Below are 72,089 nucleotides of genomic sequence, written 5' to 3'. Positions count from 1 at the left end.
GTTATTTGGGTGTCCATGACATAACATGCATTGGCAGAACGTGTAAGACACAGGCCTTTGGCAGAAGCCTGTGGGGCATTAGGTGTTGCTGTAGGCCATTACATTCTGTCAGTCCTACAATCCCAGACCACCATACAGTATATTCCCCTGGGGTGACAGGGTATGCGTTATAGGTGTTCATGACAATACCTTCTATCAGTCTTGATCAGGTGGTGTGGATGCTAGCAGGGTGCTACCTACAGCTAGGGACACACCTGCATGGGACACCTGCACTGCATGCTGCAGTCTTTTGCTATTGCCATATACAGGTGGGGTCTTACTGTACCCATTTCCCACAGCAGGGATATGACCAGAGAGATGCCTGTGGGTGGTGTTTGCGTGAGTTGGGTGCATGTGTGCTATGGACACTACTTGCATCTGACACACAGATATGCATGGGGCACTCCAGTTATGCTGGCATGTGCAGGTGCATCAGCTGATTCCCAATACATCAGTCCTACCTCCTTTGTTATCTGCAAGTGTTTGTGCAGACATCACCCGTATCACCTACTACAGGTCCAGTTACTGTGATGCATACCTGTATGTACAAATCCAAGGGTGTCTCCATTTCACAGTGACACAATATATACTGTATGTCTGGGGTACTTTCACCTGTGTACTGCTTGTTTATCTAGCCCAATAGCCATGCCATGTCAGTCTTTCAGATGGTGACACATATTACCACCATACATTTACAATGGCTTACTGCTAGCATGTGTTATACTGGTGGGGATTGTCTTTGGCACTGCAGTTGTGAGGGCTTGTCCCTATCATCCGCAGTAGTGGCAATGGCCACCAGGTCTTACCTCAACATGCATATATACTGACCACTCCTACACATTATGAAACACACACCATCCTAACACACACAGACCTGCATATTGTGCAAATGCTACAACCTATCCTGCTACCTTGGCCACCTCTGGGCATCTGTGATCCACTCATATTATACCTACTCATACATGTTACTACATTTCTACACAGGATTGGGGGGCACACATGAGTGTCACTATATTTCTACACTGGATTGGGGGAAGGGGGAGACCTGTCTGTTCCCACATGTCTACATAGGAGTGGGGGGGAACAACTGACTGTTACTACATTTCTACATAGGATTGTGGGGAGACACACCTGACTGTTTCTACTTTTCTACACTGGATTGGGGAGGGCACTCCTGACTGTTACTACATTTTTACGCTGGATTGGGGTAGGGCCACACCTAACTGATTCTACATGTCTACATGGAAGTGGGGGGCACACCTGACTGTTACTACATTTCTACATAGGGTTATGGGGGGACACACCTGACTGTTGTTACATTTTTACACAGGATTGGGGGCACACCTGACTGTTACTACATTTCTACACATGATTGGGGGGCACACCTTACTGTTTCTACATGTCTACAGAGGATGGGGGAGGGCACACCTGGCACTTGCACACATTTGCTATGACTGTACTGGTATGTCAGGTTGTCAGGTACTCCATTTCATTCTGTATTCTAACCTATCATACTGACTAGATGCATATCAGTGTACTACAGGTCTTACCTTTGGTTGCCCTACATATTAGTGTCTAACTTCCTGCCCTTCAGAACTAACATCCCACTGCATGACCTGCTGTAGTCTGTCTGTGTAGACCTGGAGGGGAGGTTACCCATAGGCATCATTCAGAAGCCATAGCACAGGCTCTGTTTGTGTTTGTCTACACCTGTCTTGCTGGCTGAGACTGTTGTTGGGTATGTGAACCTCCCTGACTGGCATGTGTGTGTCATATGGTCACACGTGTCACCCAGCACATTTCCTGCAGTGGGTTTTGTCACCCTTTGTAGTACTGGCTACTATGGTGACTCCAGTATGTGTTACAGATGTCATGGTGCCGCTATGGGTGTCTACTAGCTACTGCCATGCCATTCAGCCACCCAATTCCCTTGCATGCTCACATCCATACCATAAAAACAGGTAACGACACATTCTACTCCTTTTGGCAATTGGTAGGTTGATTGACTTACCTTGTGCGTGTGCCAGGATTGAGGATGGTGCTGGAGGGCTGCCTATGTCAGATGCACATAGTACACTCCCTATACATAGTTGAGCACAGGTAGAGTCATATTTGGCATCCCTTTTACTGTATGTACGAGTCAGAGAGAGGTGTCATTCTCTGTGTCCCTACTGTGTCAGTGTGTGTGCTATGCGTTGCCTCTTTGCCAAGGCCAGGGCATACAGGGCATGCCTCCATCTGCCTACTGGGGCAGGCTCAGCTTGTTCCTCCTCTGAGTCACTATGTGCCTGTGCAGGTCTTGGCATGGGTGGGGGGGCTCTGTGACCCTGCCCCGTGCTGTTACTGCTGCAGCTGTTTCCACAGGATCATATTGTGTAGCATGGCACGTACCATAACAATTTGAGTACATGTAGCTGGTGAGTACTGCAAGACTCCACCGGATCTATCCAGGCACCGGAATCATGACTTGAGCATCCCAAACACATGCTCCATTATAAGTGTGGTCTGTGCATGTGCCTCATTATGGCTTCTTGTTCAGGTGTGTGTGCATTTCTGATGGGTGTCATCAGCCACGGCTCCAGTGTATAACTAGCATCCCCCACTAGGTGATCATAGGGGATGTCCCCATTGGCAAATCTCTGGTACAGCTGTGTCAGATGCCAGATGTGGGAATCGTGATAGCTAGCTTCCAGGGTAGCCAGCACACACATTCATTATAATGCCCTGGGCATCATACACAACCTGGCAGCTGATGGAGGGGAGGCCCTTATGGTTGATGCAGGCCCTACCCTGATCATCGGGTGGTGCTTTGATGCATATGTGCGTGCAGACTATAGCACCCACTACCTCAGGGTATTCTGCTATTTGGTGGAAGAGACTCATATTCCTGGACAACACCTCATGGGTGTTGAGGAAATATACGTGTTTACTCACATGTGCTGACATGACATCCAAAAACTGGTGGAATACTCTGGATGCTGATGCCTGTGAGATCCCCATGATATCCCCAGTTGAGCTTTGGGAGGTACCTGTGGCTAGTATTCCTAGGCCTACACATACCTTGGTATCCAATGGGATGGGTTCCCCTCGGTCAGTTCGGTGTGTCAGCTCAACAATTTGCTGTAGGAGGTCCCTGTCCACCCTATAGCGCTCCACTATCTCCAGCTCATGTAGCCCCTGGTAGGTTACCCTGGGTCTGTACACTCTTCTCCATCTCTTCAGTGTGGGTTGATTGGCAACATTCACATCCTCACCACCCTCAGCCTCTTGCACATGTTGTTGTATGATGCCAACTGCAGCCCCTATCATTTTGTAGTTTTGTTTGTTAAAAGTTCTCCATGTGTATATACTAGTAGTGTAGAGTATGGGAAAAACCAGAGGGGAAGATGTTTGCAAAGTTTATAGCATTGTTCTGGGCTGGGCTGGGCTTCTGCCTGTGTAATTGGCCAAATCTGATACATTTCACCTGCCAGCTATGCTAGTTCTCCTTGATTAACTTCCTACTACTTTTTTCCCTTCCCATTGCCTTCCTGTTTAAGCCCAGGGGTGCGCCGTGCAAACACAGTGCTCAAATGTGCACAGAGCTGCTATTTTTTGATTTACCTCTTTTTTTTTTTTAAAGCCTGGTGAGGGACACTCACACCCACTTAGGCAATGTAAATAGTGCTAGGCAGACTCAGACTCACCACCTTGCCTAGCTGTGCTAAGCTAGGAGCAAACCTGAGCCACAGGGCTCCAATCCACTTACAGTATGCCTGATGCACACCTCTATGATGTCAGCTAACTCCTAGGCTTGCACCAAGCAATTCCTGCTCTTACAGTGTTGGGAGCTGACTAGCATGCAGGAGAAATCTGGGATTCACTATCATTCCCCTCATTTGCATAGGATTGCCTGCTAATGCATAGTTACATGTCTCATACTGAGCCTTCCCCCTTAGCAACCACGACTCACTGGCCATGTTGTCTTCTGCCTGCCATTGGCTTTAATGGCAGAATAGTGATTTTAGTTAGAATGCTTATTTTAGGTTTATTTTCTTATCCACCCCCCCCCCCCCCGAGCCCGTCTGCACGCTGCTGCCCTATGCTTAAACAGCCGAGATCGGCTAAAAAAAAAAAAAAAGTTAATTTTTGTATTTTTTAAACCGTTTTAAATGCCAGTGGCCTTATACTTGGCCATTGGCATGCTTCCTGAATGATATGCACCCTTTATATGGAGCTGTCACGGCTCCATTTTGGAATTTGCAGAAATGTACTTTGTTACTAACCGAGTACATTACCGCAGATTACACTAGTCTTGCACATCTGGTTTCCAGCTTCCAGGGTCGCAAATTCACCTAATTTGCATGGATTTCTCCAGCAAATGGGGTAATTTGTATACAGGGACTGAATCCGTGCAGGACTAGTGCAGGAGCGCTCGTGCACGCCCCTACAGGCTATTCCTGGATCGCACGACAGACATATTGCCTGCTAGAGCTCCTGCACACTGTGCAAGGCTTGCAGAATCCGGAGGATGGTTTTAGCTAATTATGTCCCTGTAAATCAACATACTTCAACATGTTTTACTTTGTCAGTGTTTATCAAACATGAAGCAATAATCTATGTAAGCACTATCATTATCCTTTTGGCTGATCCTGTGTCTAGCTCCTGCAGCAATAACACATCTGTATGTGTACAAGCAAACAAACAACACAAATTAATATTGAAAGATCTGTAGCACAGTTCATGATGGAGGGAAAGACAGACTTTGTGTTGCAAATATGAGCCTTAGATTTAAAACATTTGGCAGTTTGTTAAAATTTGTATTGCAAAATACTGAACAAGGAATTCCTATAACAAGGCAGTTTATGCTCATATGCTTATCTCAGGCTGTGGTCAGCTTCGTGCTTTCCTCAGGCCATGGTGAATTCTTGAAGAGTATTCTCTTCCTCAATAAAATTCTAGTCATTAAGTTTGCAATGTGAATTGGTTGGTGGATCCTCAGTATAAACACTGCGTGAAAGTCAGATAAATTATATACTCATTTTTCTTACAGGGAAAAGGGCAAGCATGTCTTTTTTTTTTTTAATTAAGGAACAAGAGTTGACAGGGAACCCACAAGTTTACCAAGCAGAAAAGGATGTCTTTGAGACTAAGGCACTCGACAAGTGTTATAAAAGTAAAAAAAATATCAAAATAAATACAGTTAGTAGTTTTTTCATTTTAGGAACTACACACTAGCATAATTTGATAGTGTGTCATATCTGTAGCCTTGAAACAAGGGATTGCTTACCCCCAATATTCTTATTTTCAAGTTGTAGTGAAGGATGAAAAAGCATCCTGTGCTTTTCATTACAAGAATATGAAATTGCAGGTGTTGTTTAATTATAGGAAGATTTATACATTTAGGGAATGCTGAAAATAGACAACCAAACATTTATTCAGGTTGTTCCTATATCACTTAAGTATGACATATATGTTCAAATGTACATAGACTTATTCTGCTTCTATACTGACCTTCTAGTTGTATATTAATCACTCCAGAATGAATTAGCAGTTATAAGTGCTTGTGTACACTTATATAATAATGCATTTTTCTGCAGTCAGGATAACAAGCCATTTTGCTTACATTAATTCTCACTCTGTTATAATGTCCAGAGCAGAGTTGTAGCAACCTAAGAATTAATACTTAACATTTAAGTTGTCTTCAAATGCAGAGTAATCTGCCACTCCATATCCTACTTCATGGCTGACAGTGCATAAAATGAATATAAATAAAAAGAAGCAAAACAACAAGGAGAAATAATTAAAATGAAGATAATGGAGGGAAAGAGAATAGGCCAAAAACACAATGATCAGAATTATGTAATATACAGATTCTGGAAAGACCAACAATAAATCAGTCAGCAGTTCAATGGAGGTATAAATGCCTGCAGAATCCCTATATTGATCTAGGGAGATTACGCTGAGGGATGTGACTATTTGTTCCTCTGTCATTTTTGTGTAGGACACTGGCAAAGGCTATTATGGAGGGTAAGCCTGAAGTGTGCAATGGGCAAAGAATCAAGGAAGAAAGCTGCACATATCATTATTATAACACTGACATTATCCAATCATCATCATCTTCACCATCATTGGTCCCCTTTTTCATATTGTTACATGGGTTTGGGGTGTCATATCAAAGTTATTCAGTGTGATCAAATTGTCTAGAGACAATGTTTATGCCACCATATGACTAGGATACTGAAGAATAATGAAATATAAGGTAATCAGCAGCAGGCAGGAGTACTGGTAATGGAAAGCACACTGCAGAGACAAGTCCAGAGTGTACGACTGCCACACAATACTCACACATCATTCCAATCACTTTGTGTTACCACTAAAGTGGTTCTGATAGATGTATGACAGACTGTGCTGGGATGAGGATTTCCACCACATTTGAGGCACAGGGAATAGGCAGGAAATGTTACAATGCTGAGGGCATGTCCAAGTAGTAAGGTCTTGGGGGACAGGTAGAACAGTCATTGTTTCTTATTGGAGAAGACCCACCTATGGCTCACTGTCCAAGTATGACTTATTGTAGTCCTTTGAAGAGATGACTGCACAGACCATGAGAGCCAGGCATGACAACCACTACAGATGTTGGGTCTGGAGATCTAATGACAGCTCACTGAAGCTATATCATTTACCTATATGGCAGTATATGCTAGGCCTACAGTTCTATTGACAGACACTGTGGTGAAGGTCAGTGCATGTGGATCACATGCTCACATGTAACACAGACTGGTGCAATGTTGCAGTTTAATTCATTGCACAGCACAGTACCAACCATAGTTGTAGTAAGAGCAGTGGGGTAATGGGTGATACTCAGCATGGAGAGGCTTATGTCCACACACTGATTCACAAGAGTACATCAGCTGGCATGACACTAAAGGAATGGCAGCACACTAAGAAATGTATGCATCTGATGTCAGTTTTCATTCTATCCTCAACCTGTGGGTTTGGTTCCAATCCTTTGGAACTGACATGGCTGCTACAATAGCTCGTGGGAACCAGAAACTCTTGAGCTCATCCCTTACCCACAATGCACTTATCTCAATTACCTCAGTTCTCATTTGCTGCTTTAGTATCTACCATTCTTAACCTCTTCATAGTTCAGTCTTTCTGTTTCCACTACACTTTTGTCTAGCTCTAAAGTATCATTGTTGATATTTCTCTTTTCCTTTTAAAAACTACAAAGTTTTTCTGATTATCTATCACCATTTTTTCTGCCTCTCCTTACCTTTTTTTGAGAGAGAGAGAGTGTGTGTGTGTGTGTGTGTGTGTGTGTGTGTGTCTGTTGCTCTTCCTTCAGAATAGCAAATGAGGAAAAAGGCCTGGTGGGCTTTAAATGCTGTGAGAAATGTGGGTACAAAATCATTTACTCTGATAAACATTCTCTATGGGTATATTGTTTGAGGCCCCTTCATCTCCAGGAGGTCTGCTCCATTTACTGCTCTTTTAGTCACTGAGCTCTTGTAGAAAGAAAAAACAACTTGTTGATTAAAGGGCTTCTTTCCTCCTCTGTTGGGGTGGCCATGTCTGGAATAACTTCAGTACCAAAAGGAAAATCTAAAGAGAAATAATCTTAATCTTAATGTACTGAACATAAATACATGAGCCAGCAGCAGGGATTTCATCCCCCCCATGTAGAAAACTTCTGATTTCTACCCTTCAAGTCTGTAAAAACACTCCACTCTAAACTGTAATTCTAGCCCTTCCAGTCTCTAAAGAAATATTTATCCATCTTTTTTGGCATGTGATATATCCCCACTACCCTCCCAGTCTGTCTCTGATTCAACATTAGCTGACTCAACCACTTTCAGCTCTCAGACATTTGAGTCACCCCCCCCCCCCTCCAGGTACACACATCCTGGTTTCTATACTTCACGTCTGTGAAACACTCCACACTAAAGTGTAATTCTAGCCCTTCCAGTCTCTAAAGAAACATTTACCTGTTTATTTTTTTCTTCTTCTATGTCATATATCCCCATTACCCTCCCAGTCTGTCTCAGACTCAACAATAGTTGACTCACTCTCTTTCAGCCCTCAGACAAGGTAATTTCTTAGGGTGTCCAACTGCTAAAATGAAAAAGGGCTTTCACTGCTTTAAAAAAAAAAAAACATTGGTAACAAAAGGACTAACATTGTAGATGTGACTTGTGAGCAACTGATAGTTTATTTTTTTGAATTGCACATACCTTGATTGGCTCATCCCTAAATTTATAGGTGTAGAATATGAACAGCCAAAGCATGTGTTGGGGGAATTGAGTATGTGACAGTTTGCATGTATTAAAATGTACTGTGTACTGTGTACTGTGAACTTTGAATGAACTCTGAGTAACGAGAAAATACTGAAAAACAAGAGTCTGCCTGAAAGCAGGAAATGTGCCTTTTATGGAAGTGCATCCGATTTTCTTTCTTTGCCCAGAGATATGATTATGTGAATTGTCTTATGTTTACGGGTAAATCTTTGATTGGTTAATTGCCCTGTATAATGATCTAATTGGTTCATTGTTATATTTTTGTACTGTCAGCAATATCACCAGTATATAAGCTTGTTTATTCCTTTGTTCTGGGAGTCTCCCTGGTACTTTCCATGAGGCTCCCACACGTGTGTACTGTAGATAATAAAAACCACTGAAAGAGAGAAAGACCTATTTGTCCTAATTTTCAAAGTATTGTGTAACATAACAATTGGTGCCGTTTACTCGGATCTGAATTGAGAACAAGCTGCAGCAGTCAGGAAGTGGACGAAATACTGCTAATGAAAGGGCCCATAACAGACTTTTCTGTTTCTGCAGTTTCTTTCATCTCTCTGTATTTGCCTGCCTTAAAGATTTGAACATTTTTTTTATGCAGAAAAATATATGATTTCTCTCATTCAGTTGTTTTGAGGTAAGTGGCATGCATTTCTCTTCTGCTATTAAATGTGCAGTATGAGTGTGGGTTAATACAGAAATACTGGTGACATACATATGAAAGGAGGAATGATAGTGGGGTAACAAGACATTTATATAACGCCTTAGCTAAACCTGTGTTAAACAAGTATAGCTTATTGAGTGAAAATGGGAGCGAGTGCGGGAAAAATAACTGAACCAGAAAGAGGTACACCAGCTGGTTATATGATTTACCGTGTGTCCCGGGACAGTTGTATGTTTTTAAATCAGTGGATTGCCCCTACTAAAAATGATGGTGACCTTGCTTTTCCCGAAAATGGTAGTTTTAATAAAGATATATTGACTAATTTGCAAAAGAAATTTTAAAAAAAAGGAAGAATACCAGGGTTGTGCTGGGCAGCGTTTAACGATTGGATGTGTGAGGCTAAAGAAAGGGAAAAGGGCTCGGTCGTCAGTAGTCTTAAGGACAATCAAAAGAAACTAAAAGAGCAGATAAAGGAACTGTGACATACTGCGAGTAATCTAGATGTAGCAAACGGTAAAAGCTTAAAGGAGCCGCCCTTTAAGGGATTATATCCTGTACAAGAATTAAGTAAATTACAAATAACTGAATCATCTGAGGATGATAATCCCTGGTTCCCTTCCACCGCAATATCAGCCTTCACAGGTTCAAGACAGAGCAGTGAGCTTCAAAACAGAGGGCGAAGGCCGGCGGGGAGAAGAGCAGACTGCACTCGACTCTGGAAGTGGAACTCAGGCAATGGGTGGTCAGCCTAGCAGACCGCTTATAGAGCAACATGACCAGACAGATACACCCGTTCAAAGACAAAAAAACAGAAGAAAAGAAAAGCACAAATACTTTTTGACCCTAGGTCTAGCCAGCTGAAAAAATATTACAATAAAAAAGCTGTATATTTACACAAGGGTAAATATTACAAACAATGTCCAAATGTTATTGAAGACAATGACAGCTACAGTGGTCCGGATAAACCAAATCCAGATTCTGACTCTGAATTGGGCATTAGCCCATCAGATGAAGAAGGAGTATTCCCATTGAGAGAAGTCCCAAACCCAGCACATGCTAGAGATGCGGGACAACCGGCTACTGTAGTGGTCCCTAGGACGTGGTCAGCAGTTGATTTTCAAGTGATCACTAAATCACTTCTGCCTATTCGTAATAACTCAGCAAAGTTTCAGTGCTTATTGGCAGGCCATATCTGTTTGCAAAATCCTACCATAGAAGAGGTTAGAGCTGTCCTCCAATACACTGTCCCAGCTGATCTGATGAAACATATTTGGGATCATGCTAATGTTCCTACCCCAATACCAAAGAACAACACACAAGGGGAGAATGGACTTGAAGCAGTTAGGGAACGTATAGTTGAAGCTATCACTGTAATAGTTCCACCTACCCCCAATTGGTTGAAAATTAAATCAGTCATACAGAAAGAGGATGAACCTATAGACAAATACTTAAATTGACTCACTGACACCTTTGAGGCATATTCCGGGTACCCACAGCCCACCGAGGGACCAGCACAGAGCGGGCTGTCAGCTGCCTTTGTAGATGGGTTACGCCCTCAGGTGAGGGACAAGTTAAAGGAAGTATGTTTAAACTGGCCAAGTTTGGGCCTACATGAGTTAGTCCAGCAGGTACAATACCTATCTGACCATCTAGCTAAAGAAAAGAAGGATTTACAGGAGAAATTAGTAAAAGCACAAATCCAAATGCGTAGCGCTTTTGGTCAGTGGGGTAGAGGGTGAGGGAGAGGGAGGGGTGGACACCAAGGAGCAGTAAATCAAAATAGACAAAACTGGCAGGGAACACAGTCTGCTCCACCCCAGAATTCTACTAGTCAGACAGAGTGTTTCAATTGTGGCCAACCAGGCCATTGGAAAAACGAATGTCCATATTTGGCTGAGCAACCTGCACCATACACCAATACGTTGCAACAGTGGAATTCTAGCTGGATGCCATCAAATCGACAGCAACCACAATGAAGGTTCCCTTAACAAAAACAACAGCAATTGTGTACTTTTATTCCTGTGGATCAGGATGGACCACATGTTATGTTACTGGTTAAAAGTAAACCCTATCCATTTTTAATTGATACCAGAGTGACTAAATCCATGCTAGCTGGCAAAGCAGCCATGAATGTTCCCCTCTCCAACAAAATAACTAGAGGGGTGGGTGTCTCTGGTATACCTATTGAGTATTCCAAAACTATTCCAGTCCCAGTAACTTTGGGACCTCTGCAGGATAACCATGCATTCTTAGTAGGACTGTCAGCACCTTTAAATCTATTAGGAAGAGACTTGCTATGCAAAATGGGGGCCACCATTTTTTGCACAGCTGATGGAGTTTATCTCCAAGTACCTTCGGACCAACAGGATATACCCTGGCAACTTTAGATGACTCCGTCATTTTACAGATGATGTGTATCCAGCCAAATTCTGACAGGAATGAGTATTTACATTCCTTACCCTCTCACCTGTGGACTATTCATGACAATGATGTAGGGTTTTTGACCTCAGCTACTCCTGTAAAAATAACCCTAAAACCAGGTGCAAAGTTACCACGAGTACCACAGTACTCTTTGTCAGCTGAGGCTATATCTGGTATTGCCCCTGTTATTTCTGCATTAGAACAGCAAGGGATCATAGTACCCACCACAAGCCCATGTAGCATCCCAATATTACCGGTGAAAAAACCTGGCAAACAAGCTTACAGATTTGTGCAAGACTTCCGGGAATTTAATAAAGCTGTTTTGCCTGTTTTCCCAATTGTACCAAAACCAGCTACTATTTTGAGCTGTATTCCACCTACTGCAAAATGTTTTATGGTAATAGATATTTCATCAGCCTTTTTCTCTATTCCAGTACATCCCGATAGTTAGTATTTGTTTGCATTTACCTACAAAGGACAGCAGTATACTTGGACTCGATTGCCCCAAGGATATGTAGAATCCCCAACCTTATTTTCTAGAGAGATGCATAAACAGTTACAGGATCTGCAACTACCATCACGTTCAGTTCTAGTCCAGTATGTGGACGATATTCTTATAGCTTCACCAGACAGTAACTCATGTAGAGAAGATTCCCTTCTACTGTTAAAGGTTTTGGCTACACGAGGGTTTAAAGTAAATAGATCAAAATTACAATTCTGTCAGGAAAAGGTGCAGTATTTGGGACATATTATTACAATGGGTTCTCGTCAAATACTTCCAAATCGTATAACTTCTATTCAAAATGCCCCACGCCCTGTAACTCAGAGGCAGCTTCGATGATTCCTTGGCCTAGCAGGATACTGTAGACAGTGGGTGCCTAATTTTTCAGAAATTTCAATCCCCCCCCCCCATTACAACTCATGAAAAAGGATATTATGGAATCTTTACCCTGGACATCACAACACAATGAGGCTTTTCAGGTTATCAAGACAGTCTTGGTAAATCCTCCTGCCTTAGGGTTGCCAGATTATTCCAAACCTTTTGTTTTCTTTTGCTGTGAGCGAAACAAGACTGCCTTGGGTCTCCTAGCCCAGCAATGTACTGGAGGCTACCTTGCTTACTACAGCACTCAACTAGATCTGGTTGCCTCTGGTTACCCAGCTTGCTTATGGGCCATGGCAGCCACTGCTGTCTTGGTTGACATGACAGCTCCACTAACCCTGGGACATGATACTATAATAGCAGTCCCACATGCAGTTCAAGCATTACTTTTGAAAACAAAAACACAGTATCTTTCAAATGCATGTCTTACTAAATATGAATTAAGTTTAATAAATAACCTCACCCTGCAAGTCATACGCTGCCCACCACTGAACCCTGCATCTTTAATACCAACATCGGATGAGGGCAGACCACATGATTGTGTGCTTGTAGTTAACTCTATTCTTTCTCCTAGGTTACATTGTATGACACTCCTTTGCAAAATCCTGATTTGGTTCTTTTTGTTGATGGATCCTGCTTACGAACAAACTCCGGAGAATTCCAAGCAGCTTGGTCAGTCTGTACTCCGACTGAAGTCTTAAGGTCAGCATGATTACCCCCAGGCACTTCCGTGCAGGCTGCGGAACTAGTGGCATTATCGAATGCATGCAAAATAGCTAAGGACAAGTCTGTTACCATATATACTGACTCCCGTTATGCCCATGGTGTTGTTCATGATTTTGGTATACTATGGAAGGAACGAGGGTTTCTAACTTCTTCCGGGGCACCCATTTAAAAACATTTTTATATCAATAACTTGTTAAAGGACTTATTGTTACCATCTGAACTTGCTGTTGTTAAATGTGCAGCCCATCAATCGAATGACTCTTTTGAAACTAAAGGCAATAATTTAGTTGACTGGGCTGTTAAACAGGCTGCTCTTTCACAAACTGTTCAGGGACATTTTTTGCAGCCTTTGCAACCAATAGTTACTTTTGATACCACAGTGTTAAAAGCTTTACAGGATGAAGCTCCAGAATCAGAAAGGAGAACATGGCTGGCTCAAGGTTGTTTTAAATGATCTGATCTCATTTGGCAACATCCAGATGGCAGACTGCTCTGCCCAATGTCCATGTTAAATTCTCTTATTAAAGCATATCACTTGCCAGCTCATGTTGGGGTACAAGCGTTAATAAAAGGATTGGTTTGCCCCAGGACTTTCTGCTTCTGTACAGCATTTTTTGAGCATGTGCTCCATTTGTTTACAGTATAACATTTCAAAAGGCACTATGGCTCCCGCACAACCACTGCCAAAACCATTGGGACTATTTTGCGCTTTGCAATGGGATTTTATTGAACTTCCGCCTTGTGCTCATTTCAGATATGTTGTTGATGTTTTTTCTGGGTGGTTAAAAGCCTACCCATGCACCAAGAATGATGCTATTTCAGTTGCTAAGAAACTTTGTTATGAATTGATACCTCGTTTTGGTGTTCCCTGTCAAATATATTCAGACCGTGGAACACATTTTACTGCTTAGTTAATTGATTCACTGTGTAAAATGTTAGGCATCACTATAAAATTTCATTGTCCATATAGACCACAGGCATCAGGTATTACTGAACGCATGAATCAGACTCTGAAAACTAGACTAGCTTAAATTACTACTGAAATGGGCCTCACTTGGATACAGGCCCTACCTTTAGCCCTACTCTCTATGAGAGCACAAGTACATCCTACTAAAGGTCTTTCTCCTCATGAAATCCTCATGGGTCGCCCAATGCGTATGCCCATGACTCCACCACCACCCTTTTCCGAGTATGATGCATTTGATCATGATATTCTTAGGTATTGCACTTCTCTTCTTTCTTTTTTACAGTTTCATCATCGCCAGGTAGCAGCAGCTCAACATATCCCTGATCCTTTCCTGTCCTCAGCACTACAACCAGGAGATTGGGTGTACGTCAAGTCATTCTCTCAAAAAACAGCGCTTCAACCACGCTGGAAGGGGCCCTTCCTGGTTCTACTGATGACATCATCAGCGGTTCGGCTACAAGGCTCACCCACCTGGATTCACATATCACACATTAAGAAGGTCATCCCATCGGAAGGTCAACAACCTCTACCTTCTGCGACTTCTGATTCTCCACCTGTTGCTACTCGTACTCAAAGTCATACTGTACCAGCACCTGACAATGCCTGACATTTATCCATTTGGACAACCTTACCCTCCTGAAAAAATACAGGTGCAACCACCATTTCCACAACGGTACTGCACGACTATTTTGGTGGTTATTCTTGTCATTTTGGTCATTTTTACTGTGGTCATGTCTATTTTCTACTCCAACTACGCCTCATGCCAAACGAGCTGCATGACATCCATCTTTCAACACCTACCAAGCCATTAAATATGCTTATGTGTCATCCCTCAATATCTCGGACTGCTGGATTTGCACTGCTATTTCTACTGTTCATGAGGGATTTATGCTAAATATAGCCCCTTTAGGAGTTAATGAAACCTGGATGAATTTGATCTATGATACATCAGATGTTATTTCAAAGGCCAAGATAGCATTACAGTTGTCCCTCCACCAAAATGGAACTGTGTTTTTTCAAAAACTTGGTAAAACTAGAGTTGGGTGGAGCCATTGTAATTAAACAGTGGTAAATAACTGCACTGCAGACAATTCGGGTTGTGTAACAGATTTCTCACCTATAAAAAGACTTGTTAAAAACTCTATAGCTAACTTTTCCCAGAAAATAGAAACTGTTTATTGGAAAATATTCCAAGTACTGCAGGACACCGGGGATCGCTTCAAGTCTATCAACATCACCATTGAAGTAGAAAATTGTTATTTTGTGTGCGGAAGCATATAAATGGCTACCAGGCAACTGGTCTGGCAGCTGCTTCCTGGGCTACCTAGTTCCAGCTATTCAACATGCATCTGCCTTACCTAAAGGAAAAATTCAGAATGTTCGAGAGGCCAAGAAGCCTACCAATCCTGTAGGTCAAGTTGATGCTTCATGGATGTATCACCATGATTTAGCTCCCGCTAACACCAAAGGACTGTCACACATGGACTTGGGTGATGACGTCATATCATGGGCTGGTATAATTCCATCATACAGAGCAGTGAAATAAATTTGGGGACTGAGAAAGCTATCTAAATTGCTTGAAATATTAAGAATGCTACAATTTCTGCCTTGGCACTAGTGACTGATGAATTGATTGCTATGAGAGCTGTAGTACTCCAAAACCGTATGGCCCTCAATTTCACCCTAGCGGCGAAAGGAGGAACTTGTGCTTTAATCCAGGAGGAGTGCTGTACATTTATTCCTGATAATCAGCATGAAATTGAAAGTCATCTTGAACTGATTCAAAGAATTTCCGAACTCTTGAAGGCCAAAGAGGCCGATAGTTCAACATGGGCATGGTTAACCAACCTGTTCTCAGGCTGGGGAGGTGGAATGTTGAAGTTGATCTTATTAATTGCAGTATTAGCAATTGTTGCTTTTCTTGTCTTATTCCTAATCAAAACACTGATCTTGAAATTAATGTCTTCAAAAACTGTGAAGAAAGTGCCTAAGTTTTATATACCTGCAGCTATGAATGTAGATGATAAAATGGCAATGTTTTCTAATAATGAAAAGACCAGTAGCATGGTTATGCTAGAATTGGGACAAATGTATGATAGGTTAAATGGTGATGCTTACACAAGCATGAAATGGGGGATTGTAGAATATGAACAGCCAAATCATGTGTTTGGGGGAATTGAGTATGTGACAGTTTGCATGTATTAAAATGTACTGTGTACTGTGAACTTTGAATGAACTCTGAGCAACGAGAAAATACTGAAAAACAAGAGTCTGGCCTGAAAGCAGGAAATGTGCCTTTTATGGAAGTGCATCCGATTTTCTTTCTTTGCCCAGAGATATGATGATGTGAATTGTCTTATGTTTACGGGTAAACCTTTGATTGGTTAATTGCCCTGTATAATGATCTAATTGGTTCATGTTTATATTTTTGTACTGTCAGCAATATCACCAGTATATAAGTTTGTTTATTCCTTTGTTCTGGGAGTCTCCCTGGTACTTTCCATGAGGCTCCCGCACGTGTGTACTGTAGATAATAAAAACCACTGAAAGAGAGAAATAACTATTTGTCTTCATTTTCAAAGTATTGTGTAACGTAACATAGGTAACCTCCTTTACTAAGACCCTCCCTTCATCCTCCCATTATCCAATAATTACATCCATCAGCACCATCTACACACACTCTTCCACTTTCCATCATGCCAGCCTGCCTACCTGTTCAATATCCACACCCATATCTCCTATTCACACAACTCACACCCTCATCAAATATAAATACTTCCTCTAACTCCATGACCTCACTCCCAGTATGTTTCATTACCCCCAGTCTCATCTCGACTATACTCTCCTGGAATTAACCTCCCTATTCACCTGTCTCTCCAAAGCCACCTCTTATCTTGTCACATTCTCTCACTGTATCCACCTCAAATCCTCCACCCTAACCCACAATATTACTATCACCCCCATTCATGCAAGCATATACCCCACCATATGCACTCAACCCCCCCCATATACCATGCCCCTCCCATGCACCACTCTTATCCATCTAAAAAGCAACCAAGTCTACAATTTCACTCCCTAATTGTCCAATATCTAAAAACTATCACCTGTATAGCTACCCAGCTACTACTAGGAGGAGACATTCACTCCAACCCCGGGCCAGCAACCCCTCCTAATAAGCCATGCACCCATCACTATCCAGCTAAGCATAAACTCACTGAATTACTGATAATAAATATGAATATCCACACTATCATGAATAAAATAGAAGACATTCACGTTGCCATCTCCTTATATAGCCCTTATATTATTCTCATCACAGAGACATGGGTTAAACCACATATTAAAGATAATTCCACCACCAGACCTGGGTATAATATCCTCAGGGCAGACCGGCTACTTAAAAAGAGGTGGAGGCTTAGCTTTACTTCAATGAACCAACCTACAACTCCAACTCCTCAAAAACATTCCCCAACTTCAAGAATGTAGAGACTCTGTTTGCAGAACTCTCCCTTAACCAACATAAGCACCTAAACCCACTAAGTATCCATATACCCCCGGGTGACAACCTAACCACCCTAGAATCCATACTTCACTGGACCTCATACTCCCTCCTTCAAGAAACTATTGTGCTAGGTGATGTAAACATTGACTGGAACTCCATCCATTCTCCCACCCCCACCTACCATATTAACCTATATAACTTCACCCAAATTATAGATATTCTCACATGCATTGATAAGGCCAGAAAAAGAGAATCTATACTTGATTGGATTCTCACAAATCAACCAAATACTGCCCATCAGTGTGGCACCTTACCAAACTCTCTGAGCGACCACAGCCTCACTTTTATCCTCAGGCACATACTTAAAATAATTAACTCTCCCTCCCTTCTACAAACCCACTCTAACAAAACTTTTCCTAGAGACGACTTCATAAGAGCCTTGCAACACTGCAACTGGTCCCCCATCAAAACCTTTTCATTAGGCAAAGCAGTTGATTACTTCAATTCCACATTCCTAAATATCTTCAACCAACTAGCCCCCTTAAAAACTATCAGGATACGTAGCAACCCCACCCCTTGGTTTCAGAAAACCACAAAAGCCCTACTTAGAGCCAGAGATAAAGCCTGGAAAACCTGGCATCACACCAGATCACCCACAGCTAGGCAAACCTTTCACGAGCTCAGGAACAAAGCAAAAATGCAGGTTAAGATGGATAAACAAAATTACTGTGTCACTCATCAAATCAAATACAGTACCAAACCACAAAAATTCTGGGCAACAATAAATAACATCCTACAGCCTAGAAAAAACACCACTCCTTCCCCCAATATAACAGGTACAGACCTGGACATAGCCTCCAGCTTTAATAACTATTTCACCTCCTCAGTACTCAAACTCTTAAACAACATCACTTCCTCCAACACCCCACAACCACCTCAGGCCCAATCAATACCATGCCTTTCACACTTAAGTCTGTTCCTACCTCTACTATCCAAAAACACCTAGCCAAACTCAAACCAGCCACCCTTGCAGCCGATAACCTTCTGCCAAATACCTCCAAGTTGCATCCACAGCTATAGCCTATTCCATTTCACTTCTAACAAATAGGTCCATCACTGAACACACCTTTCATCCCTGTGGAAAACCTCATATATCATACCACTCCACAAAGGTGGCCCTTCCCTAGATCTTTCCAACTATCGAACAATTGCAATTCTCTCTCCCTTCTCTAAGATCCTAGAAAGATGTATTCATCACCAGTTCCCTTCCTATCTCCTCACCAATAGCCTTCTCTCCTCAACCTAACACAGATTTCGCCCATCCCACAGCACTACTACTGCCCTACTCAAATTCACCAATACTATAAACTCCCACAGGAACCTAGGTAAATTTGTCTCTGCTACCTTCCTAGATTTATCCAAGACATTTGACACAGTCTCACATAATAAACTACTGTCTTGTCTCTCTGACCTCAACCTTAATAACCCCACCCTCCTCTGGTTTAAAAGCTATTTAGTTAACCTCCAACAATCCATCAAATGGCATGATTCTCCATCCCCCCACTCCCAGCCTCCTTAGGCGTGCCACAAGGATGAATCCTAGGACCCCTTCTTTTTCATATCTTCACAAACTAACTCCACTCGGCTACCTCTAAAGCTGACATAGTCCAATACACTGATGACACAACTCTCATATGCTCTGCTCTCAACATCCAACTTCTCCAACAAAAAGTCCATGAAGCCTTCTCTGAAATAGAGAACTGGCTTAACAACTCACAACTCATACTAAATCCCAAGAAAACACAACTAATGTTATTCCACTCTACTAAAACAAATAACCTTACCTTCTCTATATTCTCCCCCAGCAAAACCCATATCACCCCTGTCACTGAGACTAATCTCCTAGGAGTTACCATTGATCAGCAACTCAGATTCACAAAGCAAATATCAACCATCAAGAAAGTCCACAAAAAGCTAGGTTCCCCTCTATTTCTGCAAAAGTTATCTAAACACCGAATCTCAAATTGCAATAGACAGGACCCACCTCCTATCTACTCTACTTTATGGATCCCCAACTCTAACTAATCTTTACAAAACTGACCTTAATAAACTTTCCAACTGTTACAACAAAATTACTAGATTCGCTATCAGTGCCAAATCACAATCCCACCACTGCCTTTCCCTACAAGCCTTGCACTGGCTTGAATTTCCAAACCTATTAAGGTACCATCAACTCAGCCTAACTCATCTAATTCTGTATTATCCCGAGAAACCCCCGACCTGACGGGCATGCTGAACTTCTGCAATTCAAATAGACAACTTTGGTCCTCCAACAAAGCCTTAACTAAAACCATCACATGCAAAAACAATTCCGGGGAATTCCCATTTGCCCATGAAGTAACATAAATATGGAACAACCTTCCCCCTGACCTCAGACAACAAAACTCCACACCCTCCTTCAAAGGTCTACTTAAAATATGCCTCTTCATCAACCAGCTATGCACCTGTAATTGACCCCCTGACCACTCACTGTTTCTACACCCAATCTGTCCTGGACAACACAAATACCACCATATAACTATACCTATCCATGTGTGAGCAATAATCTATATATGAGTGCATGCACATGTGTGTATGTATATGTGCATGTGTATGTATATGTATAAATATATATATATATGTGTGTGTGTGTGTGTGTGTGTACATTCTTACATGTATATTTGCTTGAATGCATATATGGAAACTTAAACATTTATATACTCTTATTCAATTGGGAAATATCTTGCAATGCTTTACCAGGTACTTATCTACTCTCATTGTATATTCTGTACATTTGTATTTTCAACCAAAAGTGGGAATATCCTCTTATTGTATACTAACGGCTGTAAAGTCTACAATCTGTATGCTACTACTCTGTAATGTCTCTTGTAAATTTTTCTTCTCTCTGTAAACTTATGGAATTTTTTTGCCCAGGACTCCACTGAAAATGGGCACTTGTTGTCTGGTCAGACTATCCTAGCAAACAAATGTTAAATAAATAAATAAATAAATTGAACATTTCTAGTCCTGCCTCTTCTTCCTCCTCTAAGGTTTCAGAGAATGCAAAGAAGAGAAGTTCTTCAACTCCTACTTCTCCATCAGTTCTGAGCTCAAAGAAGGCAAGAATTTTAGTTCTATTTTCTCCCTCGGACCTAAGAACCAAATTGTCCAAACCTTTGGCTCTGAGAAAAATTGTCAGAACCAGGCACTGTTACAAGTAAGTCTTTGGACCCAACCTTGTCTTTGGTTCTGGTAGGTTGTGAGAAAAGGTATGTTTTGATGGTGAGTTCTTTGGAACCAATGCCTCAATTAAAGGATTCATCTTCCACTGCCTTTTCCATCCCTAGGACTCGATATTCACCATCAAGAGATCCATTTACAGATAGACTTTCTTCACCTTTCTTGGAAAGATCCAGGTCCCTGTCGGTCATATCTACTGATTCTGCCAGATGTCTTACTGAGGATGATGTGGACAGATTGGTGAGAAGAATTCTGTGGGTGCAAGGTATGACAGGGACCATCTCGGTTCCTACTCCAACGGGTCAGAGATTTCAATCTTCAAAAAACAAGTAATCTCTGTGGCATCCTCAAAGTCTCAAAACAATCCACTAAACAAGAGTAGTGGGTCCAAAAACAAAACAGTGCAAGAAACGTCTCTGTGTGGAAGATTTTCAGTACATATATCTTTAGTTAATCACGGTATATTAATCAGATCAGACAAAAGTAGTAGAAGTAGCAAACCTAAATTCATCTTAAGTAAAAAATAAATAAATAAATAAAAAAATAAAAAATATATAATTATACAGCATTACTAAGTATTTGAAAGTAACCCAAGCAAAGCAGGCAGTCTGTTTCCAGTTGAAAATCCTTTATTAAGTACACAGACAAGTGATCCAAGTAAAACAGAAATAAAGTAATAGTTTCCTCGCAAACTTTCTAAATATATATATATATATATATATATATATATATATACTTTTTATCACGCAAGGCAGTGGTTTATTGTGCTGTAAAACAAAGTGTTATTGGTACACATGTTAAATTCACATTCCTTCCTCCATCAGTGCGACATTCGAGCTGGTCATGCCCTACTTATAATCTAACCCTTATGTACTTTAAATAAAATTTATAATGATGTGGTACCTCTTATTTAACCAGATTATTAAGTAGATTATTAAGTCTGTGATTTTATCCAAGACAATATACTACATGGCTGGAAATATATCAACCTTAGTCCATTTGGCAATCAAAAAATATATATAAATATATACATATACACTTTGCATGGAAAAAATCAATTGTAAAAATCATATTCTATTTTCATAACTTATTGTTAACAAAGATTGCTTTAGTCCTTCTAGACTTCTTCAGGTCTGTGTACAAGAACCCAAAAAACTATCTATAAAAATATATATAATTGTATAATTAGTTAGTACTGTTATTACGCACGATTTTGAATAAAGTGGGGAAAAAAAGAACCAGAAAAAGAAAAAATAATAAGCAAAAATGTATGATGATGGAAACAAAATATACACTTAAATTACAACTGATTTAAAATGGTATTTAAAAGCAACTGGTAGAATAAAACAAAATAAAATAAAATTAGTTATGTAAACAATGTGGCAATTCTTTAAGTTCCACTGCACTTTTAATTGTACAGTAATAGTTTAGTCCAGGCTTCCTAAAAGAGTTCAGATTTAACTGCCACGAGTTCATGTTTCTCCAGAATATTTGGGATGTCTCGTTCAAGATCACCCATGTCTATGCGATCCAGGATCTGGAACTTAAAACCTGTGTGTCTTTTATGAAGAGAAAGGTGTTTGGCTAGTGCATTATTTTTACACACAGAGTGGATTTCTGACAGATGACATGAAATCCTATGTTTGAGTTTATTTACAATCTTGCCCACATAGAATGCATCACATTCATTGCACTGTGCCCTGTAAATTACTTTTGTAGTGTTACAGTTACCCCTGCACTGGTCTTAATGATTTTCTTTAAATAAGAGCAATAAAAACTACCACCTTGCTGTATAAATATACAAAATGTACAATTAGTTTCACATCTTTTAGTATTTCTCTCATATGGTCTAGGTTTAAATTCAACAAAACTTCTAATGTTCCTGGCCTTCCTGTAAATAAAGGATGGGACTTCACTTAAAATGTTAATCAGAAAAGGGTTTCCTGTGACAATGTCCCAGTTTTCTTCAATAACATTTTTGATACTGTGATAATCCAAAGAGTATGTCAGGATGCAGCTATTTCTGCATTTGTTATTCTCTGTGGAATTTCTTAACATTCTCCTACTGGGGAGTGTTTCAGTCCTTTTCAGTTCTATAATGGGTTCCAGGATATTTTTTAACATCTGACTTTCATAACCTCTCACTAGAAAATCATTCCCTAAGTTGTTCAGGTTTGTCAAAATTGGTTCCATCTCGGTGGTAATTCTAGCTGATCTATAGCCTTGGGACTTCACTACATTATACGTGTTTTTTTGTAGGATGTAGACTTTCACTGTGGAGTAATAAGTTAACCCTTGTTGGTTTTCTGAATATATCTGTGGTGATTCTGTTATTGTTGGTGTCCTTGGAAATCTGCATATCTAAGAAAGTGATTGAAGTATAGCTATGGGAAAAGGCAAACTTCAGGAAGGGGGATGTTTGATTGAGGTAAGTGATAAAATCTCCAAGTTGCAAGGCGTCACCTTCCAACACAATAAAGATGTCAATAAAATGTAAATAGCATGTGATATGCTGCATGTAGTCTGTGTTGTCTAAAACAAAGTCCTCCTCCCACTTGCCCAGATGTTAGCTATGCTGGGAGCCATGGCAGCCCCCATTGCTATACCAAGTTTTTGTTTGTAGTGTCTGCCATTGAAAGTAAAGAAATGAAAATCCAGTACATGATTAATGAGCTTGCTTAACTTTTGCAGTTGTGCCTGTGTACCTTTCTTAAAGGACTCCATAGCTGCTGTTATACAGTAATTGTGAGGAAGCACTGTGTACAAGGATTCCACATCAATAGTTAATAAAATACTGTCAGCTTCCACTGTAATGTTTTTTATTTTCCTCAAAAAATCCATTGAATCTCTTATGTATGACTTATTATTTTCTGCTAAAGGTTTCAGCAAGTAATCAAGGTAAATGATTGTGGCTTCAGTAAGGGAACCTCCACTTGCTACCACCGGTCTATAAGGTGGGTCTTTTCTGTTCTTGTGTGGTTTTGGCATTCCAAAAAAGTAAGGTAAACATGGGCATGGGCTCCATAAATATAAAGATTTTCAGTAATAAGTTTTTCTTCCCATAATGTGGTGAGATTAGTATTCCATAAATCATATGCTTTTTTATGTCATCCAAAGCAAATCTCATAAAATAGGTTATCCTCCTGCATGTTCTCTATATTTTGGCTGTAGCTAGTAGTATCAGTCACAAGTATACCTCCTCCCTTGTCTGCCTTCATTACACACCTGGATTTACCATTGCCTAGTCAATCAATGCTTTTCTTTCTCCCTGTGTTAAGTTATAAAGTTTTTTCTTAGGAGATTTTTTTTAAGGAGTTTCCTGATATCCATCTCACATTTCACTTTGAAAGCAGCTAATGTTTGATGTAGTGGTGGACAACAGCTGCTAGGCCATTTTATAGTTTTATCAATAGGCTTATTTTCAATGTCATTACTTTTGCCCTGAAACTGTACCCTTAAGTTGAGCTTCCTCACAAAACATTTTAAGGTCTATCAGTACCTGAGCAACCTCACTCCTGCAGCTTGGTACAAAAGTAAGTCCTTTGGACAACACACTTTTTTCATCTTCAGTCAGTGCTTTAACAGCGTGGTTACAGATATGGGGAGCAGCTGTTATTGTGGCACCTGTTATTGTTGTTATTGTACCTGTTATTGTGGCTGGTTCCTCCGTCTGAGCATGGGACCTGGGTTGTAGTCGGGTTACAGTTGGGATTGCCCAGGTATTGTAGTTCCCTCATCTTTGTCTACTGTTTGGTTCTCCTGTCTCCCTGGGGGTTCGTGGATAGAGTATGAGACCTCTGGAATTCCTCCTCTGCTTTCTGGAATCTTGGTGGGTTTTAGTAATATTCCTCGCTGTGGTAAAGGGGAATCTGGTAAGAGGGACAAGCTCTGGGCACTGGTGGTGGTTGTCATTCTTATTCTGGTACTGGTGCTGGCTTTGGTATTGGTGTGGTGGCTGATATCTGTGCTGTCGATATTGATCTTCCTGAAGAAACTGGACTCTGTGAAGGTGCTGCTGCTCCTGGTAGCTGGATTGTCTGTGGTCCCATTTGTCCTGGTAGTCCTGTACTTTGTCCTGTAGAACTCTCTGTTGGTTGTGGTTGCCTCTGTGGCTTATGTTCCTGTCCTGATCCTTCTGTGATGTCAAAGGCTTTTGGTGAGTGTTGATAGCCAGAGGGGATTGGGATGGTGGGGAATGAGATGTTGGGGGGGCAGCCTCCTGGTGGTCCTGTATTGTGCCCTTGCCTGGTTTTGTGCAAGGATCTCCCCTGGGAAAATCCCATTGAGGTCTGCTGGCACAGTTATAATTTCCCTTATATACCCTGTTATAACTAAAACCTTGTCTGTTGTTGGTTCTCCTGTTGTTGTTATTATTATTGTACCTCCTAGTAAGTCTCCCAGGATCATCTTTGCCAAGTTGATCTTGTTCATTTTATTAATCCTTCTTTCTTTAATGGACTGCTCATATCCTTTCCCTGTTTCTTTAAGCAGCTCAAATTTAGCATCTAGGTCATTATGGTTCTCATTTTACAATGTTGTTTTTAAAGATGTGATGTCAGCCTTTGTAGCTTCCCACACACTAAGGTTGTTCCTTACTAGCAGATGAATATGTTTGTAGCTGGCATCCTCTAAAATATCTTCCCATTCCTTAGAAAGTGAATCATCTATACTTTTCCACATTGGTCTTTTGTTCAATCTAAGTTCCCTGGGTAGTCTCTTCCTATCTATGCTTTGTTGTAAATAAATGTGTTCCCAGTAGAAACCGTGCATGCATTTCAGTTGTTTTTCTAGTTTAGAAAAAGTCTCTGAATTCATATTTACTGGGCCCATTCTTCCCTGTCCATTTTCTGTATCTGTTTGTATCTGATCTGCTTTCTTTATCATTCCAGAGAGGTACAGTTAGTAAATCTTTTAGCCTGTCATTATCCATGTTTTAAAATGCTGGAATTCCACACCAATTCAGGGATCCTTTGATGGAACAAAAACCTTGGTCTCAGAGACCAAGTAATCTCCATGGTATCCCCGAAGTCTCAAAACAATGCACTAAAGTGTAGTGGTGCAAAAACAAAATAGTGTAAGAAACTTCTCTATGTGGAAGATTTTCAGTCCATATATCTCTATTTATTCACTGTATATTAATCAGAGCAGACAAAAGTAGTAGAAGTAGCGAACTTAAACTTGTCTTAAATAAAAAAGTGTGTATTGTGTATATATATATATATATATATATATATATATATATATATATATATATATATATATATATATATATAATTGTACAGAATTATTACGTATTCGAAAGTAATCCAAGCAAGCTAGGCAGTTTCCAGTCGAAAATCCTTTATTAAATACACAGACAAGTGATCCAAGTAAAACAAAAATAGAGTAATAGTTTCCTCACAAGCTTGTAACTAGAAATATATAGACTGAAAATTTCCGCACAGATAAGTTTTTTACACTGTTTAGATTTCAGTCTTCAACTACCCCTCCTTTACTTCCTCCTCTAACTTCTCTTGAACCTTGAGAGACAATGGTTTTGAGCTGTCCAGTACCGACCATGCCAGATCCTAAGATATCCTTATCTTTGGAACTGATGGTTGCTCTGTGTTCTTCAGTTCAGTCGCAACCAGAGACTTCTCAAAGCCATATCAATCCTGTTGGTTCTGAGGGGAATGGAGTTAAGTCCTATTTTTTTCAGACCCTTCTCTGCACCTTGGAGCTTCTACCTGGATCAGCTTGGCTCAGGCATCTGGCTCAGGAGGGATTTCCACGGGGGAGGGACTATGGCTCTGAGGTTTGCCCACTTGGATCCAGGGTCCTTTCCTTCTCTGGGTAGATCTGCTTTCAAGGTTATAGACAGAGCCATGTCTGCAACAGTCAGTCACAGTTGGTCCCTTCCCTTTTGGAACAGCCAACTCTGTCACATTTTCACTCAGAACCTCAACCATTGCTTCCACCAGGACAGCGAGTACAGAAGCCTCAGTTTTCCCAAAAGGGTTCCCCCTCTTCTTCCAATACCTCCCCAGACTACCTCACTGAGGAGGTCTCTAGGAAGAAGAAGAAGAAGTGCAAGAGGAACCACTTAGATTGTCTGAAAGAATCTATCACAGAAGGCACATATTTCAATGAGGGCGAAGGATCACCCAGGTCACCTCCTGATGATGTCTCATTTGGAGATATCCTAGATATCCTTAAGCAGAGAAGTGATTGGAACCCCATCAGTCCTTCAGCTGAGGAATCTGTGTTCCTGCAGGCATTTGGTACCTGCCCATCTGCTTCCTGGGTAACTCTTCCCACTGATGAGTTCACTCATTTGATCTCTCAGACGGCATGGGAAGTCCCTGATTCCACTGAGTCAGTCCTCCAGAGACTGGACAAAACTATCACTGCCCCCAAGAATAAGGCATTCTAGACAAAAGGTATGTCTGTGGATGCCATGGTCATGGTGGCAGCCAAAACAAATGGAACTAGCAGAGAAAAGTTCATCTATCCATCCTCCCAACAAGGAGTCTCAGATGATGGATGAATTTGGGAAGAGAGTTTATGCATCAACGACCTTTGCCTTATAGTCCTTGAACTACCTGGCACATTTCACTAGACTAAAGACGGATTTGATTAAAGAACTCAAATCCCTATCAAGAGCCATTTCTGAAGAGGTTTGGAAGTCTGTTACCTCTCAGTTGCCAACTTAAATTCCATTTCTAACTCTTCCATGAGGCTCACTTTGCATGTAGCCAAAGGAACTACCAGAGCAATGGGTTCAGGAGTTGTCATAAGGAGACATGCTTGGATGCACTTATGTGATTTTTCGGTGCCCTTTAAGTCTTCATTCATCAATGCCCATTTTGATGGCATGTTCTTGTTTGGCCCTCAAGTCAAAGACACATTGACCAGGTGTGAGAAAAATGGGAAAACCCTTTCTGCAATGGGCATACATTTTTCCACTCTGCAAAGATCTTTTTCAAGGAATCAGCACAACAGTAGGAAAATGTAGTTCAGGAAATCCCAAGCATCTTCTCAGTACACATGTGGTGGTAGTTCCCCCAGAGGGAAGAACTCTAATGGAAGTTGCTGCCCTTGTGGCAGAGGTGGCCTACAAAACCAAGGTTACAGAGACTCCTTGTTTGGTAAACCCTTTCAGCACTCCTGAAAGGAGGCCCAATTGTCTTCCTCTGAAGACAGTCAGGGGTTGCTGGTCCCTGCATCAGAGAACCTGGCTACAGATAACTTCCGATACATTTGTGCAGAGGATAATATCCAGAGGCTATATTATACCATTTTCCCTTCCTCTGTCCACTTGCAAAAAAATCCCAGATGTTCCACCCAGTCAGAGGAAGAATCATCACTACAAATACAAAAGCTGCTAGAAAAAAAAGAGTAATCCAAGAGGTTCCACCAGACCAGAGACAATCCAGAATTTGTTCATAATTTTAGTGCCAAAAAGGCAGGTCCTGGAGACTGATTTTGGACCTCAGCAATTTAAACAAATCAGTTCAGTGAACCAAATTCCTGAGGATCACAGTTCAGTCCATTCTTCCTTTTTTGGTACCAGATGACTGGATGTGCTTGATAGACCTTCAGGATGCGTACTACCACACAAAGGTGTATAGGTGATCTGGAAGGTTCTTGTGCTTCTACCTAGAAGCCAGTCACTACCAATTCCCCTTGAACCAACACAGACACTAGATTTCATAGGGGCTATTTTAAACACAAAGACCACAATAGCCTCCCTTTTCCCACAAAGACTGGAGTCAATCACAGTTCAAGTCACGAAAATAATCAACAGTAACAAAGTACTAGCAAGATTAGTTCTTCAAGCACTGGGATTTACGGCAGTGTCTATAACACTTTTCCCCTTGGCCAGATTTCACATGAGAATTTTAAAATGGCTGCTTGCAACACAATGGCCCATGCTTTATCAACCATTGTCAATGCCAATTGCAGTCACCAGTGTATGCAAAGAGATGTCACATGCTGGCTTCAATAAGATCAGATTTTACAGGGTCATCCTTCATTCCTCCTCAACTCAAGGCCGCTGTGACCATGAATGCTTCCCAGTTAAGGTGGGGGGACATTGTCTGTGAAGGATGGTTCAAGATACGTGGTCCCCAGTAGAGGCCAATTTGTACATCAACATCCTAGATATGAAAGCAGTGCTTTTAGGATTGCAGACCTTCCAGGTTGTTCTACCCTCAGGAACTATTGCAGTTCAAATGGACAATGTGTCAGTAGTTTGATACATCAACAAACAAGGAAGAACCAGATCCTACCCACTGGGTTGAGAAGCTCTGAATGTGGCAATGGGTGATCTCATCCAACCATTTTCTCATACCGATGCACATTCCATGGAAGTCCAGTGTGATAGCAGACAAATTGAGCAGGTGCATAATTTTACCTCACAAGTGGTCCCTCAATCCGAAAGTGTCAGAAAGGGTATTCCAAACATGGGGTCAACCATACTGCGACCTGTTTGCCTCACCACTAAACGACAAGTGCCGCAACTATTTTGCCCTGATCCCTCCATGGGGAAGTTACTGGGGGATGCTTTTCTTCACAATTGGCCCCTTGGGCTCCTTTATGCCATTCCTCCAATTCCATTAATTCCCAAGTTCCTAAAGAAAGCAACTGGATTGAAGAGCACAGTTATACTCATTGCAAATTATTGGCCTTGACAGATCTGGTTTCCCTTCCGTTGGCCTCACCTAATTCAGCAGCCTTGGATTCTGGATCCAAGTCCAGATCTCCTGTCTCACCCAACAGGCATGATTCATCTGGACCTTTCAATTCTCAAGCTGACAACTTGCCTTCTACAATTCTATTAGTAGCCAGACAACCTATGCTGTCTTCGCCTGTCCAACACATACTGTTATCTTCTCATAAACCATCTACACAAAAAATTTACACTAGTAAATGGAAGAAATTTGTACACTGGGTGATCCAGACTAACACTGAACCTTGTTAGGCTCCAATTCATGATTTTCAGTTTTTAGCTTCGCCTTTCAATGAAGGGGCTTTGGCTTCAAAGGTCAGAGTCTAATTAGCAGCTATATCCAGCCTTCACATTGTTTTTCAAGGCTCCTCAGTTGCTTCTCACAAACATTTAAAGCCTTTATGAGGGGTGCTCTTCACAAAGATCCTACTCCTCCTTGGGATCTGAATTTGGTGTTGCAAGCAATTACTCAATCTCTGTTTGAACCAGTCAATGATTGTGATATTAAGTTTCTATCTTGGAAAACTATCCTCTTAGTGGCAGTAACTTCTGCTAGAAGAATTTCACAGATTCAAGTCTTGTCTTCTAAACTACCATGCCTAATTTTACACAAAGATAGAGTCTCGCTCAGAACCAACCTCTCATTTCTACCTAAGGTGGTATCAGAGACCAGTATCAACCAATGAATTAAACTGCCAGTGTTCTTCCCCAACTTGTCTAACAAAGGTGAATGAATATTGTTTACATTTGCTAGATGTTCACAGACAATTAAGATTCTATCCTCACAGAACGAAAGATTTCAGGAAGTTAGACCAATTATGTTTATTTCTGTTATACCAGACTGGGAAAACCTGTGTTAGCCAGATGGCTCACTGATTGTATCTCATCCATCTATTCCAAGTTGGGCATTTCCTTGTCAAAACCCTTGTGAACCCATTCAACTAGGGCTGTAGCAATGTCAGCTGTATTCCAGTTTAGAGCTTCCATGGATAATATCTGTGCAGCGACAACTTGGGCTACTCCTCATACCTTTGTTACTCATTACAAACTGGGTCTGGTTTTCAGGAGTAGAGTATCATTCAGCTCAATAGTGCATAGGAACATTCTTTCTTGAGTCCACCCAGAATATAAGATAGCTGAGGACTTTGTCCCACAGGTTGAGGATAGAAGGAAGTGACATCAGATAAAGAAGTTATGTACTCACCATAATGCTACATCTGTGTTGTCCATTTTCATTCTTCCTCAACTCTCCACCCTCTAACCCCCTACTCTTAATTTCTGGAAGGATGGGTGACTGATGGATTATTACCATTTTTGCTATAATGTTGCAGTCCCATATATAGTCTCCATGTAGGCCTTTCTGTGTTTCTATCAGCAAAATCGATCTGAGGTTATTGAGATAAGTGCATTGTGGGTAAGGTATGAGCTCGAGAGTTTTTGGTTCCCACAAGCTATTGTAGTGGTCAAGTCAGTTCTGAAGGACTGGGACCAAACCCACAGACTGAAGAAGAATGAAAATGGACAATACAGATAGAAAGTTATGGTGAGTACATAACTTCTTTTTCAGGGGACAGATGCTCTGCTGCATGCCCTGTGAACATGTAGTAGGCATTTCCTACAGGAAATTAAGGATTTCAGGGAATGATGCAATAGATAAATACTGTTGTTGGACCCAACTGCACAGTGTTATGGGTGCATTGGACAGAGACCAACATGATTTTGTATGCAAGGAACTAAGGCATAACAGCTGCCAGGTCTACATCCATCAGCTCACAAGGATGGTGCACTTCCTAATGACAGATGATACACTGACAGATGCTGATTTTTGATGGTGGATTGAATGTGGGAGTTGGACTGGTCAGCAGAGACTGAATGTCTGTTAGGGTGCCCCAGGTGAGTACTGGTAAAAAGCAGTCATGTATCACATTGTCTGGTTGCTTTTCTGTCTGATGCATGCAGACTTCACCAGGTGCTTTATTGTCACGTAGGAATATCAGGTTATCAACTCAAACTACCTGCACCACAGGAGATGACTGCCCATGTGTTTATAGGGAATGCATCAGGTGCGTTGAGCAACATCCCATTGCAGGTCATCACAGGTACTCAAACATAGTATACTGCCTGTCACTCAAAGATATCAGAACAGCAGAAGACATATCCCTCTCCAAAAGGTATGCATGCATTCATGGTCACTGTATATTAGTGGCATGCAGCCGTCTATCAAATGCATGGTAACTGGTTACACATGTAACATGGTTACACATGCATCAAAATGCAAATAGTTATTAATATTCTTTCATGAGTTCCACTGGAAGAGGATCTAGCAGTATAGGTATGCACATACCTGACTACAGCACATATGTAACAGTTGAGCATAATTGTATTGTGCACATGGCAAAATCAGGGGATGCAGTGTCATTGTCAGCAACACTAACACTTAATAAACATTCCCTAACCCACACGGCTGAGGAGACTGAGAATTGGGAAATAAGGTAAAAGGAATTAAAAGACCACAAAAAAAGAAACAGATACATTTTGTAGAAGTATCTATGAAGATCCTGTGGATCATAACAAAGATGCTAATTGGATATAGAAGAAGTAAAAGAAAGAATAAGAAGTTTAAAGATACAGGATATGAAATGGGATGACATAACAGCCAGAGAGATTGAAACAAAGTTAAGAAAAGCCTCTAATTGGAAAACCCCAGGCCCAGATGCAGTACCTAACTTCTGGTTAGACATATTAACATATTTGCATGAAAATTTAGCCATGGGTAAGAATTATTTATATGCACACCCCGGCTGGACACCAACCTGGCTAACAACAGGAAAAACAATGCTCCTAGTTAAGAGTGAACCTGCAAGTGACTCTAAAAATTACAGACCAATAACTTGCCTTCCAATGATGTATAAACTATACACTGGAATTAATGTTGACAGAGTTTATAGTCATTTAGAAGAAAACTCAGTTATGGCAACAGAACAAAAGGGAAATAAAAGAAAGTCATACAGAACAAGGATCATTTATTGTTAAATAAAGTCATAGTGGAGACCTATAAAAAGGGGAAGAATTTAAGTATAGCCTGGATTGACTACAAAAAAGCATTTGATAGTATCCCACATTCATAGATAAAAGAGTAAATAGATAAAAGAATAGAATAATGGGGGTAACCATGTCCCCTTATCCCCTCCATGTAGGCTGAGAAACATGTTGATGTCCACAGAGGAGGTAGCTGACATCAAGGGAGGGTGTGTTCAATAACTTCTAAGCTGATGGGAGCTTAGCTGTTCCTGTTTGCGTGGCTTGCCACTATGCTGACCGTGGAAGCCTGGGTGTGTGTGTGCACTGACGTCTAAGCTTTGTTTACCTACGGGGTGCGTGTTTCCATGTGTTTGCAAGGTGCACCACTGTGCTAAGCATGGCAGCTTGGGGGGTATGCACTGACTACTAAGCAGTGTTTACCTACAGTATGCATGTCTGTGCTGTGCACCACAGAGCTCAGAGTATCTAAAAGGCCAATGATATATTAACTATTTGCTTAACTTCAACTAGGACCATGACTATTAAACAATGTCAGTGATATATTAGGCAGGTGCATTGCATCATAGGTAGCCAATCATGCAGGCAGCACCTACAGTAGAGCACTATAATGTATGCATACACCCGACAATCTGATTTTTCTGCCAAACTCTGCACCACTGGAGTACAGACTTGGGAATTTTAACTGACAGAATGCTAGGGGCTGCTGCAGGTCTGCTACAGTTGTATGTGTTAAATGCTGAAATCAGTACTGCTGCTGCTGAAAATAGGCCTAGGCACTGAAGGAGTAGAGTGTTCAGGCTCAGAGTAACTTTCCAAGAGCTACATGAGCTGGAAATTGTAGAGTGCTACAGAGTCGACATGGACATGCTACAAGAACTCACTGAGAAGCTCTGCTGCCTTCAACTCAGGCCCAGAGCCAACAGAGAGGAACTCATCCCAGTGGGAACAAAGGTATTTGCAGCCCTTAGGTTAATATTCACAGGTACTTTCTAAAGACCAACTGGAGACATGATAGGGGTTTCACATGCATCAGCTTCCAGGGTACTCCACCAGTTCCTGGATGCCATGCTACCACATGCCAGTGAGCACATTTCTTTTCCTCTCACCCCTGAAGCAAGGGGCAGCAACATGCAACTCTCCTCCAATGTAGCACACTACCCTGAGGTATTGAGTGCCATAGGTTGCACTCATGTACACATCAAGGCACCACCCAGTGAGGAGGGTAGAATCTATGTCAACTGCAAGGGGTACCACTCCATCAACTGCCAGGTCTTGTGCAATGCCCAGGGCATTATCATGGATGTGCGTGCTGGCAGACCTGGCAGCTATCACAACTCCCATATCTGGCATGCATCACAGCATGCCAGGGGGCACATCCCACATGGCCATTTAGTGGCAGATGCTGACGATGCACTGGGACCCTGGATGACACCCATCAGAAATGTGCACACACACACATGGAAGAATTCCATAATGAGGCACACGCACAAACTAGGAACATCATAGAGCATGTGTTTGGGTTGCTGAAGTCACAGTTACAGTGCCTCGATATATCTGGTGAAGCCCTGCAGTACTTCCCAGCCACACATGCACATATGTTCACAGTATGTGCCATTATATACAATATGATCCTGTGGAAACAGCTGCAGCAGGATCAGCAAAGGGAAGGGATACACAGCCCCCCTACTAGTGCCTAGGTCACCACAACCACACTCACAGGAGGACTCAGAGGAGGAGTCCCCTGATGATGTCCCTGTAGGCAGGCATAGGCATGCCCAGTACACTGGCATTGGTTAAGAGACAACACATCGCACATATTCTGACAACCTAGGGCACCAGGGACTGACACCTTACTTCCACTTAAATACATATAATAAAATAGCTGATTCCAGGCAACACACACAACCTGTACCTATCCATGTATTGGCTGTGTATCACTTGCATCACACAGAGTCAGCCCTGAACTACAGGTCTGTCAACTGCTGCATTCACAAGGTAAGTCTCTAACCTATGCAATAATTGTTAAGGCTTACTATAATAAGATATCACATGTATGGATCTGCTGCTGTTATGCAAGAAAATATAGTGGGCTATTTGGTAAGAGTTAACATACACATGGGACAACTTATACCCAGTCCAATAGTATGTGTTCCTTAATATTCACTAGGCCTTATGGTTGGAATATTCATGACATCAGGCAAAGAAAATGTTAAATAGTGGGCACACATGATATTTCGACTGTCTACTCAAGCTGATTATGTGCTGTTGTTCCTCCACCCTCAATACAATGGTGTACCCATATAACCACTTTAATAGAAAATCAGCTATGGTATAGTAGTGGACAAAGCCATTTCAGGCTGTAACATAGATAGCACTCAAATATTGTATGTCTCTCTTCACACAGGATAACAATGTACATATATATGCTGTTGATTGTGTAATGGATGACCCCTCTCTGTCTAGCAACCTGTGTGGCTCAGTGAACAAGTGAAGCTAGCATGGGTGATGGAATTGTTAGTTCTAAACTGTAATTAGTCACTTTTGCATGTGAGGTAGTAGTATGTTGGTGTTTTCATAGAATGTCATACCTCCCAACCTCTCAGTGCAAGAAATCTGGACAAAGCCAGAAAGATTAGGGGACAAAGGCCCAAACATAGGGCATAGTTTAAATATTAGTAACATAAACTGTGCTGGAAGTAAAAGTGTTGCAGTAGTACATATATTCCAATGGATATAAAGTCTGATACACAATCATTTGTCTGTAGTAGTAAGTATAAGATATTGATGTCAACATTCAGTAAAGTGCCAGAAGACAATAAATGTGTGTGGAACAGACCAAACATATGAGGCAAAACTCTGGACAGTCTGTGAAAACCAGGACAGATAAGAAGTATGCAGACTGTCAGTTTGTTGGTGGTGTAACATTATCAACCTCAGTCACATATTAAGTATAGCAGACAGCTGGGGAATACTGTGAACATTTTGAGTGAAGTGCTGTACTGCAGAAACAGGGGTGGATGTTCATGTCTGTAACATACAAAATCCCGGACTGGAATATAGGTAGGTGTGGGCTGGAGTCACATTATAAGTACTGACAGTCCCACTGGGCATGGCCATATACTTAGTAAAAATGAGTGCAATTCTGTTGGTCCTTCATTGGCATGACCTATTATGTACAGATGTCTATACATACAGACGTATATATATATATATATATATATATATATATATATATATATATATATATATATAGGGTTCCTGTCAGAAGAATAAAGATGTATTATGTCGAATGCGTCTTTGTCGAACTGTAAATGTCGATAACGCAAAATGATGAAGCAGCTTTTAAGCAAATTCTTTCTCTGGGAAAGAAGTCGCTTGGCCGCTTCTGTCACTTTGCTGTTTTTGGCACTGTAATGCAATCTCAGAGTTGGTATATTTAAGTAGGGGGGGTGTGGAGGGCACAACCCACCACATGGGGGGTCTGAGGGGTGAAGCCCCCCACTTAAAATAGTGTTTAGTGTGTTTTTTTTTTTTTTGGGAACAGCAAATTTTTTCCCTGGGGAAAAAAAATTGCTGTTCTGGCTGTTCGTTCTTTTTTTTTCATTCTTCTGTGGTTGATATAACAGCGTTCGATCTTTTGATCGTTTACTGTTATAACATAGATCCTATATGTGTGTGTATATATATATATATATATATATATATATATATATATATATATATATATATATATATATAGTTATATACATCTGTGAGGATCTCTGTCTCACATTCATAGTATATCTATTGCTATGTAGTGTCAAATAGATATATATAGCTATATATATTAAAATGATAAATAGACACCACCCGTATATGTACAGAACACATATACATATCATACATACACACATACACACACACACACACACTCACACAGCTACATTTATATATACATCCCTGTTATATACAGAAATATGTGTGGATGTCTGCATTATCCAACATACCCTAATAATGGTGAGTAAGCTGGAGTATCACACAGCCATAATGTTGCTCAAAGGATCCAAACTAAGAGTGCAACAGTACATAATCCACTTACCTACAGACCGCTATGCCTACTGCATGTCACCATGTAGACAGACACAGGTGAGAAGGTGGTGTAATGTACAATGGTGTCAATGCACGTATGAACAGGGCACATTGTCCATGCCCACAGTGTTGCCTATCTAACTGCATGCAGCCATATATGGCTGTACTGGTAACTGTACACACTCACAGCTAGGATAACATCAGTTATCTCACTGCTAGGATACAAGATGCACATAACAGTGCAAACCAGTATCACTCTGCAGGCAACAGATGCTGTTAAAAACTACTCTAGTTTGTGTAATGTTCAAGTACTGTTCCTGCAATCACATATACAACTGACTTAACCTGTGGCGCTTGAGATAAACACTCTGATCTGTAGTGTATAAGCCTAAATAGGTAGGGGGTCTAATCTCATTGCTGCTGACTTGGTGTGTGTGTGTGCATACCTTTGCAATACAATGAACACGGCATATGGGCTATACACCTACAATGGTTATGCACTTTTTGGGCCTGTAACTTGCTGCTGGCTTTCACACTGCCCTATTCTACAAGGCCTGATGATGTCAGCCACCTTAAGACTATCAGCTGACAATGTAATAGCAAGACTTAAGCCATGGCATGTGCAATAAATACTGTGATCTATAGTATGTAATACTAGATAGGTAGGGATTCTAAACCTACTCTGCCCAATATGGTGCATGTGTATATCTGGATCTAGGACATTTGATTAAAAGATCAAATGTCTGAATCCATAACCACCAAACACACTTTAATGAAAGCTCTTTTGTTAAAGCGTGTTAATAAAAAAACCCACTACATTAATGTTTTTGCAGATGGGGCTTCAGCCCCCTGCACCCCCACTTTAATATTCTCCCTCTGAGACTGCACTACAGTGGGGAAAAGGGAATTTTCCCTTATCTGCACTCTAGTATGGCCTCGGCAACAGGCACACATGCGAAAGTGCTTCTTCGGTGAAAACCACTTTCGCGTATGTATGCTCACCCTTAATGGATTTGGACATTTGATCTTTCGATCAAACATCCTAGATCCATATATCCGTATGGCATATGTATGATAATTTATGTAAAGATGACATAGGTAGGGTTGTGCATCACTTTATTTCAGTGGGTGATGGGTGCCCAAATGACTAACCACAACAAGGCTTGCTTATATAAACAAACATAGGTTTTAAACTGACTAGCAGACATTGATTGTGGTGCATGCATTGGGTACTGTGATCTGTAGTGTGTACCAGCATGCAAGTAATTGTTCTAATCTACATACAGCCAACTTGCAGTATGTGTGTGCCTTGGCATGTCCTGTATGCAGTGAGTGGAAGTGGTGCTAGACTGAATGTGGCCATGTTTGTGTGTGAGGCTGTTACAGCAGTATACATCATGTTATGGGGCTATAGCACATGTGAACTTAACTAGCATAATGGCCATACAGCCCGCACAATCAGAGATATCTGTATACCCCTCAGTACAGGACCAGCACATATTGCCCCAATCCAAGAGGGACTCAGGAAGACACTGTGTGTTGAGATAGCCACCCAGCTAATCAAACAGATAGCATGTGCTGAATTGTGGTGCTCTGTGTACTATTAGGCAGGGTCTGTTTCAAGGGCGTGTTTATGTCTTCTAGACAAAAGTCTCACACAAGCATGTAGTACCAATGTCAAACAGTAGATGAATGTCATTACAGTGAGTCACAGAATCATAGGAGGTTGTAGGCTAATGGCCCAGGGGCCCTTACAAGCCTAGCCAAGAGTTTATCCCCAAAAAAGAAGCCTCAGTTAGCACCTGTCACCCCTGTCAATGAACCCCTGGGGCAAATTTATGATTTCCCATCCACTCATCAAGGTTGGCTTTAAAGAGGGTCAGTGAGGTACTCTGTTTGACATGTATGGGAAGTCAATTCCAGGGAGCGGGCAGCCTCTGGGAGACAAACCTGTCTCTCCAGCAGGTTTTGTTGATGTTGTATATTAGATTTAGGCCTTTCGAGCAGGTAATGCGTGAGGAGTTAGACTTACAGATATGGAGCATCTCTAGTATGGCAGGGTCTGATATTGCCTTGTAGGTGAGACACAGATCACCTCTGAGCAATCTGTATGATACTGGGTGGATTGATAGTGATTTAAGCCTGTCTGCATAGGATAGGTGTTCATAGGTTCATAGGTGTGTACTAGGCTAACGGCCCTGGGGCCTTTACAAGCCTAGCCATAGGATTACCCTGGCATAGTGCCACCCGAGACCATGGATTTTCTCTGTGAGGTATTTCTGTGACTTTTCCAGTTGGTGCAGGTGTTTGGAGAGGTACATACCAAATGGGATATTATACTCAAATATAGGTCTAATAAAGGAGTATTACAGAGAGGTAATAACCTTCTTTTTTCTGTATGCAATAACTTTACTTATAAGATGAACCAAGTAAAAGGCTTTTAGACCACCACCGCCACATGATTGTCAAATGTGAGATTGTTGTCAACCTGAGTACCCAGGTTTCTCACCACAGGTTGTGTGCTTAGGCGGTTGCCATTGTTGTTGTTGTAATCTGTATGGGCCGTATTTTTGCAGAATGGTATGATAATACATTTTTTGCATTTAACTTAAGGCTGTGACTTTGGCACCAGTTATTTGTAGTTGTGCGACCCTCTTGCAGTATGTTAACATCAACTGGGGAGTCAATGACAGCACCCAACTTACAGTCATCCACAAACTTGGTCAGCCACAGGCCCTTTGTCTTTGCCTGGACCTCTGAGAAGTATATGTCAAACAGTAGTGGATCCCAGGACAGATCCCTAGGGAGCACCACTAGTGACACGTCTGCTTTCAGAAGTGGCAGTGGCTATTTTGACCTTGTGGGTCCTATCTGTGAGCCAGTTGGCCAGCCATGTCCTTGTAGGTCCTATCTGTGAGCCAGTTGGCCACCCAACATATGCTCCCTACAAATAGGCAGCATATGCACACCAGCAAGGTCACACCTTTCCCTGTAGCAGGCCTTATCACAAATTATGAATGTATGAGTATGCAGACCACTGCCATTGTCCTTAGTAGACTGTCATATAGATGTGAACCTATGGAACCATGAACATATACTGCTGTACCTTGCTGAAGTCACATTTCTGCTGTGCTGCCATGCCAGGCTGTGCCACTTAAATGCTGCCATATGTCCATAGGTTATCCCCTCAGACTCCTGCAACAGAAACATACACAGGGTTGTGACATACCTGTTATTGTGTAACAATACCACCAGTACAACAACATACAACATAAGATCCACAAAAGTATGTTGCCTACGCATGACACATGCTAGCATACAGTATATGTTGGTGACCACTACAAGTGGCAAGCAAAACAATACTGCAATACACAAGTACATGTCAAGTAATATACTCACCCTGTGCATCAGACATATGGCTTCATTCCCCTGCATCGGTGGGAAGGATGACAAGGATGTGGCACAGGTACCATCACTTGCACAAGGTGATGTATGGGGATGCTGGAGGCCTAGTTTAACCCAAATTATTGACAACATGTGTGTAAGTCAGGAAGAGGAGCAGGTTAGATGGAGCATGGAGAAGTGCCATGTGTGTCTGTAGGTGACCTGCATGTGACAGTCATGTATGTGTATACAGAGTCAAACTCAGTGCTAGCCCTACATGTGTGTATGGTGGACAGCTGTGGACCATATGTGGTAGAGTTGACAGTTTACTGTCTCTGGCCCTGAACATGGGTACTGGCTCCACCAGGAGTTACAGTGGTAACACAATACCCAAGGTCACAGTGCTAGTAACTAACAGTGACTGCTGTATGCTGGGACCATGTCCTCCATGGGACCACAAAGGACTACATGCCCATGGCCTGCCAGTTCATGCTGTGGACAGCACACACCCTTCTATAGCACTGGATGTACTGCCACTACAGGAGTGTAACTGTGCATGGCATCATGGACTCTCAGCAGATGGTGTTGCTGGCCTACATCGACGGGTCTGATGCCCGACTCCAACCTCATGTTCCAGCACAATGTGTGGCCCAAGACAGACGGTCTCAGCCCAACATCTGTCCATTGCATCAGTGAACTGCTCCAGGGTGTCCCCACTTCAGTGGAGGCAGTCGCGGATGTCACACTGTGCTGCATCCATAACCCTAAGCATACATCTGGTGTTCAATTCAGAACATGCCTTTGCCTCTATGATGGCCTTAAACATGTGCCGAGTGGCCTGTGATTTGACATCTGCAACAGGTAGTGGACTGACAGCAGTCCTCCTATGAGCACCCCTGTCAATCTGCCTGTATGGGACCTCACCAGCTCTTTGGCTATGGCCAGTGTCTACACTCACTGATGCCATAGTTGCCACAATGGCCTGTTCAATGTCTTCACCCTCTGACTGTCCCATATATGAGGCTGTGGGGACGGGGTATGTGTGGGTGTACTGACTGTGGGTGGTGACAATGAGGGCAGAACAGGAATGTTAACCTCTGGGATAGATTCAGCCCCGAATAACCCCACCTGTGCCTCACTGTGGCCACCATCATCATCATCAAAGTCCGAAGAGACATTGACATCACGTGGTGTGGGGAAGAGATCCCAACCCCACTGGTCACCTGTGGAAACCAAGACAAAAGCAGTACCTACCTTCACTATTATGTATGGAAAATCCACACAGAGTCATAATGAGGATCCACAACTGCATTACCACTCTCACATTCTTTCATCTCCGCATGCCCAACAGACTTTCTTACAACATACACATTCAACTCAAGTCCTTTATAACAAGCATGTCAGGTAAATCATGTGACACTTGGCCAGTACAATGTACCTTGTAGGTATGCAATGTGATACTATAACTGATAACACTTATCTTAACAAATATATACAAATACAAGTTCCAGTGCCTAAGGTATGTACCATTGACTTTTTGCTATGTACAAGGCAGGTCAGATAAGTTGCCTCGTGTACACCAGGAGGCCTACTCACTCTGAACTATAAGAGCAAAAGTGTTTCTGCCCATTCAGCTACACTTCTGTGATACCCACTCTAGTAAACATTCTACTCTGGTTATATACAGCATTGCCTGTATGTAGTGTATTATCCTGGCCCTCACCCTTAATACCATATGTATGATCCATAACGAAATAATATCAAGCTTACCAGAAGCAGGACCATGGCCTTGGACTACTCCTGACAGACCTGTAAAAAGGTGAGTGTGAGGTAATTTCAGTATCACTGCATGCTGTAGCACAACAAGGTAACACCTGCATATAGGTTCATAGATAGGTACTAGGCTATTGGCCCTAGGGCCTATATAAGCCTAGCCAAAGGTAACGTGGGCCTATATAAGCCTAGCCAAAGGTAACCTGGCTTTCGCCACCCAAGAAAATTGTTTTCCTGTGCCACTGTCGAGCAAAGCCACAAAAGTGATCCCCGAGGTGAATTTCCTATCTCCCATCCAATCATCAAGATTTTTCTTGAACAGTGCTAATGAGTAGCTTTGTTTGATATAGATAGGTAGTTTGTTCCAGAGTATGGGAAGTCTCTGGGACAGGAATCTATCCCTCCAGCATGTTCTGTTTATTGTGGTGATGAGGTTTAGTTCTCTAGAGCGTGTAGCTGATAGGGATTGGGATTTCTTTAAATGGAGCATGTCTAAAAGCTCTGGGTTTGACATAGCTTTGTGTGTTAGGCAGAGATCGCCTCTGAGTAGGCGATATGCAATGGAGTAAAGCTGCAGTTTTTTGAGACGGTCTGCATAGGGCATCTCTTTGAGGCCAGTAATCCTCTTTGTGAGGTATTTCTGTGGCCTTTCCAGTTGTTGTAGATGTCTTGTGAGGTACATACCAAAAGGGGCATTGTACTCTATAATGGGTCTAATGAGTGATGAGTAGAGGGGAACAATGACCTCTTTTTTCCTGGATGAGAAACCTTTTGTGATGAGGTGTGCCACATAGAAGGATTGCCTGACTACTGTGGCGATGTGATTATCAAAGGAGAGACTACTGTCCAACTGTGTCCGAAGGTCTCTTATCACACTTTCGGTGTTAAGTAGACTACCACCTATGTGGTAGATCATGGGTACTGTGTTTTTACCAAAAGGAATGACAATGCACTTTTTGGCATTGAGCTTGAGGCCATGGCTTTGACACCAGGCATCTGTCTCAGCAAGGTCCTTTTGTAGGATGTCCACATCTTTTGGAGTTTTGATTATGGCTCCTAGTTTGCAGTCATCTGCAAACTTCATTACTCAAAGACATTCTGTGTTGGCCTGTACTTCAGAGAAGTAGATACCAAACAGGAGAGGTCCCAGGACTGAACCCTGTGGTACTGCACTTGTCACTGGTCTGAAGCTGGATTTGGAGTCTGCTACTTTCACAGTGTGGATTCTGTCAGTGAGCCAGTTGGCAACCCATCTTGTGACATAGGGATTTATACCTAGTTTAGTGAGTATCTATAATTCCAGAGTAGGGGGTGGTGTCAAAAGCCTTGGCGAGATCTAGATAGGCTGTGTGAACCACCTTACCCTCATCTATGGCTTTGGTGACTGCTTCAAAGAAATCTATCAGGTTTAAGAGACATGATCTGCTTTTTACAAACCTGAACTGGGTGGGATCCTGAGTTTGGAGATTACCAATATCATTGTTTATAAGTTCCATGATGATATGCTCCATAGCCTTGCAGACCAGGCTCGTTAGGCTAATGGGGCAGTAGTTTCCTGGGTCTGTGGTGGCTCCCCCTTTGTGGAGTGGGATAACTGTCGCTGTGCGCCATTCATTGGGCACATAGCCTGAGGTGAGGCTATGATTGAACATGGTACTCAGGTGGGGTGCCAGTTTGTTCTGTAGTTCATGTAGAACACAGCCTGGGATGTCGTCAGGTCCCATGGATGCTGTGTTCTTGGCTTTGGAGTGTGTTTTTTACCTGTGCAGCTGTGATTACAGGAACTTTGCATTCTTCTGGTATAGAGATGGGCCCTTTAGGGGATGACAGAGGGGTAAAGTTAGCACTGAACCTATCTGCCAGGATGTTGGCAATATCCATTGGTTCTGTATATTTAGTGCCATTGTGCTGTAACTCAGAGCAGATCTGAGTGTTGCCATTGAGATTCTTGACATAGCTATAGAATGCTTTGTGGTTGTCTTTGGAGTCAGTGGTGATTTTGTTTTCATAACTAGTTTTGGAGGATTTTATCAGGGATCTCAGCTTCTTACTGAAGGTGACCAGGGAGTTTCTCCAATCATGGGATTTTACTCTTTTTTGCAACAGTTTCTTTCTTCTGTTGTAGAGTTTGTTTATGGCAGGGGACCACCAGATTGGCTTCCTTTTTTTGGAGGATAGCATCTTGGTTCTGTTAGCGATTGCACGATCCATGCACTCATGTAAGTGCTTATAAAGTGCATTTGTGTAGGATTCAGCAGTCATACCTCTATTGTCCATCAGCATGGGTGTCGTGAAGTTTTCCAATTCTGTTTTAAGAAGTGTGAAGTTGGCTTGGGAGACATTGTTTACTGTGGTTTACCTAATGGGGGGTGGGGGTGGGATGTGGATGTCTAGGGTGATTAGCTTATGGTCGGATCTGACCAACGAGGAACTGACCTCTGTTGTGGAGCACCGGTTGCCCATGTTGGTAATAACCAGGTCTAGGATATTGCTGCCCCTGGTGGGGGTGTGGATAAGTTGATCCATGGCATTGGAATTTATGAATTCCAGAAAACGTTGAGCACAAAAGTTAGTACATGAGTAGTTTGCCCAGTTAATGGTAGGGCAGTTGAAATTGCCATTCATTAGGGTGTTAGGTTGTACTCTAATATTTTCCATTGTATTAAGAAATGAGGAGTGGGAATCCTGGGGGCATGGTGGGGGATCTGTAGCAAGCTACAGTTTGGATTGTGGTCTTGCCCAGAGTTAGTTGCGCTTGGATAATCTCGGATGCATTATGCTGAGCAACTAGCCTGGAGGTGTGGATATCCTTAATGAATATGGACACACCTCCGCCTTTAGTGTTTTGGTCCAGGTTAAGTGGCCGAAAGGTGTGGTACGAATTATAGCCTGGTAATGCAGGGGTACTCTCTGGAGCCTTGAACCAGGTCTCTGTCACTGCACAGATGTCAATGTTCTCCATTTTAAGGAGTGCCTCGAGAGAGTGCATTTTGAGGTTTAGACTTCTAGCATTGAGTAGCAATACCCTCAGATTCTTCTTGCCTGTACCTGTTAGGGTGGTGAATTTGTCATTTGAACCTTGCCTAAAGAAAGCACTATAGGGGTGTCTAGAGCCTTAGCCAGTATCCGGAATCCCAAGGGCGACTGGTGCACGCCATCTCTGGCAAAGCATCGTGGCTTGTCGATCATGTCTTCCCAGGCAGACAGATACTGGATCCCCTTAGAATGACACCAGAATCTTAGCCAATTGTTGAAGTCAGTCATTTTGTCCTTGTACTGTGGTATCATTCTGGGTGAAGGCAGGATGCTACTCGGAGCTAGTGTCATACCTGCCTGGGCTACAAGATCGGACAGCTCCTCCATGTCCCTTTTCATGTAATCCAAGGAGGTGCGTCTCAGGACATTCACACCAACATGGACAATGACAGAGTCATATTTGTATTTGTTGTGGAGTGACCTGAGTGCATGCATTATGTGGTGGTTCCTGGCACCCGACAGGCAGCTGACAGTAACTTTCTCCTTGTTTAGCCTGGTGAGTGGAACATCAGTGTGCCTGACTATAGTGTCACCTATGACTAGAGTGTTGGGTACGTTGTTATGCCTTATGGGCTGTGGTTGAGTGGCACACTGAGTTTGTGGGCTATGTGTCATTGGGTTGTGTTGGGGGGTGGAGGTTGCTTGTGTTTCTGCTTTGGAGGTCCTTGTTGCTTGGGCAGGTTTTTACTGAGAGCCTCCATGAATGTAGGTGTGTGTTTTGTGTTTCTATGTGTGTGTTTTGGTGGTGTAGGTTTTGAGGGACTATGTGCTGAGTGTGGTGTGGTGCAAGTGTTTACCTTCTCCTCTTGACTGTCTAGTCCAGTCTTGGGTGAAGAGAGCTTTGCTTCCAGTTTGGCTATATAATTGCATCTCTCACAGGTTGTAGTGTTGGGTGGTAGGAGGCGAGGGCTGTCTGTGTACATGAGGCAATTACTGCATTGCCCCAATATGCCCAGATTCATCAGGTAGACAGGAGAAAACACCGGGGGCTGACCCTTAGACATGCCTGGATAGGTGCTTATTTGTTAAGTACTAGAAACTGTTTTCCTCTAGACAGTGAGGAAAGTTGAGTGCTGTAGTAATTTGTAGCTTATTTTGTGCTTACAATAAGTTCTGAACAAGTGCTGAAACAAAAAAACTGGCTAGTTCTAAGAAACAAAATTAAGCTAGAAGGCTTCCCTCCAACACTGAAAGGCTTGGGCCCTAGAAGCCTACAAATAGTCCTGGACACAGCAAATCTACATCCAGGCTAGACAACCCACAGGAAAGGTAGGAAACAAGCTTAGAAATTTTTTTTTTTTTTTTTTTAGTGGAAAAGAAAGGAGTAGCAGAAACTAAGCTGATTGGCCTTCTCAAATGTTCTCCCTGTACTGGGTAGAATGAGGTAATGACACTAGACTGGGAGGAGAGTTCCAGATCAAATTTACACTAGGGACAGGCAACTGCAAAGCCACCAACTGTAGAAATGTTTCTCACAGCTGAAAAGCAGCAGTGAGCCTTTAAATGAAAGTTTTAAACAGCTAAAGGAGCCTCTAGAAAAAAGAGTTTAACTGCAACAAGTTATCAGAAACAAACAACCCAACAGATGCTTAATAAAAGTGGACAATTTCCAGTTAATACCTCACACACAGTGAAACTAGCGAGAAAAATACACAGTACACAAAGTGCTATAAATAACAAAGAAATAAAGAACAAAATAAACAAAAAATAGGATACTTAATGTTATATATTATAGCTCCGAGTTTGCTCAGTGTCCTTCCTTCAATTAGCTCAGTGTGAAATGGCAGAACACTCACAACTGAACTTCTTAGGTAACAGAAAGTTGAAACCTGAGACAGCTTTTAAGAAAGAAATCTCAAAAGAACCAATGAGGTGCTTAGTCTAAGCTGTAGTCCAGGTGACCTCAATCAGCCAATTACCTCAGACAATACATATATATCTCACATGTACAGTAACTACTGTGATACTTAATGTATTGCAAACATTCTGAGTATGAGTGTACAACTGAGCTAAACCCCCCACAGCACATAGACCTAACACCCATGTAAAGTTATGTACATCCTGACAGAAGGACTGCTACAGTATTACAATAGTGATCACAGTAAGCTTACCTGCAAGCTCCACTACTGTGGATGCTGTGGTACCCACCTCCATGATGTATGGTGTAGTTGATGCCCAGGAGCTGTCATGTGTCCCTAGGTTCACCAGAAATTCCTCAGTGGCCGTGAGTTCTTGTTTTTTTTGCAGGCCCCCAACAGCTGATGGCACAATCCCTGGCTATATCAGCTGCCCTTTGTCATACAGTATTCACCATGTTTGTAGTGCAGTGTCAAACCTTCTCATATGTCTTGTCCTGGTGGACAGTCTCATTTACATCCAGGACAAGGTGTGCCCACAATGCAGGTAACTGTTCCCTGGTATGTCTCCCCCTGGATAGGAGGATGTGATGATGCTGCCATAGTCCTTAAAGTATAAGTTCATTCTCTGCATCTTATGCCTTCTGCAATACATTAGTCCTGAAACACACCAAAAGAGAACCACATTACAGGATCAAATACATGGATGTCCACTATGTACAGATACAACAAGAACAAAATGGCTGGCACTATCCACTGCCTGCTCACATGTCATACCCCACAGTGTGACAACATACTACATGTGTGGATACAACCATGATAGTATCTTTACTGAGGTAGCTCCCTGTGTGCCATTAGAGATTCTGCTGTATGATCATAAACACAACACTCCGTTCCACAGTGGTATGTGCCCTAAGGCCAGCCACCCACTAATATGTCATAAGACCAGTGCCAGATAAATATCAGTGTGCTATTATGACCACTCTGTGACTTTGATATACTAATTGCAGCCAAAACAGCTGAGTTGCACTATCAACAGCTGATGACATGCAACCACTGTGCAACATATAAGGCCTTTATGTAGAACAGGGCCCCTTTCTTAACTGTTGAAATGAACACTACTGGGGTGCAGAGAATACATCATTGCAGAGGGTAGGTCTGTAGAAACCTTTACATAGAGCTGTGTGTACCACAGGCTGCAGCTGCTGCATCAGGTAATAGGCATAGACAGAGGGTGTGAACACTTTGGAGGACAACAAGCTGTAGGTGTACCTGTGTCAGCCTTGTTGTAGAGGGAAGGCCAGGGTGAGAGTACCATTTACACACCAATTACGGCATGTGTTTAAGGTACATATGTTAGTCAACTGTGTCAATAACAGAGTACTAGGCAACTTACAGTAATGCTATACAGATATGTGATGTGTCCTTAACTGCAGGCCTGTAACTTACAACAGTGAAAAGCAGTTATTTACTTTGCAATGCTTTGTGCGGACGATGAGTGCAAGAGTCATTAATTAATTGTTGTCTTCACAATAATGTAATTGAAATGCAACACAACACTGGATTTGAACCCAGGACTGTGTGTGGCAAGATGTATTGTATGAAAGGCATTTAACAAACTGAGCTACTGAGCCACTGCTACAGTGGGTGTATTTTCAAGATATAAGTGTACACATACAGGCTGTGACATACATTTACTACATCCTTCAATATGTGCATGGCTTTATATGGATGTATTTCTGTACCAGCGTTCCAGCTGAATATGCATTTTACCATGAATCCCTTAGCAGGTGACTTTCTACATGTTGCTGATAAAAGGGCATGTTTACCTGCTATCACAGGCCTCAGTTACATCCATTATCATGTCTGTGACTGTCTAGTGGTGTACTATTGCACCAGAGTCCAAGATACACTCCCATTTTTTTCAATTTTTTTTTATTCCAGTTTGCCTGGTGCAGCATGGCATGCAACTTTGCTGAAACACACCTAATGACTTTAATTGACAATTACTACATTTTTTTTTAAACCACCTGTTTTAATTAAGAGTTATGTGGCATGGCAGGTTAATGCAGTGTGCTGCAGGTGTGATGTGCTCATGTTCAAAACATGGCAGAGGTGTTTATTTTGTACATGTGCTTTACACTGTTAGAAACACATATAGTCATTATAGATTCATTTAGTTCAGCTTAGCGAAGCTGCTAGATGTGACACATTGCACAGCTCTGTGCTAAAAAAATAAATAAAAGATAAATGGGGGGATATGAAAGTGGTGAAATGGGGGCAAACAGAGGGAAAAACATAGTGAAAGACAGGGAGGGATGTTCAGGAAGGGTGTAGGAAAAAAACATAGCTATCCATTTCATGTACAGCAACAACTGTGCTCTTTGACATAATTTGTAGATGAATTTGGATTCTTAAACCCCAGAGAGAGTGGTGAGGGCAACATAACTGCATTGTCAAGCCAATTGGACCGAATTACATGTGTCCAGTGGACACATGTGCAAAACAGAGAGCTATGTATGGGACGATATTTTTTTGGGACAGGTGCTCATTTTTTTAAGGTGAGAGTGGAATGTTGGGGAAAGGATATAGGTACATGTTGGGGAGGTAAGTTAGCTGGGTGAGGATGCATTTGCAAACATACAAGACAGCAGACAGGGGCAGTGTGTGACACATTTATTCATTTATTTACATTTGTTTACCGGGAAATTCCGACCGGACGTAGGTCCTTTTTCATTGGATGTCCGGGAAGAAAAGCTCCACATCATGTACATGATAAACAGAGACACAAAGTTGCAGCAATAGTAAACAACATTACAGGTTTTTGGCTTTAATATAATAACAAGATATTGATTATCAACAGTATATACAATAAATGTTAAAAGTTAAGATAGTTTCTTGTCGTATATAATATTAGTAACAAAGTTGTCAGACAAGATTTTAAAGTATGTAAAGACAACTAGTTAATTCTGACTGTGGTTAGTAGTGGCGGTAGTATAGTTGAGTTAAGAGTCTAGGTGGGGGGGTAAAGGTGGGGGTGTTAGTCTGGATTACAACAAGGACAAAGCCAGTGCAAATTGAAGTGGAATTTTTGTGCAGTCTTGAAAAGGCTGCTGGAAGGTAAGCTATAGAGGGTGGAAGATTGTTCCAAAGTTTAGATATGGTACATGAAAATATGGCTTCTCCTGCTGAGTTTTTGGGTTTGATAACAGTGAGTTGATTTTTGTTGCTTAATCTTAGGGAACTAGTGGAGTAATAGGGTTGGAGAAGGGTTTGAAGGGAAGGGATGTTATGGGGTAGTTAATAAGTTTATGAGCAAGGGTGAGTTAATTAAAGTGAAGGAGTTGTGGGAGATCTAACCAGTTTAGTTCTTTAAGGGAGATACAGTGATGGCTGCGGTAGGAGATTCCAGTGGCAAATTTAGCAATTTTGTTGTAACAAGCTTCCAGCTTGTGTAGGTCTACCTTTCTAAGGTTGGTGAGTATGGGGGATGCATAGAGTAGGGTGGAGATTAGCTGGGAATTGGCTATGGAGATTCTAGTGCCTTGGTTAGGAATTGGCGGCTTTGCTATAATGCACCAAGTTTCATGTGAACTTTTTTGTGAGAGATATGTGGGTGTCAAATCTAAGTTTGTTGTCTATTTCCACACCAAGTAATTTTGTGTGCTCGGATGGAGAGATGATGGTATTGTCTCTGGTGAGAATGTTGAAGTGAGGAGTGTTTTAGGTGGCTTTGGAAGGTTGAACAGGAGAAGTTTTGTCTTACTTGGGTTGAGTAGGAGCTGAGCATTGGATAGCCAGCTTACTACAGAAGAGAATGATTCCTGTGTGACTTGATGTAGTTCTGGTAGAGTGGGGTCAGAGCAGATGAGAACAGAGTCATCTGCGTACTGTATAAGAGATGCTTGAGTGGTGGCAGTATGTAGGTTGTTAGTGAAAATCGAAAATAGCAGAGGGCCAAGAATAGACCCTTGGGGAACTCTGAGAGTAACTGGGAGGTGAGGTGATAGGTTATTGTCCCAGATTACTGATTGCTGGTGTCCGTGTAGATGGCTGTGGAACCAGTTGCAGGCTGATTGTGAGAAGGAGAGGTTGGGGAGAATAGAGAGTAGTAGCTCATGAGATACCATGTCAAAGGCCTTTGAGAGATCTAGAAATACAACAGTAGAGAAGAGGCCATTGTTTTTGTGATGAAGTATAGTGTTGGTGAAGGAGGGTAGAATGGAGGTAGTGCTGTGATATGGCCTGAAACTATGTTGGATTTTGGAGAGGAGATTATTAGCTAGGAGGTAGTTGGAGACCTGGGTGTTGATACATTTTTCAAGTATCTTGGAGAGAGGGGAGAGGATAGCAATGGGGCAGTAATTTGGGGTGCCTTTGTGGAGGGGAATGATGTGGGATATTTTCCATATCGAGGGAACATAGCCTTCTGTTATTAAATGGTTGATTAAAATTGAAATTGGGTAGGCCAGTGTATCAGCTGCAATTTTCAAGTATTCATAGTGGATGTTGTCAGCTGTGAGTTTGGTGGGTTTAAGTTTTGACAATAGTCTTTTTATGTTGGAGGTAGGTACTGAGGTGAAGAAGAAAAGAGGATTGGGGGGTTTAGGGATAGGAGTTGGGGGGGTTGTTGTAGGGAAGTGTTGTTTGTTTAGAGATGTTATAGTTTCAGTGAAGTGTTTGTTGAAGGATTCAGCAATATTGCTGGAGGAGGGGGGAATCAACCTTCCCTGGGTGGAGGATAGTGTTAATAGTGGACCAGAATTGGTTAGGGTTGTGGTTGGTAGAGTTTAGGGTGGATTTATAGTAGTGGGATTTGTCTAATTTTATTTCCTTTTTGGTTTTATTGCACAGTTCAAGGAATGATTTCCTATCTGAGTTATTTTGTGTTAGTCACCAGTGCTCCCAGGCCTTATCTCTGGATTTCATTAGGGTTCCAGTGGTCTTTTGTAACCATGGGGCAAGCCTGGATCTGACTTTGGCATTTCTTACAGGAGCATGATTATTTAGGATGTAGAGGAAGGTACTGTTGAAGAAGTGGACAGCCTCATCTATTCTGAGGTATTTTAGTGGTGACCAGTTAATTTTTTGCAGGGAGGAGATGAAGGAGTTGGGGTTGAAGTTGGACTTGTTCCGTATTTGCCTGTGGATAATGGGGTTCAGACTGTTTGTGTGGTGCTGAATTAGGAAAGTGGGGGAGTGGTCACTAAGACTGTCAGGTAAGCAGCCTGCTAGGTAAGAGTGAGGAGCTTTGTTGACTAAGATTCAGTCAAGTAAGGTATGATTGTTAGGGCTTTTGTTGATTCGGGTAGGGGACTGGATGAGTTGAGTGAACCCATGGAGATTAAGGTGAATGGTTGGGAGATTATAACAGGATAGCCAGTTGATGTTAAAGTTGCCGAGAATTATGGTTTCCTGGGGTAGAGATAGAGTAGCATAGCTCAAGAGATTTTCTAGGGGTCTAATATTTTGCCCTGGTGGGAAATAGCATCCTATGACATTGATTGTTTTGTTTGGGTTTAGTTTGAGATTGGCATAAAGGATTTCTTCATTGTTGTGGTGAGGGGCAGATGAGTTCAGGAGTTGAATATTGAGGTGGTGTTTAAATATCAATGCTACACCACCTCCTTTTTTTAGACAATCCGCCTGTGCGAAGGATGTTTTATTCAAGTGGAAGTATTTCCTCACTTTTGATGTGAGGTTTGAGCCAGGTTTCAGTTAGGAAGAGCATATCTGGGGAATATATGCTTATGCTGGCATGTAGTTCTTGGATTTTATTGCATATGCTGCTGATGTTTAGGGACATTATAATTAGGTCGGTTGTTTTTTTGTTGGCTAGGAGTTGAGTTGTGCGGGAGTTGCTTGGACTAGGGTTTGTGTTTGGGTTGGATTTGGGAGGACCAGGGTTTGGATGGATGTCTCCTGCGAGGAATAGTTTATAAAGGGTGTTTAGGATATGTTTTAAATGCATAGTAAAGTGCTTATGGTATCTTAGGGATATTTTATTTTTGAGTGTGTTAGGTGTTTGGTAATAGAATGTGTGTATTGGGAGGATGTTTTTGGTGGCAGGGGTTGTGTAGTTATAGTGTAAATGTTTGAGGGAGGGCATTGAGAAAGTACAGTGGAAGTTGTTGGGGCATGTGACTGTGGAGCCTTGGTAGGATGTAATGTGAGCTAGAACTACGCAGGTTAGGACTGTTATTATATTAGGTAGTAGCATGATTGTGTTGGATGTAGGGGGAGGGGGTGACTAGTGGTGTATCCTAATTGGTGGTATATAGGGGTGGGGTTAAGGCTAAAAATAAATGTAGAGGTACTGGGGCGGGTGTGAATAGGGGGCAGGGAGGGCAGCAAAGTGAGCGTACTGAACAGAATGGGCTAGAACCCCCCAGGCTAAGGATTGCAGGGTAAGTGTCTAAATTGCCAAATTGTTAGGAGTTATTGGAATCTAGTAGGGAAAAACAACCTATAGACCTGATTTCAGCTGTGTATTTTCTGGGTAGATACCTAGTTTGAAGCAGATAAAAGGTGGCAGTTTAAGTACCTTTTTGCCTCTATTTTACAAGTGGCCAATTCCAGTGTATCTACTGGGTTACCTTTTTTTTGCTTAATGCTTTATCTTGGTTTACTGATAACTAAAAAGAAAACGTTTAACTGGGGAATGTATTTACAGCTGATGGGGGTGGGGAGCAGCTGCTGTCCCTAGCTGTGGGAAGAGCCAGTAATTTCTTCTTTAGACCAGATACTTTCTACAGTAGCAGGCTAAGAGGGAAATGTAGCTAGACACCTGTAGGGGGCAGGGAAGAAAGCAAAGTGAGCATAGCGAACAGAGCCGGCTAGAACCCCCAAGGCTAAAGATTGCAGGGTAAGTGTCTAAATAGCCAAATTGTTAGGAGTTATTAGAATCTAGTATGGAAAAACAATCTATATAACTGATTTCAGCTGTGTATTTTCTGGGTAGATACCTAGTTTGAAGTAGACAAAAAGTGGCAGTTTAAGTACCTTTTTGCCGCTATTTTACAAGTGGGCAATTCCAATGTATCTACTGGGTTACCTTTTTTCACCTAGAGCTTTATCTTGGTTTACTGATAACTAAAAAGAAAAAGTTTAACTTGGGAATGTATTTACAGCTGATGGGGTGGGGAGCAGCTGCATTCCCTAGCCGTGGGTAGAGCCAGTTATTTCTGCTTTAGATCAGGTACTTTCTACAGTAGCAGCTAAGAGGGAAACATAGCTAGACACCTGCAGTAACTTATTTTCTTTTTAAAGCCCTTGAGTCCTTGTGGCTGGTTTCTTCACTGCAGATGCGGTCAATGGCCAAGGATTTAGCAAGTGGGGGACTGAGACAGAACCCATTCGCAGGGACAGTGGTCACTAAATGAAAAGATGGAGACAAAAATAATTATTATGTTAAGGTCTCTGAAAGGGGAATAAGAGAGAAGTGCTGTAAAAAGTAACTGAAATAATAAATTATCACCTAGGTAGGAAGGGTATTGGGTTTAAGAGTAGCAGGATGTTATACTATTTTCAGAGGTACAAAGTGTTTAGTAAAAAAGGCTCAGGCAACTGTTATGCATTCGCATATGAAGCCCTTGACATAAAAAAAAGCACCTTACTTAGTGTTATGTAGCAGATAATTTAGGTAGCCCATGAATTTAAAGAGACAGTTCTATCACAGATATATTAGTAGTAAACTATCACAGCAATTGTATATAACAGTACTTAAATATCGCAACACATACATTTACATATCTACATTGCTATAATATTTCTCATGGTACAGTAATTAAAACAACTAAGGATCACTCTGACTTGGCAGCAAAACAGGACTTTTAGCCGTAATATGGTGTTCTGTATTTAACTTATGCTTTCCTTCAAACTGAATCACAGAACACTCAGTCAGACTGCTTAGCATCTATTTTAACTAAAACGTATGTACTAAACAAAAGTGATGAGGAGTAGCAACCCAGTTTGATACGATAGCATCTGTAAGTGCTAGCAGCACAAAGCACACTAAGCACCAAGTCAGACTGAAAAATGATACACTGTAACACTTTGTCTACAACTTGTATAAATAGGAGACCAGTTCTGCAACAGTAGCAATACTAACAGTAACAAAGCAATAGAACAATTGAGTTTGTAGAGACCTCAGCTGCAAAATAAAAAGTAAAGCTCAAACACTTACAATGAGATATACTATGAGCTGAAGGGAATGGGCAGCTGCTGTGAGTAAACCAAGATGGCTCCAGGGGTTTAAAACAACTTTGCTGGGACAATATTGGAGGAGGGGGAGTGGGAGTGGTCACAGGTAATGTGAAGTAGTTAGTTCTTGTAGAAAATCACACTTAGGAGAAATTGAGCAGCAAATGCTGCAAAAAACAGTCTATATACCTGAGTTCATAGAACCCCCCCCCCCCCTCCTCCCAGGCTAAAGATTGCAGGGTAAGTGTCTAAATAGCCAAATTGTTAGGAGTTATTAGAATCTAGTAGGGAAAAACAATCTATAGACCTGATTTCAGCTGTGTTCTTTCTGGGTAGATACCTAGTTTGAAGCAGACAAAAAGTGGCAATTTATGTACCTTTTTGCCTCTATTTTACAAGTGGGCAATTCCAGTGTATCTACTGGGTTACCTTTTTTCACCTAGAGCTTTATCTTGGTTTACTGATAACTAAAAAGAAAAAGTTTAACTGGGGAATGTATTTACAGCTGATGGGGGTGGGGAGCAGCTGCTGTCCTTAGCCATGGGTAGAGCCAGTTATTTCTGCTTTAGACCATGTACTTTCTACAGTAGCAGGCTAAGAGGGAAACATACCTAGACACCTACAGTAACTTATTTTCTTTTTAAAGCTCTTGAGCCCTTGCAGCACATTTTCCAGTATAACAAAATATGTTATTATTAAATCATAATAAAACATATCAATAATGAAACACATTTTTCCAAAATATAGTTAGTATAACAAATTATGTTAATATTAAATCATAATAATAAATAACAGTAATAAATAAATGAGGATAAGGGGTGGGGAGAGAGAGAAACATTTAATTACTAACAATGCAGCCTATATCCCTCAATACACTGAAATATATACTCTGCAGGTGTGTAGTGTCAGGTTTGAGTACAGTGACTTCAATTCTCCTATAACTGATGTAGCACATACATACCTCTCAAGCTGTTAGTATGGGCCAAGCAGTAGCAAAGGCAGGTAGACCACTACACAGAACAGTTTCACATAATATGGACTAAATACCCAGGTGTTCTGTAAATGGATTTGGTAATATATTGCATTACAGGTATTAGTTTGTCTAATAATCATGTGACAGACAGATTAGGCAGTTGTAATTACATTATGAGAAATTGTGACACTTGAGAGGCATGTTTGTGTGCAGTAAGTAAACTAGACAGGAGTCATGCCTTAGCTGGCAGGCATGGGAGTAGAACACAATAGCTGTGACTGCAGGTGACATCTGCAAATAATGTAATATCTGACTGCAGGAACTTAGTTCAGACATGTAAGGGATACAGCCATACTGGGATTGCACAACTTTATTTATGACTCAATAATGCTGATGAACACATTCATGGTATTGATGTTAACATTTTGTGAAATCTAAACACACTATCTACTCATAATATGGGCCACCTCACCCATATATATGTGGTGTTCCTGGTAAGAGAGAAAATGTGAGTATTATATGACTGATACTAAAAGTTTAGTGTTATATACCACTGGATTTGAATCAAGGACTGTGTGTGGCAAAATGTACTGCATACAAAGCATTTAACAGACTGAGCTACCAAGTCACTGCTGACTGTTGAGCGACTGCTACTTGCCTGGAGACCACCTGAAACTATACTATGAATTGAACAACACAAGTTACAGGACATTCCTCTGGCATTGTAGTACTATTACAGTGTTATAGATTACTGTAGAACACACATGCATGGAATACAACCATACTGCATATATGAAAAAAGCTATATTTTCGACTCAACAATGTTAGTGAACACATTTTATTGTTATTGGTTTGAAATATCTATGCAGTCTACACACATCTTCTCATGGACTGGACTACCTCACCCATAGGATCATAGGCGGTTATAGGCTAATGGCCCAGGGGCCTTTACAAGCCTAGCCAAGAGTTTATCCCCAAAAAAGAATCCTCAGTCAACACCTGTCACCCCTGTCAATGAGGTACAAAGGTGGAACCCCTGGGACAAATTTATGGTTTCCCATCCACTCATCAAAGTTGCACTTGAAGAGGGTCAGTGAGGTACTCTGTTTGACATGACATGACTCGACATTGCAAGCCCTCTCAGCTGCAACTGTTGGGAGAAAAGTACACCATTATGCCTACCAGTTTTGCAGACCTTCAGCTTGCATACTGGTTAGAAAGAGGAAGACATACTTACTTACATACTTGTGGAGCATTCACAGCTCGAGCTTTCTGGACCCACGTGTCTAGGGTTCCCGTCTTCCTCCTTTTCAGGTCATCAAAATGTTGATGTCACTGCTCACCGGTGCGGGGGATACCAGTAACACTGGTGAGTTCCCTGGCCAAACAGTCCCAGGCTGCCGCCTTGCACCCTGAGCCCTGAAATCTGCCCTGCATCAGCCAGGGTTCATGGCTTTTAATAAGGAGCCTGACCATGACACTGGACTCCTGAATGCCCCACCTCTACCCCTGATTTACCAACACCATCATCCATACCAACAGATGAATGAACTCCAATGACTGTTGCAGAATTCCCATCTATTGGGCTTAATATAGGCTGTTTCACCAGCCTTACACATCAATCAGCAACATTCAAAATAGTGCCACATCACTTAACAGCTCACAAACCGGCTAAGTGAAGCCAAGCAGCACGAAAACTCGCAGAACAGTGGTTTTAGTGAGGCTTAGCACTGCTCAAACATTGGTAGCATTTAGCATGTTTATGCACTGCTTAACATGATTGAGCAGTGCTTAGCAGAGCACATCAGTGCCATAATTCACAATACTGTAATGAAATTAATGAAAAATAGTACATTCATTTACAGAAGTATTTTGACTGTTATGGACTTGAACCCAGGACCTACTACACATAAGACTCTAAAAAACAAACAAACAAAAAAAAGACAGGAGACTAGAGGGATACACATGAAATGTTTTTAATATACCAAAGGATTATCGCTTTCATCCAACAAACAATACAAGTGGACGTCATCAGATAAAGTTACAAAAACACAATAACTTTAAATAGTGCCCTTTCAACATAATTAAGTAATCACCTTCACGTTTTGATTAACCAATTAAATAATTAAGCAAATACTAGAAAATAACTAAGCAAATACTAGGAAATGATTAACTTACACAGCCTTTAGATAAGCAAGATTACAAACTTCCTTTTAAAAATAAATCCAAACTTCCTTATAAACCCCCCCCCCACAAAATCCATCCACAGAATATATTAAACGCCGAAAATCCTTCAAAATATAATCTTGTATATACTTAAATGAAGCATAAAAAAACACAAATATTCACTCTTAAATTAATAGAGTAATTAAATAAATAATTATATAATACAGATTAAATTACAATGAATAAAATAAGTATTCTAAATACTCCAGTAACCAACCCCCCATAGTATATAAAACATACAAAAAAATTTATATAAAAATACAAATTTTTAAAAAAATTTATTTAATTAGATTAGGTGCATTTCCTACCTCTGAAGTGCTTTTAACCTTATTAAGCAATAAACAGAATTGACTTAATTTAACCTTGGTCATGTACATGCATTCAATTTTAACTGCCATAACATTTCATTTTTCTCTAAATAAAGGCCAGTTGGGCCACCCCTTGGGTTTGTTCTAATCTTGTCAATGGCCATATAATTAAAAGAATGATCCATATTCCATAACATGCCTAGCTAATGCATTAGTATCCTTACTTTTCTTAATGTTGTATTCATGTTTTTATAGCCTGTATATCCTGTCGCAGAATCTATGTTCAGTTTTCCCTATGTAGAAACAGGGACAGTCTTGACAAGTCATCAGGTATACTATATTTTTAGATTCACAATTACATTTGTTGAGTTTTGGAACTTTATTTTATTTTTCAGATTACTGTATTAAATTAACTAAAACCTTTTCTAGAATGGTTGCCTTGGACTACTTACACACTGCTTCATAAAGCTACTTGGAAGAAGCTTGAGGTCTTCTGACAATGAACAAAGTAGTATTTCATCCATGTCAGTCGTTTAAATTAAGGAAAATTACTTGGCTTTCTAGGTTGTAGTCAAGTCCTAGGATGTCAAACACCAGGTAAGAGAACAAAATCAGCTGACCATCCTACTAGGCAACCATTCATGAATTATCAATGGAACATCAATGAAAAATAGTAACAGAAATAAGCACCCTGCCTTACAACCAAAAGGAAAAAGAAAAAAAAAAAAACAAAAAACACAATAAATAAACAATAATAATGGATTAGTACCCATCCATCCAGTAAATAAGGAAATATATACCTAAGCCCAAGTTAAAATGCTCTCCACAAATGACAAAGTCTGAAGTCAAACAAAAATAAAGTCAAAAGTCAAAGCCCCAACACTGTGAGCAATTTTTTGAATAGGTCGATGGCTCCATGTAATGCTAAACATAAAAAAAAAGATCTAGCTTTGTGGGATTCAAACCACTAACACAGGGTTACAGGGTCTACTACAGTATCCACTACACCACAGCGAACCTTAGTAAAAGTAGCAGCTAAAGTCTTCCTTAATCTACATAAGTATGGACACTCTTGTGCCACTTGTTATCTTTTAATATATTACTTTCAATGTTCCATTGATGATTTTATGAATGTTCACTCAGTAGGATACTGGACAGGTTTTGTCCTCTTACCTGGAGTTTTACATCCCAGAACTTGACTACAAGTTAGGAAGCTTTATGAAATGTTGTCTACACCTGCTTTATTCCAGAAAATGATGGAAACACTGGGTGAGATTCATAAACTTTGTGCCTCATGAAAAGGGTGGTTATGCAGTACAATGGTGTAGTAAACCCTGAGTTGTTGTTGTTTGTCTTTTCAGCTTTTCACAGTTAGGGGTCACCACAGTGGAACTCCAGTCCACTAATGATTGTCAGTAGGTTTTTATGATGCTGAGTTGTCAGCCCAACCTTCAACAAAGGAACGCCCATTCATGCATGTCTTTCGAATGCCGCTCGACTGCGGGGAGGACATACAGCTGAGAATCAAACAGGAGAACCTCTTGCTGTGAGGAAACAATGCTACCACTGCACCACCATGGCTATATATGTACTAAACCCTGAGTAATTTTACAAAATATGCCACTTAATTTGGTAAGACCTTATATGTGTTCTTTCTCAGTTGTATATTCTACTTTGTGCATGGCACACAGATGTAAATAACCCCTCATCAGGATAATATGTAATTCAGAGATGTTGAATTAACTGTGTAAAAGGACCAGGGCTGCACACCTAAATCAGGTGATTTTATGTAGGATAGCACTGATCCTCCTTTCATGATGGTATGCAACTCAGAATACACTCTGAGCATTTACACTCTGCTAAACTAATATGTCTATCTATCTATCTATCTATCTATCTATCTATGTATCTATCTATCTATCTATCTGTCTACTATATGTTGTACCAGCCGTGGAGATAATAGTAAAGCTTACCTAATCTCTTGGCTTCTCCATAATTCAATGTTAAGAAGTGATTGTAAAAGAATAAACCTCTGCCTTCTAGGTTATACTGTACTTTAATTGAATGATACAACATTTTCATCAGCTGTCAAATGCAACAATATTCTGACCTTGCAATTCTTTCACCTATTTATTTTATTTGTATTTATTGTTATTTATTTACCAAGTAGGTGAGTTGGTCTGCTAACTATTTTCAGTCATGACCTGGTCTCGTAGAGAGCTGAATACATAAATATTTTAATAATCAGAATACACAGTAGAGAAGGTTCCAGTGCCAGTTAATATATGTAGGAGACAGATCATTTAAGATGAGCATGTAACAAAAGCTGTAGAAAATATCACACCTTTGGATGAGTACAGATGCCACTGGAATTAGGTAGCAATGACAATAGTTGTCATGGTAGCAGCTGCAGACTGATTCTGAGATAAGGTGTTCTTTAAGAGAGCCTTTAATGTACTTAATAGTTTCTTAGCTTTTGATTTCTGCAGGCAGGTTTTTGCAGGTTGCCAGTTTTTTCTCCTAATGTTGTTATGAATTATGGCCTACATAAGGCGAATTCATCTTGTGTACAGGAAAATATACCAGACTATTTAAGTGAAAAACAAGAAACAGCCACTAACAAATGTTGTTTGTTAACATCATTACTGTTTTAATTATACTATAAATTATGTTAACATAATCTGATGTACTTAGAGTGCTTAGCTAATACTGCAGGTTTAAAGCTATCATTCTAATTATGTGCATGTCTCCTCATAAGAATACAAAGGTTCTTAATTAATGGCAGTCAAAGTCTTGAGCACCATATCTATGCCATCATATTATTTTAATATAAAAGTACAAAGTCAGTGACAAAACTGGAAAATTTATTTGATTTCCTTATTCATCAAGCTACAGGCCACTCCACTAAGGTACTTCATGGCTAACATTCCTGTCAGTGTTGTATAGGTAGCAGGGGTCAGGGATGTTGGGTCATAGCAAAACCTGATAATTTAACTGCTTTGGTTGTAAGGGTACTAGAGTTTAATGTAGATATTAAAGCTGCTACATTTAATTATTAGGCTGCAATGAAAAAACTGGGCTGCCAGAAACATACTCTAAGAGTCAGCATTGAGCCTTCCGGCAGCCATATTCTGAGATATCTAGACTGAGGTTCACTTTAAAAAGAGGTGTAACCTAATGCTCATTGAGGATAGAGGAAATGGAAATAGAGGGCAGTCTAATCACCTCTAACAGATTAGTCTTAAGGAAAGTGCTGACGGCTGTTCTGGAATGATAACCAAAGGTTCTCCCTCGATAACTGAACAAGCTCCCGACTGGTTAAACCTCCTTCATCAGATAATAAATGTGTTAGCCAAAGGATATTTAAGCCATCAAACTTCACAACATGAAGCTTTTTCTGAGCTGGCAGGATCTGATATCTGACTGTACTAAGACTACATGCTTATGTTCATAGAATATGCTTTTGGACTGGGATTCCCATTCTTAACTGTCCAGCAGATCTTCCACTCAAATTTAACATAAAGGTTACACATTTTCTTCTTTGCAGTAAGCTCTGTGATTCTTATAAAATGAGTGTTTAACTTGGTCATGGAGTAATTCTACTGACTACCTGTAAACTATTTTCCAGCAAGGGGAATAAACTCTGCAGGAATCTTTGCCACAGTGCAAACTCCAACATCATCCCCTCACTTATGTAGCTCTTCCAGTCGTGCAGCCAATAAACCTTGGCAACTGGATGAGCCATCACAAACTGTGACAAAAACCCAAACAAGGGCAGACATGAAGGCACTATGTCCACACAAAGACATTAATATGCAAAGATGAAGCACTTCATCCAATATATATAACACATTTTTCAGCATGTCATTAACAAATATTACAGCACTTATAAACCTTTCATGCTTAATCATATGATCACAAGCACAACCTTTTAAAAAAAATACAATGACACAGTTTAAAAACAAAAACAAAACAAAAACCAGGCTAAAATTCAAATATGAAAATAATTAAAGTGAAAAAAATATACTATATATACCTAGAACTGTATTAAATTGAAAACATACTAATATATATATATATATATATATATATATATATATAAAACCATAAATATTAATTAATCATATAAGCGTTATGCTTAAGTAAACAACCAACATTTATAGCATCATTTAATCCTGGAAAAATATTAGCTTGTCACCTAACTTGCCACCACAGTTCTCTAACCTCTAAGTAATTCTCACTGTCCCCTATTAATGGGCCAAATATTTTTTTTTCCAAAACCAAAATGTAAACATTTGAAAACTGGAACAAGTAGTGGCATGCTTGGCCAATGCATTAATAATATTATGCATTCTTAAAACATATGTGTCTTCATAAATTCACTCCGCCAAAGGGCACTCACTTTTTCCAACATAAAACGCATCACATAAGAAACATAAAATGAGATGAACGACTGCTTTAGTCCCTCAATTTACTTTAGGAGTTTAGTAATGGTAGCAATCAATCCTAAAATTTTTCTTTGTATTGGATTATTAATGTACCCACATTGGTTACAATTATTACATTTACTGGTACCTGTCAAACATATGTCAATTGGGGTAAACCCCTCCAATTTATTTTTAATGTTTCAACTTCTTTTAAAAATAAATGTAACAGAAGGCCCCACAATTTGTTTTATGGGCTCAAAATGGGTGATTATAGCCCAATAGGAATAAAATATGTTTCTGATTTTAGACATATTACTAGAATATTTAATAATCATACATTGTTCAAAAAGACTAGTCATAACATCCCTGGGATTAATCAGCCCATCTTTTAAAAATGGGAGCAAATATATCCACTTTTCCTTATAAACATTTCTTGTTTGGTTTTCTGTAATAAACTAACACTTTTCCTTGTAAAACTTCTTGTTCAGTTTCTCTAATAAACTAACTGGATAACCTCTTTCCCAAAATAATTTCACTAAAAATTCAATTTGAAAATAAAAATCAATATTGTCTTGAACCATCCTAGATATCTATACCATTTAACGATTAATAACACTTGGTTTCTGTTTGTAAGGATGACAGCTCTGATGATGTAGGTGATTGTTAGTAAATGTGTCACATCAATATACACTTGAGACAAAACAATTCATAGAATCATTTTTGGAAAGTCTTACATCGAAAAAATTAACACTAGAAAAAGAGCTTTTAGAAGTAAATTTCAAAAAGTTTATAGTAGTATTCAAAAATAATCCATTGAAGTTAATGAAGAATGAAGCATTACCCTTCCATAAAATAAGTATGTCATCCAAATATCTGAGATAAATATTCCAGGATTTGGCATACCAAGTGATGCTGCCAGAGATACTGTAATCCTTCTAAGCAGACAGCAGCAAGGCAGGTCTTACAGTCCGCAATCTCCACAATCAACAGATAAGAAGTGTGAACCATGCCATATTCTGATGCAGTGGACACCTGTGCTCCAGCCCAACTGCAGACAAAAGGTTGGTTATTCAAAGCTATTCAAGGCACAGTGTTTTTCAACTTTATGGGTTGTTTTAAAAGTCTCTGCTAGCAAGTAGTTAGAACAAAGAAGCTGACCATATGATTCAAGTCCTGCATCAGAGTTGCTATTATACAGAATAATGTAGAGGAGGACTTATTACTCTGTTCCCCAATAAATGTAAAGAATGGGTGCAGATTAAAATAAATGAAAGTGATATAAATATATTATTCCATTTGTTTTATGATCTACATAACATGCTTAGTAAAACAACGGCAAATGCTTTGAGATATGCTCTCCCTGTAATGCAACAAGTTATCCTGAACCAATATGTGCAACCCTAACATCTCCCTTTAACATGCAAGAAACCTAGTTCAATATCAAATCAACACCAAAAATGAAAATTCAGGTCACAATATCTTTACAGCAATTATATCACTTCCAAGATGGCTGCCGGCTAGACTGCTCCCTATTCACTGTGCTCCTCACTGCTATGTAATTACCGGCTACTTTCAACAACTTTTAAGCGAAGTTTCTCCACAGATTTTTCTACAGAAATCTTCTCTGATTCAGATTCTTCACTCTGGGATTGCTTATTTTTGGAAAAAGGTGAATTTTTGGATTAATTTACCTCAGAATAACTTTTGGCATCAACAGTCTTTGGGCACGTGCACTCTAGAAGCTTATCTCTGTGTCAGTTCTCCTGCTTTCACACCTCTAGACTGGGTATGGCTGACAACTCAGACTCCATGGTTACACAGACAACCAAGGCCAAATTTTCTTCTATGCTTTCTCCAGAGAAGGAGACTGGCTCCAAGAGACTAAGAACCACTAAACAATCTACTGAAAACATAAAAGTAAGTGCCAAAGATAAAAGTGACTCTAATTTTCATTTAGAAGACTTAAAAATGGCACTACAACCCATTCAAAGTGCTATATAGAGTTTTTCTGATCAATTCACTGATTTTGGTAAAACTTTAAAACAGATTAATGAAAGAATGGACATACTTGAAAATAAATATCTAGCCATAGAAATAAGAGCAGAGTCTATTGAAAGTGACTTAAAATCTAAAGATACTCTAATAGCTGATATACAAGCCAAAGTACTGGATTTAGAGGCAAGGAGACGCAGAAATAATATAATAATTAGAGGTTTGCCAGAATCTTATGAAAATCAAAATTTAATATCTGTGACTAAACAAATATTTGAAGCATTACTTAATTGTGAGGCAAATACAAAATCCTTAACTGTAGAAAGAGCGCACAGAGCCCTGCGAGCCAGACAAGACTCTACGTCACCTCGGATTATATATACAGGATTACTAGACTTTCAAGATACCCAGCGTATTTTAGAAGCAGCCAAAAGTAAAAAGCATCTCATATGGAATAAACATAAGTTGACTTTTTCACAGGATTTACCAGCACAAATAAAATTAAATAGGCAAAAACTATCACCATATTGTGCAGATCTGATTAAAAGGGGTATAAAATTTCGAATGCGTTATCCTAATACCCTTTCTTTCAACTATAATGACAGGAGTTATGTGTTTACAGACCCACAAGAAGCAAAAGACATCTTCTTAAAAGTATTCAAAACTCTTCCTGCTATTGATTTACAAAAATAATGCTCCTAACTAATGTAAGTTCATTTGATATCTAAGATAGTGAGCTTACTTTTAATACTATGGTTTCTTTATTAACATTGAATATAAGCCATAGGCTTGTCAAGAAAAGATAAATTCAGTCTTTTTGTGTGTAAAACATGTGTTTTAATGATATTTGAAGTTGTCGTAAACTCAAATATCAATATTCCAGTATATCACGTCTTTACAATGTACCAGTATCAACATGGCATAGTTTACATGAGAAAGTACTGTTTTTCTATCTATGAATACTTTAACAGAATGGAGGGAAAAATATCTGGTCTCTCGTGCTGCAGACCGCCACCAACCCTGACTGATTTTCTTGGATTTATGTCTAGAACCATTCACGTTCCTTTTCCTTTGATGTATTCTTTCAGGATGTCATTAGTAATGTTAGTGGAATCCATTTCTGTCTACCCTGTCAGAATTGCGCTGGTTGTGCTACATGCCTCATAGTCTGTTGACAGGATTTCAAAAAGAATGAAAAAAAAAAAGGTTGTAACCTGATATCTTCAGTTGTCTGTCTACCCAGAACATGGTTTCCTGATTTCCTGAAGTCGCGTAACCGAAGAGATGCTGATTTACATTCTCGGGGTCTGTATCTTGACTGCAGCAGCATTGTTTTTGCAAGTAAGTGTTTTTTTCTCTCGCAGATTGGGACAGTATACCTTGCGTGCTCCAGGAAGCCTTTTACTTGTTTGGGACTGTCCCCTAATACGTGCGGAGACATTTCTGCCTCTATGACTGACATTTAAATTAGAGCAATGTTTATTTCATATTCTAAGGCTTTTTTATAAGCTAAAATTTTTTCTCAATGTTTGCGCAAAACAAACTAAACATGTAGGATTTGGAATGTCATACATATTTATTTGCTATTAAATATTGATAAGTTTAAATGTTACTTACAAGGTTAATTTATAATGCTCAATGGGCTGGAGTTGATGTAATGGCTAATTGAGAGAAATATGTAACTTTTTGCTTATATAGTTTATGCCTATAATTTTTGTTACAAATATATTTACCAGCATATTTTCAATGACAATATAGGGAGTCTTAGGGTATAACACCTCACTTAAGGGTAATTTGAAGTCCTTAGTAAGCATTTCAGTGTACATTAATACATATTCCCATATTCTATATACACGCATGATAGGTATTAAAATAACATCCTTCATATTTTATCTAGATTTGCTAAGAGTGTGGGACACATGTGATTTAAAATATGTTGGCTTACTTTATTCTAGACTTGATGATATTATCTTTACCAAATGGACTCTCGTATACACGAGTCATACAAATTGGTTTTGAAAATAGTAAAAAAGATTAGGCAGAGTTACACTATTTATAGGCTTTAGTATTACAAAGTAATATAGTATACATTTAACTATGAAGATTTCATTTTCTTAATAACATTTAATCTTTTTTGGTTGGAGTCATATTCGTGTCTTACTACACTTACACTAATGATTTAATAAGTATACATATATTATTGTTTCAATAATTATGTTTCTATCTTACTAGCACCTCACATCACAAATATATTTTATAGTGCAAGATTAACAACATATTTACATGGGACACAATTATATTTAACTTTATAGATGTTTGTGAGTACACTTTTGAATGAGGAATGTATATGTCGGGCATCTTGTGTTTGGATAGTTGTGTAAATATGTTTAGTTTTGTTAATACTGTTATAGTCCTTTTCAGGACTTTACTTAAATTTTCTTCTCATATTTCTGTGATTTTGGTAACCAAGTTTTTACATCGTGCATATAGTCATTTTTATCTTCCCTCTGTAGGTAAGTTTAGGTGGTTAGGCACTGGGATAGGGAAGAGGGAAGATTATGAGATTCGGGTTAATTTTACATTGAAATATACACTTATAGGTAATATCTGTTATTATGAGACTAAGTTTTGTTTATTCTTTTTACTTATCCTTTATGTATACACAAATAATTTAAATTTTAGCATCTCCTTTAACAGTCCCTTATTAAACACATGACTAATTTATTAATAATTGATTCCTGGAATGTAAGGGGGATACAAAATAAAGACAATAAATCCTTAATATATCATTTAATGTATAAATTGCAAGCCAATATATGTTTTTTGCAAGAAACACATATACCTAGGGATGACTGGGACAAAGTAAGAAATAAAAAAATGGATCAAAAAAATAATAGCTTCTGGGGACACTTCTAATTCCAGGGGGGTGGCTATCATAATCAAACAAAAATTTCTGGGAACTATTATTGAAGAAAAATATGACAATGAAGGTAGATGGTGTTACTTTACTTCTACCGTACACAATTTGGATAAACCACTGCTGGTACTAAATCTTTATGGCCCTTGTAGTAATCAACATATTTTTATTTTACAGATATACAATATCCTTTCTTCCTACAGAGATCACTTTGTTATTTTAGGTGGGGACTGGAATGCTGTAATTAACCCATATATAGATTGTACAAGTTGTTCCTCTTCGCACAATCAACAAGCATCCTTTGCTCTAGAAGAAGTAATATTAGAGTACAATCTCATAGACCCTTTACAAATCACTAAATACTCAAATAAAAATGATATTTATACATATTATTCCAAATGCTATCATTCATGGTCTAGGTTGGATTTCTTTCTTATATCAAATTTTCTTTCACAATTGTTAATGGATTTTATTACTGAACCCAGATTTCTCTCTGACAACTCTAGAATATTAGTAAAATTAAATCTAAATTTTAACCCTAGTCATAAATCTATAAGAAATAATTGGACATTAAATAATAATTTGCTCTCTAACGAAGAAATTAATAAATTGTGTATAGAAATAATTCAGGATATGGAAAACAATTTAGATTCAACAGATATCCCCTATGATATACAATGGGCGGCATGCAAAGCTAGATTAAGAGGAATGTTTATTGGTAAGGCTGCATATCTTAAAAAGCAATTTAATAGTAAAGAAAGATTCCTAAAACTAAAAATTCAGTCCCTTGAAGATCAATATAGGTTAAATCAGGACCAATCATATGACAAACAGATTATAGACTATCAAAAAGAACTGAATTTATTATATCAAAATAACCTTTCAATACTGGAGCAAAGATTATTAATCACTTACTCAGAATGGGCTCAAATTCCTTCCAAAACCTTAGCAAGAATAATTAAAAAAAAATTTTGAGAGATCTAAAATATCACCCATACAATACAAAAATCAAATATATAACACGGACAAGGAAGTTTTGCATCTCTTCTCATTACTATATACAGAGTTATTTTCCAAAACTTGTAATTCTATAGAAAATAGTTATATAAATAGCTTTTTAAGTTCCATAACATTTCCTATGTTAAATGAAAAACAGCAAAATATTCTTTCATCTCCTCTTACTCTTTTAGAAATTAAGGAGTCAATTGATAGGCTAAAAATTGGCAAATCCCCAGGCCCTGACGGATTTACACCTAATTTCTTTAAATCCTTTAAATCTGTCATTGCTCCCTTTCTTCTTAAAGTGTATAACTATATAAAAACAAATGACATATCGGATCTTCACTGGAACACCTCTAAAACTATACTGATTCTGAAAAATAATAAAGATAAAACGGACCCCCACAATTATAGACCGATTTCATTAATCAATGTAGATATCAAGATTCTGTCTTCTATTCTTGCTAATAGATTGAAGAAGGTCCTATCATCAATTATTTCACCAGATCAGACAGGTTTTATGTCTCACAGACATGTTTGGGACAACACCCTGACTTTGGATTCCATTATGCATCTTACAAAACATGATAACAACCCACTATATGCATTGATCCTTGATGCATCAAATGCATTTGATAGAGTGAATTGGGATTTCCTCTTTCAGACTATGTTCTGTTTTAATTTCCCCATTACATTTATAAATTTTATCAAAACTCTGTACAAAGAATCCTTTACCAGACTATATGTTAACGGAATCACTTCAATTTGTATAAAGATGACTAATGATATGAGACAGGGTTGTCCTTTATCTCCCTTTCTTTTTAACCTTTATTTGGAACCTTTACTTTTGTACATATCACAAAACACATTTCACAAGATTCCTAGGATTTTCAACACTAATTTATTTTTCTCAGCCTTTGCGGATGACTTAGTTATATTCTTTCAAACTCCTATTTCAGACCTTAAAAAATAATGAATTCTATTGAGAAATTTTCACTTGCATCGGACTATCTAATTAACTCTCAAAAGACTCATATTTTCCCTTTGAATCATTTGGCGCATAAGTCTTACTTATTCCCTGATTCTCATTTCCATATTACGTATGAGATTAAATATCTGGGTATTAATATGGAGCATAATAGCTTATCTCCATTTCAAAATAACTTATATAAAGTATGGTCATCAATAATGCTAGATATGCGTAGATGGGAACTTCTGAATTTATCACTTCTATCAAAAGCTGCCATAATTAAAATGAATATCCTTCCTAAATTTTTGTATCAATTTAACTCTTCATATCAAATAATCCCTAAATCTTTCTTTGACAAAGTTAATAAAGAACTAGCTAAATTTTTGTTGTTTCCTAAGGCAGTTAGGATCTCCTATTCTAAATTATCAACCTCTAAAGATAAGGGGGGTTTAGGTTTACCAAATTTATATCTCTATTACTTAATCGTTTTGGCAAATAAACTTTTGTCCATTTCTAAATTGAATAGTATTCACTACAATAACTCATCTAATTGGGTTAGAATATGGCATCATTATATTATATCCAAAAACATAAACCCTGCTGCCATTCCATTCATCTCTACTGATATCATGAACACTCTCAAAATCTCGATTTTCCTCAAACATAAGATCAAAGCATTTCAGGAATTATTTAAACTTATCAAGATGGATAATATTGTACATCTACTTCAACCAATTCACCTAAATCCCAATTTTAAGCTGGATAATATGCCTTTTAACCTTACAAATTATCCCCTTATAAAAATATGAAAGTCTGGGCACTTTTGAAATATAAAGACTTGTCCTTGGCTGAATTACGGAAGACTCTGAGTGTCAACTGTAACTATACCATAATACTACATCAAATAAGGGATGTGGCTATAAACAATTGCGATTTTACTAAGCCAAGAGAACAGGATCTTAATAATTTAGAAATGATAATTAAAACATTATCATTACCTGAGAAAATGTTATCAAAATCTTATAACTTATTAACTAAATTAATACAAGAATCGTCATGTCTTTTTTCGAACTTCTGGGAAAATCACAATCCTCAATTAACTGATAACCAAAAACTCTTGGCCATTAGAAACACCCTGCAATACTCCCCTTTCAAGAAATTGGTCTATACTCAATTGATGATAAATAATAATGCTTATTATACTCCTGCCAAACTTAACAAATTTGACACGAGCAAGTCTCCATCTTGCCCTTGTTGCTCCTTTCCTAAAGCTGACCTTTTACATATTCTTTGGTATTGCCATTTCTCACATAAACTTTGGACTTCCTTGAAAGTAAGGTTATAGAAAATGGGGTATCACAAATCCACTTTATCATGGGAAATTGCAATTCTACATATACCTACAATACATCTCTCTAATTTGGATACACATGTGCTTGTATTCATTTGTTCTCTTATAAAAATGTACATTACCAAAAATTGGCTTGATCATACTAAATTAAATTGGAAAGCCTTTAGAACAATGGCTTACATGTACATTTCCGCAAATAAAACTTTGTGGAAAAGTCCTAAGAAAAGGGTTTTAAATAATACAGCTTTAGAGAAGGTCCTATACATTATTAATAATGACTAATAGTTTTCAAATTCATTGCCACGTTACACATTCAGGATTTATTTACTCTCATATTTCACTTTCTCATATTGACTACAGTCTCATTTCATATTTTGATTCTTGGTTATCAACTGTATATATTGTATATATTGTTTATTGTTGTTTGCTCTCACCTTCATGAGTTGTAATGCATTATTACAAGATGTATAAATTTAATCAACTCCTATATGACAATATTCATAATGTATTGATATTTGTTTATGTCATATTTTATAAATCAATAAAAGATTTTTTGAAAAAAAAAAAAGAAAAAAAATCTTTACAGCAATTATACACCACCTTTTAGCTCTAGTCTTTACCCTAGGGTTAGCATCATTGTCCAACAGTTTTAAGGAAAATAGAAAATGGTGTCCCTCCTTGCAAACATCCAACATTATAGTACTACCCAACCAGAAAATGACATTATCCTGGTAGGTTACTATCAGCCCATTTCATTCTTAAACATTGATTTTCTGGCAAATAAACTCTTCTCCACTATTCCTCATTTAGTGTCTCAAGATCAGGCAGATCTAAGACCTAGTAGATTAAGTGCTGAACACTTTAAAGCCCCCATAATGTGGATATACATATACACTCCAAAAGTTCCATTTTCCAATGCAGACCATTTGAAAGTCCTTACAGTGTAAAGATAGGGACTGTAAAAGATCTAGCTCCCATTGTTCAACAGTTACATTGACTGTGATAAAGCAATTAACTCCCTTGAGTGGCATTACATCTAAGATGTCTTATTTGCATTTGGTTCCCATGAGAATTTAAAAAGGCAATAAAAATACATTG

The sequence above is a fragment of the Protopterus annectens genome, chromosome 12.part0 (assembly GCF_019279795.1).
Source record: "Protopterus annectens isolate FY-2018-M chromosome 12.part0, PAN1.0, whole genome shotgun sequence".
Taxonomy (NCBI): Eukaryota; Metazoa; Chordata; order Ceratodontiformes; family Protopteridae; genus Protopterus; species Protopterus annectens.
Note: the sequence above shows the minus strand (reverse complement) of the source record.